At 44.4% G+C, this 61,992-nt stretch overlaps 5 protein-coding genes across 9 annotated transcripts in view; 3 read left to right on the top strand and 2 right to left on the bottom strand.

The window, feature by feature from the left end:
• Positions 1 to 4,499: 4,499 nt before the first annotated feature.
• On the top strand, positions 4,500 to 7,947 carry LOC115592696 (helicase POLQ-like). The gene is made up of 8 exons (XM_030435748.1): positions 4,500 to 4,632; positions 4,743 to 4,944; positions 5,019 to 5,176; positions 5,246 to 5,344; positions 6,451 to 6,624; positions 6,828 to 6,941; positions 7,537 to 7,671; positions 7,742 to 7,947. The coding sequence occupies exons 1-8, from the start codon at positions 4,552 to 4,554 to the stop codon at positions 7,844 to 7,846; spliced, it is 1,068 nt and encodes a 355-aa protein (XP_030291608.1). The 5' UTR covers positions 4,500 to 4,551; the 3' UTR covers positions 7,847 to 7,947.
• A 638-nt stretch (positions 7,948 to 8,585) lies between these two features.
• Positions 8,586 to 16,211, top strand: LOC115592676 (heparanase-like). 2 transcript variants are annotated; one of them, XM_030435715.1, is made up of 12 exons: positions 8,586 to 8,919; positions 9,700 to 9,812; positions 10,253 to 10,381; positions 11,363 to 11,536; positions 12,205 to 12,376; positions 13,132 to 13,179; positions 13,533 to 13,626; positions 13,709 to 13,815; positions 14,040 to 14,154; positions 14,790 to 14,914; positions 14,997 to 15,143; positions 15,949 to 16,211. In XM_030435715.1, the coding sequence occupies exons 1-12, from the start codon at positions 8,699 to 8,701 to the stop codon at positions 16,106 to 16,108; spliced, it is 1,605 nt and encodes a 534-aa protein (XP_030291575.1). In that variant the 5' UTR covers positions 8,586 to 8,698; the 3' UTR covers positions 16,109 to 16,211. The 2 variants fall into 2 exon arrangements, with proteins under 2 accessions (XP_030291575.1, XP_030291573.1); XM_030435713.1 differs by having other exon boundaries at positions 9,700 to 9,824.
• Positions 16,212 to 17,145: 934 nt separating this feature from the next.
• Positions 17,146 to 20,610, bottom strand: LOC115592714 (myosin light chain 5-like). Its single transcript, XM_030435769.1, has 7 exons — positions 20,220 to 20,610; positions 19,026 to 19,133; positions 18,881 to 18,956; positions 18,694 to 18,798; positions 18,155 to 18,233; positions 18,016 to 18,064; positions 17,146 to 17,275 (listed from the first exon to the last, which is right to left on the bottom strand). Exons 1-7 carry the CDS (start codon positions 20,220 to 20,222, stop codon positions 17,174 to 17,176), a joined length of 522 nt encoding a protein of 173 aa, XP_030291629.1. The 5' UTR covers positions 20,223 to 20,610; the 3' UTR covers positions 17,146 to 17,173.
• Positions 20,611 to 23,405: 2,795 nt separating this feature from the next.
• On the top strand, positions 23,406 to 54,519 carry LOC115592683 (serine/threonine-protein phosphatase 2B catalytic subunit gamma isoform-like). Of its 3 annotated transcripts, none has more exons than XM_030435729.1 (14): positions 23,406 to 24,006; positions 32,128 to 32,325; positions 33,568 to 33,692; positions 35,843 to 35,954; positions 36,860 to 37,005; positions 37,282 to 37,421; positions 39,616 to 39,693; positions 41,447 to 41,541; positions 41,663 to 41,788; positions 44,250 to 44,327; positions 48,276 to 48,360; positions 49,881 to 49,978; positions 50,975 to 51,001; positions 52,274 to 54,519. In XM_030435729.1, the coding sequence occupies exons 1-14, from the start codon at positions 23,955 to 23,957 to the stop codon at positions 52,447 to 52,449; spliced, it is 1,536 nt and encodes a 511-aa protein (XP_030291589.1). In that variant the 5' UTR covers positions 23,406 to 23,954; the 3' UTR covers positions 52,450 to 54,519. The 3 variants fall into 3 exon arrangements, with proteins under 3 accessions (XP_030291589.1, XP_030291588.1, XP_030291590.1); XM_030435728.1 differs by having other exon boundaries at positions 52,265 to 54,519; XM_030435730.1 differs by lacking the exon at positions 50,975 to 51,001 and having other exon boundaries at positions 52,265 to 54,519.
• A 1,908-nt stretch (positions 54,520 to 56,427) lies between these two features.
• dmtn (dematin actin binding protein) overlaps positions 56,428 to 61,992 on the bottom strand; it is a 19,428-nt gene continuing 13,863 nt past the window's right edge. For both annotated transcript variants that reach the window (XM_030435739.1, XM_030435740.1), the window contains exons 14-16: positions 61,757 to 61,822; positions 58,966 to 59,046; positions 56,428 to 57,712 (exon numbers count right to left, since the gene is read on the bottom strand). In XM_030435739.1, the coding sequence (XP_030291599.1) occupies positions 57,599 to 57,712; positions 58,966 to 59,046; positions 61,757 to 61,822 (261 nt within the window). In that variant the 3' untranslated portion in view covers positions 56,428 to 57,598. The remainder of the gene's footprint in view (positions 57,713 to 58,965; positions 59,047 to 61,756; positions 61,823 to 61,992) is intronic.

The following is a 61,992-nucleotide window of genomic DNA, read 5'->3' as shown; positions in this document are numbered from 1 at the left end:
CTTTACAAAATACTGTGTGATTATCACATAAGTACTCTTCATTGTGTGGTATGGCATGATGAGGCTTTGTGTAAAAATTGGTGCAAATCGGCCAATAGATGGTGCTCTGGTCGCAGTCTAATCAGTGTCAATGGGATCTTCAAGTCCTCTTCAAAACTCATTGACCTTCATCCTTTTCTTGTCCCTCATACTTTGAGCTGGCCACTCCATTCCAACTTTAAAAGAGTCAGAAGCCCTCAAACTATTGGGCATGTAATCAGTTTTTGAAAATCTTTTACGGTTTTCAAATCATCACAGTTTTAGTTTTAAGGATTTTTAGGCCGTCTTCGGATTTCATAATGGGTGTGTATTGGGTGAGCTAGAGTGCGTGACATCATAGCTACAGTGGAGAGCAGATGGAAGAACTGGAGAAAAAGTTCTCTTCAGCTTGATTTGGATCCCACGTCTTTTACTTCACATAGACAATATACAGGGAAATGTAGGAAATCTTGTTTGCTTTCAGCTGATGGTCTTATTTCAGATGTAGGACTTACACTTTTGGCTGTTTGTGGTTTGTGACACTGCTGCATGGAGACAAATTTAAACAGTACAAAAGTCAGTTCCACCATGGAGGCTTACCCACTGCTTAACAAGAACAAGCTGAAAACTGAACTGTCTCACATCTACAGCAATGATGAGTTAAAAACCGTAGTGGAGCTGTGGCTCTGTACCAGCTGGTCACAGAGTGCAATCATCAGGAAACCTTTTCAGAGACTGTGGCTCTGCTAAACATCGTCATCACAACTTCTATGACTACAGCTGAATCTGAGCGGTGCTTCTCAACACTGAAGAGAATCACGACCTTCCTCAGGAAGATAACATCTTCTTAATGCAGTTGCCATGCTCTGTATGGAGAAGAAACTTATCAAAGACATCCACAACTTAAACCACAAAGTCATTGACAGATTTGCATCTTTCAAGAAGAAAAGTGCTAAATGTATGTATAAAAAGTACAACTGAAAACACCTGAGCAGTTTCTTCACAGGTTTCATATGTTACTACTAATTGTCAACATTGTTCTGCTTAAAAGGCAGCGGAGCAAAACAACCCACCTTTTCTCCTGTAATTCTTTTCAGTTTCATGAAACCTTAAGAACCATTTAACATTGGAAGTTTAATGTGCAGTGCTGTTGTTTTCATCTGACCACTACATGTCAATACAATGTTTGTAACAGTATTCATTTTACTTGATCTGTAAGTGTTAAAAAGATAATATTACTAATGATAAATGTTTGGAGATTTGTTTTGACATTTTATGTGATATATAGATATAATCATAATACATATCTTTATAGTAATAATGGAGTTTGGGAGGCGTTTTCCCATTCATTCTTGTGTGGACATTTCCTACTTTGCCTCTGCTGCTGCTGCAGCATATGTGCAGCCACAGAAACTGTAAGAAAGCTCTACAGGTAAAGGTCCAACAGCGCCCTCTGCTGGTGCAAAGAGTCAGGACATGCTCAGTCAAAGAAACTGTAAGAAAGCTCTACAGGTAAAGGTCCAACAGCGCCCTCTGCTGGTGCAAAGAGACAGGACATGCTCCGTCACACTAAAATGCAGCAGACCAGTCAGTGAGCAGACCGTGTGGAGCTGCATGGACTTTCTGTGTGTTTCCCTAATGATGTGTGCATTCTTGAGGAAATGTACGTGGTTTCTGCTTGTAGTTATGGATAATTTGATCACTATTGCAGTTTACACATAGCCTGTGTCTCAGTAGTAGTTAGCTGCACTTTGCTTGCACTGCAGCTACATTTGGATTGTGAGGACTTAATGATGAATATTTCGTTTTTAATGCCGATTTTTCAACTCAGTCTGTTTCTTGGGATTGTGACCATGCTCGTTACAGTTTAAAGGTCGAAATATGTACTGTGGTTAACAGTCAGTATATAAAGCTATCATGCTGTTTAGCCGTCTATAGGGTCGAACACTGTACTCGTGAAACCCCCCCTTGAGCTGCAATTTCATCCCCTTCTTCAGATTTCATCATGCAGCAGGTGACATCTCACATCCCATCAGTTAATCAGTTCTTCTCTGACCTGGCATCGACTCAGTCTTTGTCCGGACAATCATGCAGTAGTTCACACAGTTTTTCTGACTTCAGCGTACATCATTTCAGACCGGCAATAGCAGTCCATCGAATTATGAAGCAACGACTTCCTCAGCGGAAGGTGTTGCTCGAGCATGCCCCGACGGCAGCAAGCCCCGACGGCAGCATGCATCGACGGCAGCAAGCCCCGACGGCAGCATGCATCGACGGCAGCACGCCCCGACGCGCGTGGACTGCGAGGGCCCGTTCAACGCTGCTTGCAGCTTTAATTATTATTATTATTATTTTTCTTCTCACAAAAGGATCACATTTTTCACTGCCTGAACATACCCCAAAACTCACCAAACTTGGAATATAAGTCACACCTGGCGAAAAATTTTATAATCTATTGTCGTCCTGAATTTCCACCACTAGGTGGCGCTGTTATTAAGGAAAGCGCGTTTTGGCTAATAACTCCCATATACTTTGTCGCACATTCAAAAACCTTACATCGACGCGTTCAGTGGATTGTGCTGAATCTCGTGGTATAGGCCACGCCCATTTCCGCCTACCGTTTTTTTTCGCTACATCGCAAAATGTCGAAAACCTACTTTTTCGAACTCCTCCCAGGCGATTTCACCGATTTGCACGAAACTTGGCACACAGCATCTCTGGACCCTCCTGACAAAAAGTTATTAAAGGAATTTTGATAGGCCACACAATACTCAAGTTATTAAATAACTACTTCCTGCAGATTTGGTTACAAACAGGAAGTGTTGCATATCTCCACATTGGTGTGGTCTAATGACATGAAACTCAGGATACTACTTCCCCATGAGCCCCTGAGGCCCTGTGCAAAATTTTAGGCGATGACCACAAGGTGGCGCTCTTTAAATTGATGTATTTTATATCTCCACAACGGTGCATCGGAATAAGACGAAACTTGGTACATTTGTTGTCAGTGCCCTCCTGAGGACATCTGACACAGGGTTTACCGACCCGCCACTAGGTGGCGCTCTGGCGTCACTTTAATTGTATAATTGGCCCTGTGCCCACACCATAACACTTATGGAAATGAAATTCATAGAGGTGCTATAGAATGGCCCCTGTGACTCACTCACCGAAAATGACCACCAGGTGGCGCTATTTTCAATGCAAAAGCGTTTTTGGCTCATAACTCCCACTTAATATGTTGCATATTATTAAACCTCATCCCTATGAGTTCCCTGCATTCAGCTGAATTGTTTGGTGTAGGCCACGCCCACTTTCGCGCTAACTTTCCATTTGCAAAATCGCGACAAATGAAAAACCTACTTTTTCGAACTCCTCATAGGTAATTTGAGTGATTTGCACCAAACTTTGCGTGAAGCATCTGTGGACCCTCCTGACAAAAAGTTATCAAAAGAATTTTGATAGGCCTTAAAATGCCTGAAATATAAAATGACAAATTCCTGCATATTGTGTTGAAAACAGTCAATCTTGCATATTTTTACAAAATACTATCAGATTATCACATAAATGTTCATAATTGTGTGGTATCGCCTATTGATGGTCTGTGTAAAATTTGGTGCAAATCGGCCCATAGATGGCGCTCTGGTCGCAGTCTAATCATTTTGAATGGAAAGTAAATGGGGAAATCTTCAAATTCTCTTCAAAACTCATCGACCTTCAACCTCTCCTTATCCCTCATACTTTGAGCTAGACACACCATTCTAACTTTTAAAGAGTCAGAAGACCTCAAACTATTGGGCATGTATTCAGTTTTTAAAGCACACGTTAGCCACACCTGGCCTGCTATCATCATCAACAGCGTCAGCAACAGAGTTTTGTCCAGTGTTAGTTTTGTAGAAGCGTGTGCCTTTTAGAGATGCTTCATTAGATCAGAGTTGCTTACAATGGACGTGGACAAATGAGATTAAAACAGTGTCTGTACTTCCACTTTGAAAACATCAACTTTCCCTCCGGACTTGCCATAGCCGCAGTTCCCCTCTGCTAGTTTGAGTGTGTGAGGTTGGTGTGTGTGTGTGTGGCTTGTTTGTACACCGAACATTGCCACTGATTGGCTTAACAACTCTCACTCAATGTTAGGGAGCCGATCATCATCACTTATGTGGTTGTCTCGCTCCTCCCTCCTCCCTCACCGGAGGAAAAAAAATTTCAGACCATCGACTCAGTCTTTCTCCGGGGAATTATGCAGCAGTTCACACAATTTTTCTGACTTCAGCGTACATTATTCACATCGACAATAGCAGGCCACCGAATTATAAAGCAACGACTTCGTCAGCGTAAGGTGTTGCTTGAGCAAGCCCCGACGGCAGCATGCATCGACGGCAGCAGGCCCCAACGCGCGTGGACTGCGAGGGCCCGTTCAACGCTGCTTGCAGCTTTAATTTATTATTATTATTATTATTATTATTATTTTACATCTTTCTGTTTGGACCTGATGTCTGTTTTGTATTTCAGGCTAAATCACTGGTGTGCGCTCCGATGGAAAACTGTTACAGCAACCTGATGCACGATGATGGAAAAGGCCTCCTGAGTCTCCTCCTGTCTCTCATCGGATTAAATGTAACTCCCACACATCGTCACATGTCGTCTCCAGGTGTTTCCAGCTGTGCAGACAGACATGAACCGTGTGTGTGTGTGTGTGTGTGTGTGTGTGTGTGTGTGTGCTGCAGATCACCACGTCTCTGGATCAGATCAGAGACTTCCTGTGTGGGACGCTGCTGTCCGTCCAGCAGGCGCAGCTGTGTGTGGAGCAGAGTCTGTGGGAGGTGGTGCAGCGCTGCGTCGGCCTGCTGCAGGACAAAGATCTCGTCACTGTGGCTGCAGACTGTCACACTCTGCAGGTCACCAAGCTGGGAAAAGCTACCTATAAAGGTAAATCACTGTCGTTGTCAGGGACGACCACATCTCTGTTGTATTGGGATTGATAATTGATGTTTGGTCCCCAGGCTCAGTGGATCTGACCTACAGTGACCTCCTCTACAGCGACCTGTCTAAAGGTCTGGACGGTCTGCTGCTCAACAGCTGCCTCCACCTGGTCTACCTGGTCACACCGTACGACATGATCTCACAGTGTAAACCTGACTGGATGCTGTTCTTCAGACAGGTACACACTCGCCGTGACACATCGTGAAGTTCTCTCTGCTCAGTTGTGACGTCTGTTGTCGTGTTACAGTTCACGCTGCTGTCGGCTGCAGAGCAGAAGATGTCAGCCGCCGTCGGAGTGCCCGAGAGTTTCGTCGCGAGAAAAGCTGCAGGACAGACGGTGAAAAAGGTACGAAACTGTCGGACGCGTTCATCAATCCCCCGCCATGTTGACCCTCGCTGTGTTGACCCTCGCTCTGTTGACCCTCGCTGTGTTGACCCTCGCTCTGTTGACCCTCGCTCTGTTGACCCTCGCTCTGTTGACCCTCGCTGTGTTGACCCTCGCTCTGTTGACCCTCGCTCTGTTGACCCTCGCTCTGTTGACCCTCGCTCTGTTGACCCTCGCCGTGTTGACCCTCGCTCTGTTGACCCTCGCTCTGTTGACCCTCGCCGTGTTGACCCTCGCTCTGTTGACCCTCGCCGTGTTGACCCTCGCCGTGTTGACCCTCGCTCTGTTGACCCTCGCTCTGTTGACCCTCGCTCTGTTGACCCTCGCTGTGTTGACCCTCGCTGTGTTGACCCTCGCTGTGTTGACCCTCGCTCTGTTGACCCTCGCGGTGTTGACCCTCGCTGTGTTGACCCTCGCTCTGTTGACCCTCGCCGTGTTGACCCTCGCTGTGTTGACCCTCGCTCTGTTGACCCTCGCCGTGTTGACCCTCGCCGTGTTGACCCTCGCTCTGTTGACCCTCGCCGTGTTGACCCTCGCCGTGTTGACCCTCGCCGTGTTGACCCTCGCCGTGTTGAGCCTCGCTCTGTTGACCCTCGCTGTGTTGACCCTCGCCGTGTTGACCCTCGCCGTGTTGACCCTCGCTGTGTTGACCCTCGCCGTGTTGACCCTCGCCGTGTTGACCCTCGCTGTGTTGACCCTCGCCGTGTTGACCCTCGCCGTGTTGATCCTCGCCGTGTTGACCCTCGCTCTGTTGACCCTCGCCGTGTTGACCCTCGCCGTGTTGACCCTCGCCGTGTTGATCCTCGCCGTGTTGACCCTCGCTCTGTTGACCCTCGCCGTGTTGACCCTCGCCGTGTTGACCCTCGCCGTGTTGACCCTCGCTCTGTTGACCCTCGCTGTGTTGACCCTCGCGGTGTTGACCCTCGCTGTGTTGACCCTCGCCGTGTTGACCCTCGCTGTGTTGACCCTCGCGGTGTTGACCCTCGCCGTGTTGACCCTCGCCGTGTTGACCCTCGCTGTGTTGACCCTCGCGGTGTTGACCCTCGCCGTGTCTGGTCTTGTTTCAGAGCGTGAACATGGAGGTGGTGAGGCGGATGTATTTGGCTCTGGTGCTGTTCACTCTGCTGAAGGAGACCAACTTGTGGATCGTGGCCGACAAGTTCCAGCTGAGCCGAGGCTTCATCCAGTCTCTGCTCAGCTCGTCCTCGGCCTTCTGCTCCTGCGTGCTGCACTTCACTGAGGTATCACCTGATGTCACCTGACGCCGCTGACGCTGCTCTCAGGTCTGCTGCAGTTGATCAATGATTGTTCCTGCTGTGTGTGTGTGTGTGTGTGCGTGTGTGTGTGTGTGTGTGTGTGTGTGTGTGTGTGTGTGTGTGTGTGTGCGTGTGTGTGTGCGTGTGTGTGTGCGTGTGTGTGTGTGTGTGTGTGTGTGTGTGATCAGGAGCTGGAGGAGTTCTGGCCCTTCAAAGCTCTGCTGACGGAGCTGACGCGGCGGCTGAGCTACTGTGTGAAGGCTGAACTCATCCCTCTGATGGAGGTGGCCGGAGTGATGGAGGTCAGTGGGGATCACGTGTGTCCGATCCAAACACATTTCATCAACCTAATCAATGAGTCTGTCAACAGAGAACCAATCACAGTGTTTTCATATTACTCAGCTGCTTGAAGCTCCTCGAAGCTGCTCACACGTGAAGGTTTTCTGCTTTTCTTGTTGTGTTTTTGTGTTGAGTTGGTGGAAGTCCTGCTAGAAAACACAGCATAGACCAGCACCAGAACCAGCACCAGAACCAGCACCAGAACACCACATATGCTGGTCTTGCTGGTGCCCCAGTGGGCTTCAGAACCGGTACACGGAACAACTTCCTCCGTCTTTAAATCCTCGATTCATGAGAGGAAAAACTTCACACATGGAAAGAAGAAACGTTGAAGCGGGAGATAAAGATGGACGAGGAGATGATGTCACATGAACAGAACCACAGAGTCTCAGTTTACAGGTTTAACTGACAGAACATAGAACACATGTAGAGTGTTTTGGATCCAGGAGACGACTGAGCGGGCCCGACCCACACCACCTCCTCTCAGCTGTGGTGACCTGGACAGAACTTCAGGATGTTTCCACAGTTTATAACATCCAGCTTGTTTTTGTCCTCCAGTCACGAGCGAAGCAGCTTTACAACGCCGGATACAAAACGCTGACTCACCTGGCCAACGCCGACCCTGCGGTTCTGTCCAAGACGATAGAGAACCTGTACAAGAAACAAGCGGATCAGATCGTGGCCTCTGCTAAGGTGAGTGTTGTTCACCTGTCGGCTGCACGTCAGCTACATCAGGATCTCTGACGAGTGTCTCGTGTTCCAGATGCTGCTGAATGAAAAAGCTGCAGCGCTGCAGGAGGAAGTGGACGACCTGCTGATGGTTCCGTTGGATCTGCCCGCTCCTTTAAAAACCCAACAACTCACCTGAGTTTATTTATTCCAGAGGAGTTTTATTCTCTGTGTAAACTTTGTGTTTTTTAATACTTCATTTGTTTGAATATTAAATCTGATTAAAATAATGAACAACAACGACTCGACTTGTATTTTTTATGAACCTCCGACTCACAGCTGGATTCTGGAGAACTGACCCGCCTCACTGATCTGCTCACCTGGACTCTGAACATCAGCGTGACATGAAGTTCACAGTTCAGATCAGCCGCTAACTGCACGTGGATCTGCTGTGAAGCTAACTGTGAAGCTAACGTTAGCGTGCTGATTTTTTAAAGTTTTGTTTCAAACATAAAATGTATTTATTTTTATTTATAAATGAAAGTAAATATATTTTATGTTTGATTTTCAACATTGAACTGTTTTTATATAACGCAGCTATTTTAATTGATAATGTGACATTTAATATCTTCTACTGATTAAATGAGACAAAACATTTGTAATATTTGTAAATAAAATAAATAAATGTAATAAATAAATCCTGTTGTTGTCCAGCAGCCTGCAGGTCACGTGACACGGGGACCTTTTTGTATTTTATTTAAATTTAAAATCTTTTTTATCTTCTTCTCCTTGAGAACACGTGATGTCAGATGTGACTGAAGGTGACTTTCACTTTTACTAAAGTCACAGTGATTACTGACAGTATGTTTACTCTGACTCTCCATCACCGTGTGACTCCCGGGCTCTCGGTCCCGGTGTGTTCCGGACGGTCCCGGTGTGTTCCGGACGGTCCCGGAGATGTTCCGGCTCCGGTGTGATCATGTGAAGCTGAGCAGGAGGAAGCGCTGCAGGAAGTGTGGCGCGTGTGTGTGAGTGAGTGTCGGCAGCAGACATGAAGTGTGTGTCGGTGTCGGTGTCGGTGCTGCTCTGGGTCCTCTGGTCTCAGACTCACGGGGTCCACATTAGGCTCCAGAACCAGAACTGTTCGGATGGAGTGGACGCGGCGGTGCTGGCGGACCTGTCCGCGGTGATCCACCGGGTGGACCGACGCTTCCTGTCCGTCACCATCGACGCCAGTCTGGCTTCAGAGGAGAAGTTCATGTACCTGCTGAGGTGAGTCCAGTCCGACACGAACCTTCCAGCGGAGCAGCTCAGTCTGTGGGACCCGCCGGTTCCGACTGTCGGAGTCCTGTCTCACACAGAGCTTCAGTCTGAACCCAGCAGCCGGTTCCGACTGTTCAGCAGCAGACAGACTCCAGGAAAAGTAACGACAAGTTGTTCAAACAACTTTGAAAGTCATCCGTACGAAAAGTACTCGAGTAAAAGTCTGAAAGTATCTGAGTATTAAAGTAACTGATACATTTACCTTTATGTGGCTCTGATGCAGCATGTAATCTGTAATCTGTAAAGTAACTAAAGTTATCAAATGAATGTAGTGGAGTAAAAAGTAGAAGAGTGGAAGTATAAAGAAGCAGAACATAGAAATACTGGAGTACTGAGACCCTCAGTGTTACTGGAGTAAATGTACTTAGTTACATTCCATCAGTACTCTGTTGTTGATTACTACATGTAACGTTTTGTTTACTTCACCAGAGCCTGTGATATCTGAGTGTTGCTATGACGACACAATTAAACATTTTTCACATATTTACATTTTAAATCCAACATGGCCGCCATGTGACGTGTTTGTGTTGTTGTTGTTGTTTTATGTTAAAATTGATAAAAAAAAATTGACTTTAAATGGACATCATGTTGTTTTTGCAGATCAGACTCACTGATCACAGTCCTGATGAAAGACTAATCAATGAACAGCTGAATTGATTCTATTGATAACTTGTTGGTTTCAGATCTGATCAGATAGGATCAATAAATCCCGCCTTCTGTCTCCTGCAGCTCTCCAAAGATCAGAACTCTGGCGGGAGCGCTGTCTCCGGCCTTTCTGAGGTTCGGGGGGACGAGACAGGACTTCATGGTGTTCGTCCCGCGGAGGCCTGGGCCCGGCTCAGGTGAGGCTGCAGGTAAACTCAGACGCTGCTCTGATGTCTTTGTGCTGGACGGGATTTCTTATAAACCTACTTCCTCCCTCGCAGACGTCACATCATCAGGAAGTGTTGACTAACCTTTAAACTTCCTCAGAAAAATACTGGAAGCAAGTACACAAACAACCAGACGATCGTTGTTTCATTTACAGAAACACAACTGCAGTTTACTGTTTGTTACAGTGAAACAGATGGAAATCAGTTATTTATTGTTTCAACATGAATGTAAACACTCCTGCTGCGGAAACATCAGACTGTTAAAGGAATCTGTCATTGTGAGAATATAAATTAAAGTAAATCAAACTCACTAAAGTTAGTTATAAAACTGTCTTTAAGAAGAAGTGAGCGACAGGTGAATGATTCCTGAAGAGAAATGTAGAATGAACCTGACTTCATGTTGCTGTCAGAACCGTCCTGTGCTGAACTGGACCTGCCCTCGTGGCTGGAGGAGAAGCTGAAGGCAGACTGGACTCAACAGAAGCTGATCCTGCTGAGAGAAGATCTGCAGAGGAAGTACAGACGAGTCAAGTTCACAGGTACCACTGACTTTCTCACCCGGGTCACAGAAAGAGCTCCAGTTTGGTGTCACACATTTGGATCAACACCGAACCAAAATGTTTTGTTTCCTTCCTTTAACTTCCTGCTGCCTTTGACAGCGTTGATCAGGTTCATGTTCAGAGATCTGTCCTGAGTGAGCTGATGTTTCTACTCAAAGACAGAAAGAAGTTCATGTAGAACATCTGCTGAATGAACAAGAAGGTCCAAATAATGCAGAATGAGTCAGAGACAGAGTTTCACAGAGTTTATAAAGTGTCTCCAACTCAACAACTCACTAAACTGACACATTTGTTAAGGGAGTCTGGGGACTTTCTCCACGGGGACAAAGAAGGAGCCTATATTGTTACTGTTTAGTGTCTTTGTAACATGTGACATGTTTAGATCAATAACATGTTTCTTCTTTCATAAATGGAGTGTAAATGGTGACATCAGTGTAAACAGTGTGTTCAAACAGCTGATCAATGTTGGCAGGTAAGACTTTAGCACTTTAGACACAGAAGCAGACAGGCTGGTACAGACATGCTGCCACAAACTGACACTTTTTACAAGGAGACAAACAACTTCAGCTGAAAGATTTAATGCTGAATTTACAACAAGGACACAATGAGTTACAATCTGTCACACACACAGTTTCATAATGTTTATAAAGTGTTGTGCTACTCAACAACTCCTTAAATTAGCTGATTTGTGAAGGGAGTCTGGTGATGTCGTGGTTGACAGCTGGTTTTACATTTAATGCTGAATTTACAAGAAGGAGACGATGATTCAGAGTCAGACGGGCTGCTGACGCCGGCAGCTTCAGAGAGATGTCAACACTTTTCTCTCTCCTGCGTATTGATTTTACAATTCCGGCCCAGAACAGTTGTGACGATGAGGTTCTCAGGTTCTGTCTGCTCGGTGTGAAGCCCGGTCTGATCTAAGTTCTGCTCGGTGTGCTGCCTGCTGTCCTCCTGTCACAGAGTCCACTGTGGACCTGCTGCACTCCTTCAGCAGCTGCTCGGGGATGGATCTGATCTTCGGGCTGAACGCTCTCCTCAGAACCGCCGACAACACCTGGAACAGCAGCAACGCCCGCTCGCTGCTGCAGTACTGCGAGTCCAAACAGTACCGGATGTCCTGGGAGCTCGGAAACGGTACACGACTTCTATCTGAACATTTGCATTTATATTCATATAAATCTAGAAAAAACAACACATATTTCCAAAGTGATGCTTCAGACACATCAGCTGAGCGGTTCTGCTGGCGAGGCTGAACAGGTTCTGTGATGAAGTGGAGCGTTAGTTTGGGACTATTTTCAGCAGCGGATGAATCCACGTTTGTTCCTGTATGATTGTGTGATTGTGTGATTGATCAGCAGACTTCTCTCAGAGGATCACTGAGACGTTTGAGCCGGCCGACACGACAGGAAAGTTATTTTCTATCCAACAGTGACTCGTTTCTGTTTGTTATCTGCACACTGATGTTAACAGCAGAGGAACAGTGTGTCTGTCTGAGTCGAGTCTGAACACGAAGAAGAATCTGACTTCACTCTAAATCCTCCGTGTGGTGTCATATTTTCTCCTCCTCGCTCATTATTGGAGGGAAGTTACAGTAATATTGAAACTCTGCGGTCTCTTTATCTGAGGTTTGAGTTTCACTTCCGTGTTTTTTGTGTGAGCTGCTCAGGAAGTTATCTCATGTTCTTAATCTGCCCTGAAGACGTTTGTTGGTGTTCTGATCCAGTGAGACAGGAAGTGAGATAAAGGGCTTTTGATTGGACGTCTGGGTCGAACTGAAGGTGATGTCGTGTGTTTGTTCTCAGAGCCGAACAGCTATGAGAAGAAGGCGGGGATTCGAGTGGATGGATATCAGCTCGGGCAGGATTTCACCCGCCTCAGAGAGATGATGTCAGAATCCAAACTGTACCGCGACGCCGGGCTGTTCGGGCCGGACGTGGGTCAGCCGCGAGACCACCGGGTCGACATCCTGGAGGGGTGAGAGACTCGCTGACAGAGATTCTGTAGTCTCATCAAATGTTTCCTCTGCTGGACATTCATCTAAGTTAGAAACATCTAGATTATTAAACTGTTCCATCATCAGTTCTTGAACAAATCAGAGCCTGAAAGAAAAGAGTTCTGGTGGCTGGTTCTGATTCTGAGAGAATGGATCTAAAAAACACACCAGCGTTATTCACAGTGATCCATTAAATGCAGAGAACTATAAGAGCTGATGCATATTTTACAGTTTAACATGAAACAGTACAGAACATCAGCTCAGCACTCAGCAGAGACTCTGGTTCTGGTTCTGGTTCTGGTTCTCTGTCTCCTCTCTGTAACGTTACGTTCATGCAGTAAATCTCGGGATCACTGCTGCAGAGAGAAATATCAGAGAAATAACATTTTTAGTACCAGAAGTTACAAAATCATCTCTGAGTTCTGCTCCCGTCATTAAACGGCTCCGGATCAGAACCTGATGAGACTCCAGGTGTTTATTCCTCCAGAACATCTGGATCTCCACACAAATCTCAGCTAACGTCTAACAGCAGAAATGATCCACTGAACACATTCACAGTCCAGCAGAACTTATTTCCTTCACCTCACACAGATCCGGTAGAATCAGTGTCGGACTTCAGACTCTCAGAGAGTCCAACATGTCCGACTGCTGCTGACGTACCGAGACAGATGAGTCCAGTTGGATTGTTCTGCTCGTGCAGCCCGTCACAGTGATTCTGTCCTCTGTGTCTCTGCAGGTTCTTGCAGACTGGATCCGGGGCGGTGGACGCCTGCACCTGGCACCAGTGAGTCCACCACTGTCAACACCTGCAGACTGACCCGGAGTCAGTGGGTCCAGTTCACATCAGTACAACAAGACTGAACCTTTCATTAACCTTTAATAACCTCAGAACCAACAAAGTGTCACAGCAGCACAAACACGTGAATACAAGAGAGAACATGGTGAACAACACGTGATCAGAACTATTGATCATGTTTCCAGGTGAAGATGGAAACCTTCAGATAAAGTGGGACGGTTCTGAATGTGTTTCTAAAGAACAGAACAGGAGCAGAACAGAAACTTCAGAGTATTTATTGATCAGCTGACAGGAAGTGTGATGATATTGATATGTTGCGTTCATGTTCTCTCGTCTGCTAGTTACTATGTGAACGGCAGAGACACGTCCCTGGAGGACTTTCTGGACCCGGAGGTTCTGGACACTCTGGCCTTAAAGACGGGTGAAGTTCTGGAGGTGAAGATGAGCTCTGCAGGTGAACAGGTGTGTGTGTGACTCGTCTGCATGTTAACCTGGATGTTTTTCTCTCCCGGGTCAGAAGGTGCAGCTGGCGTCTCCGGGGAAGCCGGTGTGGCTCGGAGAGACGAGCTCGGCGTACGGAGGCGGAGCGGTCGGACTGTCGGACACGTTCGTCGCAGGATTCATGTGAGTCTGAACACACAGAGAGACAAACAGAACCGGGTCACTGAGAGCCGGGTCACTAGATCACCTCTCAGGAGAACTGCATGCTGGGTTAATTGAGTTTACTGATTACCCAGCAGCCCCGGGCTCATGACCGACCTCACAGCCACAGTCAAGTATGCTTTTCAAAATAAAAGCCAAGTGTTCTGAACTGGTCTAACAGGCGTGTGGACGTGTGCTGTCTGCAGGTGGCTGGATAAACTGGGCCTGGCAGCCCGACTGGGCCTGGACGTGGTGATGAGGCAGGTGTTCATCGGTTCTGGCAGTTATCACCTGGTGGACGACAACCTGGATCCTCTTCCTGTGAGACTCACTTAATCATTTACAACTCTTCATGTTTTAATCGAGTGAGACGAGGAGACTTCATCCTGTGATGCCTTCAGGGTCATCGGTTTATTTTAGAGTTAGAAACTGTCAGTGAATGTACATTATCTTTATTCTTCTTTTCAGATGGAAATGTTGTTCATTCCATTCAACTTTATTAATCTGACAGTGTCAGTCACTAGTTAGTTTACAGATGAATGTTATAAAGTAAGATGTTTAAAAGAAGACGTGTTATTGATTCAACAGTCAGATTAGAAGTTCAGACTGAAGCTTCTCGTCGAGACGGAAATATAATGAAACATAACAAGTGAAACACTCTCAAATGAACCATCCTGCAGACTCAGTAGTTTTACTTTCTGGGCATCAGAACAAGCTGTCAGCACGTGTTATCAGCTTCATCAGGTTAGCTGGATAAAATGTTGGCAAGCAGCAGTTAGAGATCAGCTGGTGAGCGTTCAGCAGCTAACGAGGCAGATATTCTGTCAGGAGCTGCAGGAGACAAACGGCTCAGAGAAGAGAGAATGAATCATCAGGTGACATCAACACGCCTCAGATGAATGACTGAAACGGTGATTTAAAGTGTGATCTGATCATCTCCACCTCTCTTCTCTCAGGATTACTGGTTGTCTGTTCTCTATAAGCGGCTCGTGGGTCCAGAGGTTCTGAAGGTGGAAGCGTCTCCCAGCGTCGCTCGCAGTAAAAGAGTCCGGCTGTATCTGCACTGTGCCAACAGGAACAGGTTCTCCTGCTTTAACCTCACCTGTATTACTCTGTAACCCACAGCGTGCTCTGACTCGCCCTGTCGCTGTGTGTGTCTGTAGGTACGGGAGCGGCGCCGTCACGCTGATGGCGATGAACCTCAGTAAGAAACCAGCCAGGATCTCCATTCATGCCCTGGTCTCCTCCGGCACAGTGGAGGCTTTTGTTCTGGAGTCGGAGCAGCCGGGGGAGGACGGCCTCTACTCCAGGTGCTGCTCAATGTGCCCATTTATCAGAGAGTTAGCTGAACATCCTCCAGTCATGGGAAAGGTCACGTTCTGTCACACGCTCTTAATGTGAAAGGGTTGTCAAGGAAGCCAAAGAGCAAGAGAGGAGAACACGTGTCGTTTATATGTTACATGTGTTTAATCTCATCAGGTTCCTCGTGTTTCTGTCAGTCTGTGTTCGTTACAGCAGCTGCAACAGTTCATGTGTTCGCTGAGAAGAGAAACTTCATACAGTCAGAATATGATGAAGATCAGAGTGATGTCATCTGGGTCATCTCAGCTCGGGTGTGGAGACAAATGATGCATTATGGGAACTGTAGGACTAAAGTCAGAAATCTAAACCTCAAAGTGTCTCCTCCCAGAAACAAACTCACCTCAACCTGTGTGTCATACAGGAAAAACGAGTTTAAAGGAACAGTTCACCCAAATAAAGACTCGTTCATCTTCAGTCATCCTCTCCTCCACGACTGAACAGCTTCAAACTGTCCGTTTTATCTAACGAACAGTCTCAGACCAGAGAGATTCAAGTCAGTTCACAAAGAGATAACTGCAGACAGAACGTGTTTGGGCTCGTTGGGTTATGAAGCGTTCTGTTGTTTGTCTGTAAATTCAATCAGCAGCTGATTCAAAGACATAATGACAAACGTGTGAGCGGTCAGCTGACTGTCCTCGCTCTGAGTCTCCTTCTACTTCACTTCTCTCGTCTTAAAATCAGATCAGGTGAGAGAAGATCTGCCATCATGTGATCAGTAACACTGATGCTGACTGACTGTGTGTCCTGCTGCAGGTCGGTCCGGCTGAACGGAGTCGTGCTGAAGATGCTGGATGATAAAACTCTTCCTGACCTGAACGGCCTCCGCCTGCCTCCGTCTGAACACCTGCAGCTTCCTGCGTACTCGCTCGCCTTCTTCGTCCTCACAGACGCTCGAGCTGCAGGCTGCGAGTGACCACACACACACACACACACACACACACACATGCACACTCTCACACACACACAGACACACAGACTCTCACACACACACACACACACACACACACAGACACACACAAACACACGCACACACAGACTCTCACACGCACACGCACACGCACACACACACACACACACACACACACACACAGACTCTCACACACACACACACACACACACACACACACACACAGACTCACACACACACGCACACACACACACACACACACACACACACTCACATACACACACAGACTCTCACACACACACACACACACACACACACACACACACAGACACACACAAACACACGCACACACAGACTCTCACACGCACACGCACACGCACACACACACACACACACACACACACACACAGACTCTCACACACACACACACACACACACACACACACACAGACTCACACACACACACACACACACACACACAGACTCACACACACACACACACACACACACTCACATACACACGCACACACACACACTCTCACACACACACACAGACTCTCACACACACACACACACACACACACACACACACAGACTTGAACTGTAACACTGGTTTAGGGTTTTGATGCTGTTTGTTTTCTTACATACTTTATAAAGATGCTGGAGTTTCTTATTTATAGAAATGATGCTGTGAAAATAAATAAAGGTTTTTTTTATTTGACGACACAAACATGGTGAAACTTTGGACCGAACCTGACTGAGTCACCTAAAGTCCTACATGGACCGCTGGACTCAGATCAGTACGGAGGAGGATCAGATCTGATGTCATCAGGTCTGCAGATGTTAGCATGATGTTAGCATGATGTTAGCATGATGTTAGCATGTGGACCTGATGAGGATCAATAAAGTGATCACAGTTCATCTTGAGCGGAACACGAACATGACATATTTCAGTCTGGATCAGAGACGGGTTGAACTGATCAATCAATAAATTCCAACTCAGGTTTTTCTATGTATCTTTATTTGAAGCTGAGACAGTCGATGACACGTCTGATCAGACGTCTGTCGGGTTCACTCCTCTCGCTCCTCGCCGTGTGTGATGATGTAACACAGAGATTTGTAGTCCAGGTGTCCTGCTGCGTCGATGTTGGACGACTGGAACATCTGCTTCACCTGAAATCAGATCAATCATCATCAATACTGCTGATCAGCTGATGACAGGAGCTCTGAGTGCTGCAGAAACACTGAAGCCTGACAGCAGAATTCACTAAACACCGCTCTGATTGATGACTTACTGATCGATCAGGCGTTCATAAATGAAGAAGTAACTATTTAAAGTATTTTCTTTTTATGGAGCCTTTTTAAAAAGTATAAATAAAAGTTTTTAAAGGAATGAAGAGAGAAAACTGTTGTTGTCTAGAATAAAGAAGCAAATATATTTCATATGATGCTAAAACGTTAGCAGCTTTACTTATAACAGGACGGTGACATCATCAGAGTACTTCTACTTTTTACTCGAGTACTGCTGAGTTACTGTTAAACTGCTGAGTACTTTTCCACAAACAAGTGTCAGAAGTTGAAACAAGAACCAGCTGAAGGTTTCAGTCGACTCTACAGATAGAAATGATTTATTATCAGTAATTTACACTTTTAAGACTCAATAAACTCTGAGAGACAAAGTGAAGAAATAAATCAGCTCACAGAACAAAATGAATCTCTCCTCACCTGAACATTGTCTCCTGTGTTCAGTGTTTTTACATGTTAGACAAAAATTCAGCTCTGACATTTTGAGTTTCTGCACTGAAGTACTTCATCACTTTCACTTTTTCCTGACTTGATATCTTTACATTTACTCGAGTACTTTAAACAACTCAGATGGAATCAAAGTTAAATGAACCGGGTCGGTTCTGCACCTCCTCAGGTGAGAACTTGTCTGCTTGTGTCATCAGTAGTTTCTGTAATCTGCAAAACCAAAAGAAAAAACAGAACAAGGATTAATTTTCTCTGAGCAGCTAAAGTCTGTAAATCTGTGATGACACGCTGAGAACGTACTCGTCTTTGTGAACGAAGCCGTGTGCGTCAGGATCAAACATTTTGAAGGCGTTTAAGATGGTTTCCTCCGGGTCAGTACCTGCACACAGACAAACAGAACCAGGAAGAAATAAAACACTGTTTCCATCTCCTGCTCAGTGACTCTCAGTTTACTGGTCGGTTGGTTGGACAGCAGGTGGAGTCAGTCAAAGCTCAGAGGAGGGAAATCAGACATGTGAGGAAGGTCACCTCCTCTTCATCGCTCCACATGTCTGATGTTGTCACGTGATCATTAATGTAGCTCATGTAGAACTTCAGCTGAATGAACAAGAAGGTCCAAATAATGCAGAATGAGTCAGAGACAGAGTTTCACAGAGTTTATAAAGTGTCTCCAACTCAACAACTCACTAAACTGACACATTTGTTAAGGGAGTCTGGTGATAAAGACATTCTGTCCACAGTGGTCTGCAGCAGACGGATGTTGGTTCTGGTTCTGAACAGTTCAGTCTGTCTGTCTCTCTGCTGCTGTCGGGTTTCTACGCTGCTCCAGAACTTCTCACCGTGCAGCTTTCCTCCGAACAGGTTGAGGAACATGGTGAAGTTGATCGGGCCCGTGGCTTCTCTCAGCATGTCCTCCAGCTCTCTGTCCTTCACATCCAGTTTACCTGAGGAGACAGCACACCTGTCCACATCACGTCCAACAGAAACACCTGCTCACTGAGGTTACCTGTGATCACAGCTACAAACCCAGAGAGGCGTATGTGTCCTTGAGATCCTCTTTGTCGATGAAGCCGTCCCGGTTCTGGTCGATGAGCGTGAACGCCTGGATTAAAACGACAGACACGTGAGATAAAGACTTTTTAATGAAACGTGGTGTGAATAAAGACTTTACCTCTTTGAACTCTTGGATCTGAGTCTGTTCGAACATGGAGAACACGTTGGACGAGGCTCTCTGAGCTCGCTTGGCTCCTCCCTCCTTCTTCTTCGTCTTTCTGCTCGCCTGAAACAGCGATGGAAACATTTCATCATCGTTAACTCAAAGACAGACGAGTTATCACAGACGGTGTGGACTGAGTGTGACAGACTAGTTCTGTGTGGAATTAAAGGGTAAATCCACCATTTCTCCACAGTACAGTGTTGACAGGTCGTAATGAAACGTAAAGACACATGCTGTCCTGACGATGAGCTCGTTAATCAGACAGAATGGAAAGCAGCTCTCTCTCTCTTACAGTATTAATGAGGTGATAATAAAAACTTTCCTCATCAGTGAATCAACCAGCTGCTCAGAGGAACATCAGGTCCAGAACACTGTGTGGAGCTGGACCGGTGGCAGGGTCCGCCACATGTAAACACAGTGAAACTCCTTTAAGGTCGGTTTGTTAATTCAGTCCCAGTGAAGAGCGTTCAGTGATTTAACAGAAGTTTGAATGTTAAAGTGTTTTTATTTCATGTTTTCTGTCTCTGTGTGACGTCAGCTGATGTCTGCAGCTCGTAAACACTCGATCTGTTGTAACGAGATGATGTCATCGTGTTCTCTATTGTATTCTTATCGCTACATGATTTTAAAGGGTCCCATGAATTTACAATGCGTTTTTTTTAACGTAATTTCTTTTTTTTCAAGACAATCCATGAACTAAACCCGGGTAAAGTTCTGAATCCTGTCCGAGTCAGGCTGAAACGACCCGTTAACCTGCTGCTGTCGGTCCAACTCACACAGCTAACGGTCACTGACAGCTGAGGATAATTCAACGTCATACTAACATCGTTAAAGTCTCTGAAATCAGCAGCTGAAGACTAAATCTGTCACCTCCCGCAGATGTTAAAGGAGCAGTCTGTAGAAATGTTAACGAGCAGAGAAACAAACTGAATAATCAGAATCTCTTTGTTTTCATGTCTGAATAAATGTGGCGGACCCTGCCACCTCTCTAGCTTTCTAGATGTTCCACTGATGGCTGAAATATTGTAGTGATTAAAATAATTTGTTCTACAAAACTACAGAATGCCCCTTTAAGTTAATCGTCTAATTTAAAATACTGTTTGTAATCACAGATCTGATATAAAGTCTATGAGAGTGAAGAAGACGTACCATCGCCTGCTGCTCCTCTGTGATGCTGCTGCGCTGATCTGAGAGCAGCTGGTTTAAATACAGCAGCTGTCTGCGGGGCAGGAGGACGTGATGACAGTGTGAATGGACCCGGGTCTTCAGGGACGGGTCTGGACTGAAGCGGGACCCCCGGGGCCCAGCGGAGTTCCCCTTACATGGGCAGGATGTTGGTAAAAGTCGGGTTCTCCGGAGAGCCGACAACTGCTGCTGCTGATCAGAACCTTTTAAAGTGTTTCTATTTGCAGACGGAGGTCGGACGCTCCTCTGATTCACACTTTTATTCTTTTATAGAGCTCGGTTTTAAAATAGGACAGAGAAGAAGAGGCGAGTCATTTTGTTTCTTCCATGATAAGCAGTTGTAGACACAAACAGTCGATCACATGGAGAATCTGTCCTCGTGTTGTATGTCACACAGACTGAGACAAACCTGATGGCAGACCAACAACTGGATGTACAACATGACTTCCTGCTGACGGTTAACCCTGGAACATCTTGACACCTCAGCAGGTTAAAGGTGTGTGGACCTGTTGCTATGACAACAGTGACAACCAGCTCTGAAGACCCTGAAAACGTCAAATCATCAACATTATTATCATCATCCAGATGTTTCTGAATGTTCGTCAGCTGAAAGAAGCGCAGGTTTAAAACTCTGTACATACGTCTCATCAGGTGATGACATCATCAGTTGTGGGCGTGGCCAGAGGACACCACAGCGCCCCCTAACACCAGGTTATGTGACTACAAACCTTCTCTGATCTTCATGAAACACAGGACTCACAGGTCTCATCGATACAGCCAGAATTTGATTTTGCGGATTTTTTTGCCCAAGAAGGAAGTCGGCCATCTTCAGTTGTGTACGCCAGTTTTCTTTTTCTTTACCACATTTGGCACGTAGGTTCAAACTCATGAGTCCTTTAATTTGATACAAACGGCCCTCAGGTGTGACCCAGCAGCTCAGCAGCGCCCCCTGATGGCTTCTCACATTTTGTACGTACAGACAAACTCTGACACATGCCAAAGTTTGCAGATCCATCACGAGTCACGAACATCGATATCTGCGAGGCTCTGAGCCTCCTCAGTGACGTCATGGCTCCACAGCTTGAAGCCCCGCCCCCTACATGCACATACATGAACAACATTCGGTATGCATCGTCTCATGACCAGACGCACAACAAACCCTGCAGGACCGTCAGTCCAACAGGAAGTCGGCCATTTTGATTCACAGTTGAGATTTTGCCACCGATTGGCGCCGTTTCTCTCCTCGCACTTTAACGACCTCCTCCTACAGATTTAACAGCACAGACGTCACATTCGCTCAGTATCATCCTCCGTTACACCTGGTCGCCGTGGCAGTGCGGTCGATTCTGATGCTTCACCATAAAGCATCAAGTCCTTATAACTCCAACACACACTTTCCACTTCCACACCAAAGTGCTCTCACATGTGGAGGGATTCCATTAAAAAGAGGCTATTTAAATTATTGTCCATTCATATAAAATGATTAGATATTGGTCTCAAGAGAGAAACCTTTAATGACAAATACACTTTAATAAAACATATTATTCCTTTAATAATGTGAACGTGTCTGGATTGTTCTCCTTTAAAAATGTTGTGATGCAGTTTGGTTGAATGTCCACCGGGCGGCGCTGTGGTCCTGATTATAATTACATGTTAACGTTGTACATTATGTTCAAAGTTTAAACGAATCTATTTTATTTCTTACCTTTTAATTATATTGTTTACTTTTTACTATTGTTATCATTGTTTGTAATATTCTGTATTTTGGCTGCTGTGGCAAACAAATGTCCCCGTTTGTGGGACAATAAAGGAATTCTGATTCTGATTCTGGTTCTGTCCGGCCTCTTGTGTTGTGTTCATGTGAACTATTACATTTAATAAAGACTTATTCTATCTGTGGTAACCAGCAGCTCTAATTCATATCAGAATATTAGCAGCAGGGTTCATTCAGCTGTTAAATGTGTAAAAGTGACAAACCTGATACCAAACTCCATAGAAAAAACTAACAATTATGTATATCTTTGTAAACTGACAATAATATATAACTCCTTGATGACTCGTTGTGTTCTATAACATATCAACTGTGTTAACTCTTAAAATCGGCACAGATTAGACCTGAGCAGCTGAACTAATTATAACCAGAATTTAAACTTTTATAACAGAGACGCGCCCTCTCACTCCCTCCAGGTGAGCAGATTATATAAAGTGACAAGCTTTTCAAAATGTGGTTTCATTTTCTTTTTTAAGTTTGAGTTTAGCTATCATCTGAATAACCAGCACTACAAGCAGCAAAGCAACTTTAAATTGCTAAATTTGAGAATGGAGTTTGGTAGAAACAGAGAAACAAAAGTCAGGATATGTTTCATCACTCACACAAAACAAGTTTCAGAATATCTCAGCAGTGACTTAAAAGACCATTATTATTATCATAATGAAAAATATGATTAATATAAACCTATTATTATGATAATTGGGAGGGAATATTGTTCTACTTTACTCCACTGAGACATTATTACTCTGGTTACATGAAGATTAATATAAAACATGCTACAACATTATAACAGTAGGCAACTTCTTAAACGTTACTTAATGTAACATTTGAAGTATTTTCACTCTATTGCTAATTTTATGTCTCTTACTTAATCTACTTGTGTTTTACAGGATGTGAAAGAGCTCTGTACTCAAAACCACAGTGTCCTAATACTGAACTAGTTCAAGTCCTGCATGCAAATTTACTTGAGTAAAAGTACAAAAGTGTCAGCATCATTATATTTGTACTGCTGGTGAAGATGGAGCTGATTTAATTTACTTTTCATTCAGCTTGATGGATTTTGACCAATGAATCAATAAAAGTCTTTATCCATAACAGCCTAATAAATCATAAATTATATTTGTATTATTAATATAAAACTGCAAAGCCATAAAGTGATCCAGTGAAAGTAGTGCGGTATAAAGTGCGTTACTCTCTCTGTAGAAGTAACGTAGTGTAACTGTGCTGAGTAACACACATGTAATCAGTTACTTCTTTGTTAAACTGGAACACATGAACTTTTCAGATGATAATCTCCATGAAACATGAAGTCTGACTCTGATGTTCCAGCAGTGAACACGCGGCTCAGCGGACCGTGAACGCCTCGCGTTAATACTACACTACCCACAGCCCCCCGCGTTGAGCCGTGTTGTAGGAAATCCGCTTGCGGCGGATTATTGTAATCCGACAGAGGGTCTGGACGACACATCGGATCACGACAGAGCAGCAGAGCCCAGCGGCCTGTAACAGATGCAGCTCGTCCGAGAATAAAGGGATAAAGTTGAGATATGATCTGACGCACTGCTCGCTGCTCCTGAAGGCATCATCGGCGGCGGCCGGGCCGTTTCCTGGACCATCGATTCATCCGACACCCACTGACAGCGGCTCGGCATCACTGCAGCACAGCACGGCTCACAGGAGAAGCTTTAATTTGTTAGTTAAAGACATCTCCCCTTCTCCCTTCCCCCGCCAGGTTTAACTCAGCACGGCTCGGCTCGGCTCGGCTCGGTCGCACAGTCGCACAGTCTGCGGAGCGAAGCGCTGCTGCTGACACATAACTAGCTAGCGCGGCTAGCTCACCCCAGCTAGCTAGCTAGCTAGGAAGGAATTTATCAAGTTTAGTCAGGAATTTAGCGAATTCTCCGACCCGCAGCCCGCCCGGACGGAGGATGTCGGCCAAAGACCAAAACAAACTGTCCACCACGGAGCGACCCATCAAAGGTACGAGACATTTATCTGCTTCTGTTCTGTTGACGGGTCAGGAAGTTAACGGGGCTGCTGTCAGCTAGTCGGCTAAATGTGAGCAGGGCAGCTGAACGCGCCGCTGGATGTCAATCAGCCCGCTAACAGTTAATTTACTCGGGGCTTTTTCTCTCTCTCTCCGTGGTGGAGCCCGGTGGATCCCGGTGGATCCCGGTGCTGCCCGCCGCCTCTCCGCCTCTCCACCCCGGGGGGACGCGTCAGGCAGCCGGGCGATGCAAGTTAATCAATCCAGCGCCTGCTAATGAGTTAGCGGGTTAGCTTAGCTGTCCGGAGTGCCAGATGTCAGCTCTGCGTTTGACATTCAACCGTTAACGTGGTTCAGGTTCACCTGGACCCGGTCTGCAGCCAGACCGCGGCCCCTCATGGAGGACCTCTGTGCGGGCAGATTGACGTCGTGTGGTGCAACATTTAATGGTTGTGGACGTGAATGCAACGCTGCAGTGTTGTACTGAATGCAGGAGGTGTGTGTGTGTGTGTGTGTGTGTGTGTGTGTGTTGGCCTGATTAAACAACCCCTCCCTTTCCAACAGCTGTTTTTTTTTTTTTTTTAGAAAATGACTTTCTGAAGACAAGAAAGTCTTTATTAAAGCAGCTGCAGACAGTTTCCCTCCGGACACCATGAGTCCAGGTTCAACACAGACAGGCAGCTTATTAATCCATCGATTGATGACAGAAGACTGTTTTCATAATCAGTTAATCAACATTCTCTGACTCCAGAATCTGAACTGTGAGGGTTTTATTTGCTGGGGTGGAAGAAGACATCTCCTCAGACATGTTCTGATATTCTACACGATCATTTGATTAACTGAGGAAATCATCAGCAGATTTATGATAGTTATCAGTCTTAGTTGCAGCCCTGAATGCCACACTTCAGCTGGTTCAGGTGTGTTTGCAGATACACACACACACACACACACACACACACACACACACACACACACTCCTGTCGGTTGTTGGAAGGACGATTTATTCTGGCGGGAATCATTTCTGAGCTCCATATTGTGACACTGATGTTGCACCACATTCTGTGACCCAATTAGACTTTTCTACCATATTCCCGCTGCACAGTGTCCATCTTTATTCTCCTCAGTGATCAGACTCATGGAGAGACAGAAACCCGTCACTGTCTCATCTGAGCTGCAACGAGTAATTGTCAAATATTAACTGAATCGCTATTTTTAACTATTTTTTATAACTGATTAATCAGTGTGTGTTTTATCTCAGCTCGTTAAATGTGAACATTTCCTGGTTTCTTTCCTCCTGCGACAGTAAACTGAATATTTTTGTGTTGTTGGTAAAACACTGATCCACATGTTTCAGACAGCGCGGTTCTGTTAATCCTTCGGGTCAGCCGGTCCGAGCCTCCCTGGTGTGACTGTATCAGAACCTCTCGTCCTCCAATAACACGATAAGTAGTTGGAGTGGTTGATAACCTTCTCGTACAGGACGCAGTGATCCGGCTCGTCTGTCTGATCACTTTTGTTTTCTGTTGTCGCTGGAGCACACTGTGAGTCACTGAGGTTTTTAACCTTTTTGATGTCGTGACCAGCAAGTGGATCAACACCAGTACGGTCGACCACGAGGGCCGGCCCCTCTGAGGGGGAAGAGGAAGTGATGTCATAGCAAACCTGCACAGCAGCCACTCACGCTGAACTGTCTGATTTAAGAGTGAATCAATGATTCTGATCATTTCAAAGTCTGATGAGATAAAGAGATGATCAGCATCAGTGATTCTTCTGTCAGATGAATGTTGTGGAGAAGCAGCAGGAAACAGAAATACAGTTTACTCAAGAAGAATACTCGAGTAAACTGTAGTTTTATTCTTTTACTGTAAATTAATATCAGCTTTCTTTCTCCTTGATGTGTAATAATTGGTTCTGGTCGAGTTCTGCTGTGATGTTTGACCATCACAGTGAAATAAAGTGGGTTTGATTTGTTTGCAGTAAAACTAAGTTTGCAGTGGTGTCAGTGAGGACGCTGCAGGCCTGTCTGAGTTTACAGGTCCAGCAGACGCGTGTCAGTTCTGGGGAAAGATGTTTGAGTCGACTTCCTCTTCTGTCGCTCGCCAACACGTCGAGGTGTCGCGGAGGGTTTAATGACGATCCTGTCAGATCGACTTCAGGCTGAACGCTCTTCAACAGGATGTGTGATCGCGCTGGAGCTCTTTATTAAAAGCTGAAATAGATCCAGTAACCAGAGACTGCTCTTACATTCTGTCAGGTTATTGATTTGATCATTTATAAATGTTGGCCTGATCTGGAGAGAAAGAGAGAGAGAGAGAGAGAGAGAACGTGGACACAGAAACAGAAGCTAAACTGTGTTTATCAGTGAAGAGAATGAAGTTATCAAACTACAACAATTAGTAAGTTTTTAGTTTTTGCTTCTTTTCTTTGTTCCTCAGTGAAGACGACACTTTGTCTCTGTGATGAACATTTTTCACTTTCATTTGACGTTTCACAGATTCAACGATTAATACGTTAACTGTGAAAATCATCATCAGATTAATCAATAGTTGAATTGAATAGGTTTAACATTCCTTGTCTCCTGTATGAAACTGTTCTCAGGTCAGTTCTTCTTCACTGTGGAGCTTCTGTTGCTGCTCTGACAATCAGTCTGTTGTGTAGATTGAACTGAATTTCACTTGACGTCTCCTGTCCGGATGTGAACGTTATGAACATATTTCACATCCGACACCATCAGCTCGTCGCTGCAGTGTGATCACTTCACAGCTCCACTGTGTAAAGTGTTGTTAATCCTTCTTAGATTTAGTTAAACGTCACGCAGCCTCGCAGTGTGACGCTCGCCCCGAGTCCTCACTGTGTGTTAGCTTCAGTGAAGCAGCAGGTGTGTGTGTGTGTGTGTGTGTGTGTGTGTATGATGGGATCAGTGTGTTGGGAAGACTCAGGAGTGTAAAGCTTCAGGAGAGTGTTACTTCGTTAAATCTGCCCTCTTAAGCCTCCAGGTTCACTTCCTGGTTCACTTCCTGGTTCACTTCCTGGTTCACTTCCTGGTCGTACGACTGACTGAATATGTGCAGGTGAGCGTCTCTTGCTGGCTCCGCCCACAAGTTCCTGCTCTGCCGTATTCTTTACATTGTGATGATGTCACAGATGTGTAGCATGGCTGTCGTTGGCCTGAGGGAAGTTTGTACAGGTGAGGCTGACTTTGAGACGGTTAATGATTCAGAGAAGACAAACACTCGCGCTGCAGCTACTTGTTACTTTCATTATCAGATTATCTGCTCGTTAGCTCTCAGAAGCACTTTAACTGTTCATGGACTGTCAGAACATCTGTCGAGTCGACTCAGTTTGTAATGAATGAACCGTTCAGATGATCACAGAGGAGACGAGCGAGTGCTGTGGCCTGTTTTTAAATGACATATAAGAATTTGAGCTGAAACGATTGACTGCAGATGAGCTGGCGGCCATTTTAGTTATTGATTAATTGTTCCAACTGTTTTCTTGCCGGACAGAATGAGACGCCTGATGATGTCAGCAGCCAACATTGATGGTCTTTTACTACTTTCTGACATTTTATAGACCAAACGAGCTCGAAACTGATTCAAATTCTTATTTATTCACTTTCTGTCAATTTGTCTGATCAGTGGTTTGATTATCCTGATGTTCAGCTTCATCACTGCTGCCCTTTTCTCCCTGACACTGCAGCAACGCAGAGCATCCTGTTGAACCTGGTCAATGTGTGTGTGTCTGTCTCTGTGTGTGTCTCTGTGTGTGTGTGTGTGTGTGTGTGTGTGTGTGTGTGCACACCGATGGATCTGCTCTGGCCTTCTGGCTTAGTTACCGATGGTAATCGAATCAGTCCGGCTGGCATGTGTAATGATTCTGTCCTCATCCATGTTTGATGGAGCTGGACCTGACGACGCAGCACGTCCACTGGCCTGTCGTGGGCCCCAGTGTGGAGCTCCGTCCTGGGCCCTGTCCTGTGATGACACCGTGCTGCGAGCTGCTACTCGTCTGGATCAGTCATCGTATTATCCAGCAGTCACACTGCAGGAAGGTGAAGCGGAGCATTAAGTGTTGAACATGTCGCTGCAGCTGCTGCTGGTTGAAGTTTTCTCCCTTTTTCTGACTCACGGTACAAAAATCTCGACATCGCTGCTTTCAGCGGCTCTGCCCTTTCTGCTCAGCTACAGTCAGATTGGGATTATCACAGATATGAAGACACTCTTGTCTCGATCCAAACAGTGCTGTCAAAGAATCACCGCTAACAAAGTGGTTCCACAAACACGTCTCACTTTCTGTAACCTCTTCACATTAAAAGCTCCCCGTCAGTCGTTTGGAGATCAGCCGCGTCTCCACGTGATGTGTGAAGTGACGACACTTTGACTGTTTAACTGTTCGTACAGTCATAACTTGCTTAATATGATGTAGGAAACAAATATTGAATTTATAGTCAATAATCACAACTGAAATATGATTATTGGTCAGAATCAGATATTTTCCTCTGATTATTGATCTGCTTCGTATTCTTGTATCTGCCTGAAGTCATCATAGATCATGTGCTCTGCTTGAAGCTGGTTGTGAACTGAGTGTGTTTGCTGAAATACATTAAATAACTATATATTACTTCACTGTACGCTGACAGATGACGGTGTATTTAAGTAATAGCTGTGCAGCTGAAGTAGGATGATCTCATAAACCACACACTCCTCCACATTCAGAAAGTATTTCAGAAGACTCTTCGGCCCAGTGGTCTAGTTTAGTGTGTAACTCTGAAACCAAACCAGGTCGCACACATCCAGCCAATCACGTCGCTCCTCCTGAACTGGTTCATCGCCGGCAGCTCCGTTTGTTTGAAACCAGTCGGGCTCCACACAGCTGTGTGATCGGACAATGATTAGGAAGCCAGTGTCTAGTTTCTGACGAGAGGAAACAAAGAGCAGAGTTGTGAAACAAGGCGTCACAGGCGCTGTAGGAAGTGGTATTCAAATAATCAACGACAGACGCACTGGGACGGAGAGAAACTTTAATAATAACTGCAGCAACGCGCTCGATCACCAGCCGCCACTTTAATCAGCTTAAATAACCTCCGGCCTCAAACAGGGACGGAAACATTCACCTGCCAAGTTAAGGATTCATTTAGAGAAGAAAAGTTAGTTAAAGTCTCCCAGGAATCATTTTAATGCCGCTCTGAAGTTTGCTTGTTGTTGAACTTTGTCCCTGTTGGCCACCGTAGTCGTGTGGCCTGCAGCCAGTCAAATATAATCAAAACAGTGAGAGTTTCTATCAGACGGGCTGCTGCTGCGTTTCTCTTCCTCTCTGGATGGTTAACCAGCAAACACGAGCAGGATCAATATTAGAGCAGCTTCAGACAAACACAGTCGATCCATCAGAGGTGAAACAAACATCATCAGTGGCTCCGTGTGGCGTCGCGCTGAGGTTAAACGTGTGGCGCAAAGGGGAAATTAAAAAAACTCGTTAACTGCAGCTCGTCGTGTGACAGCTGCTCAGTGGGAGCTGCTGCTGAACCATCACTGATGTAATCATATATGATAATACAGAATCATCATACAAAACATTAAAGGACGGATCAGGATGAATCATCGGACATGAAGGCGATCAGCTGACTGACGTGTCAGATGTTGGTTTATTTTCTGTTTCAGAGATCCTTTATTGATAGTTTGTGAGGAGGTTTCACTCCACACAGACGAGCGAAACCAAATGTTTCATTCTTATAGACAGAATCACAAAGTTAGTTACCAGATCAGCTTCTCTGAATTGTGTTTTTTAATGATGCTGTTTCTGAGTGTTGTATAATGAATCTAAACAGCAGCAGGAGCTGACAGTCTGAGGCTCTGCTGTCGATAAATAAAACAGAACAGTGCATAAAATAAGCAGAGTGGAAACATCCCACTGTGTTCTACATGCATCTTTAAATGTTACAGTTGATAATTAAACAGTTTCGTCACACTGACTCGGTCCATTGTTGGATCACTGAGACTGATACTGAGTGACGCTGCTGTAAAATGTAAAAATACAAAATGTAAAAACTAAACGACAGTCATCAGGACATAATTCATATTAGATGAAAAGAGAATTAGAATGGTGTATTGCAGAATGGTGACGCCTCTTCATTTATATTATATTTCACCTGATTTGCATTCTGACCCAACTGAGAAATTTGTATGTGGTTTCTGCGTCGGTCTTAAAATAGGCCATTATTTGCACACTGTAGACAATGAAGAACTCTCTGCTGCTTATCTTAAAATAACCTGTTTTGAATGTCACTTCGCTGCAGCGTCCAGTCTCAGAGCTGTGACACCGGAGTACAAGTCTTATTTTACATTAACGTGTGGAGCCGTTCACACTGCGACGTCCTGGAAGCTTCATGACAGCAGCTCAGACGTTTGAAAAGAGAAGAGCGAATAGCTTCTCTGTGACTGAAGGTTTAATTGTTTAGTCTGTAAGTGTCCAAAGTGACGTCTTCACCTTTCTTTTTGGCCAAACAACCGACCAAAACACAAAGAAAACCACCAAACGTCTCATTTCAGAAGCTGGAACCAGACAACGTTAGACGACTGATTGTCTTTTGATCGATTTATCAGCTGCTCGTTGTAACTGAAACTCTCCATTCTGTCTCAGCTCTGATGTTCTCCAACATGCATGAAGCTAATAAAGCAGACATCAGCTGATATTATTAAAAACAATCAATCTCATTTTGAGTAAATTTAAGCTCCTACAGCTCGTTAAGATGCTGCTAATGATGTCGGTCACGAGTAAAACACTTCAGATTATTAAAAGAATTCAGCTGCAGCGCGACGTCTTCGTCCAGCTTCCTCTCTGGGAGAAGATGGTGTTTTCCAGGAATTCAGCTGTTTGGTATTTCCTCCAGGGGCTGGTTCGTGCTGCCAAACTGCTCTCCTTTGTCTTCAGGTCGAGCCTCAACATGTCGTCACGGTCTGTACGAGGAATTTCACTTACTGTGAGCTGATTCATGCAGAATGAAAACTGTGCAGCTCTGAGGTCTCACTGACTGCTGCTGACGGCTCAGTGTAGGTGGAGGTCTGCGTGAATGATTATTCTCAAATCAGCGTCGACGGTTTTCAGCTGTCCAACACTGATTACATCACAACTTACAGCAATCATAATGTTGTAAAGTCAGTGATCAGGTTGTGTAGAATAAAACCACCCGATGTGAAAGTGACTGTTGACAATGTGTACGAATTTTAGCTGACAGCATTTAAAAATGTAAAGAAATAAGACATTTGACATCATGACGTCTGTGAGTTGCGTTGCAGGAATATCTACTGACGTTAGCATGCTAACCTTTTAGCCGCGGCCTCTCCTGGTCCTCAGCTGCTGTGCTGGCGGTGTAAACACCAACACTACCACGGTACTCCAGGCTCCCAGTCTGGACCACTAGATGCACGGCTAACCAAGCTAGCTAGCTAACAGCAGCTGCTCTTACTCTGATGATATTCTGTCTCCTGTTTGTTGTGAGTGTTCATCCCACAGCTGGCCGTTGTGATGGTTAATGTGTGGTTTGAATAGAAACACAACAAGCAAACAAAAGATTGTTTTAATGGGAACACGTATTCAGTCTCATCTCTTTTACCAACACTTCCATGTTAAAATCAATAATTGTTGTGGTTGTTGTTGTTAGCATGGTTGCTAGCTGCCCACTGGTGATCGAATGCCTCAGGGCTCTAAACTCTGTTTGTTGAAAGTAGAGAGGTTCCAAGCTAACGTGTCCGTCATCAAGTGGAGGCTAGTAGTCTAAAAAGGTCATGCATAGTGAAATACAACTTGCTAATCAAAACTATTTATGAGTATCAACACAATGATTGTAATAAAGAAGCTGGCTGGAATCAAATGGCTACAGTGTTTCCCTCCAAAATGGAGTGAAGTGGAAGTATGACGTTGCAGAAAATGGAAAAACTCAAAGCACAGTCACGTCAGGATGGTGTTAAGATAAAGTGCTGGAGTTCATGTACTCAGTTACATTCTATCACTGGTTATTTGTGTTTATGACGCTGTGTGTTTGTTGCTGATTTATGAAAACGCTGTTCACAGACTGTAGAAACAAACCAACGTGTGTGCATCTGTCTGTCTGTCTGTAGCGGTGCCATATCCTCCCGGTACTCGCCTGTCAGTCAAAGACCTGTATGTGGACGGGCGGCCCAGCGTGGAGGTGCTGAAGGCCCATCTGGTGAAGGAGGGTCGGCTGGAGGAGGAGACGGCTCTACGGATCATCAACGAGGGAGCCGCCATCCTCCGCCAGGAGAAATGCATGCTGGAAGTGGAAGCTCCCATCACAGGTGAAGCCCCGACGCTTTTATCTTATCAGAGACGGATTTCCCCTCAGACGGAGAGTGCAGCGAGACAAAGACGTCTGTGTGGTCTGTGGAAACTGAGCCAGACTCACAGATCCACCCTGTCTCAGACGCAGCAGCTGCCCTCTCTGACATGTGGCTTAGCTTAGGTATCCAACCCTCCACCCTCTGCCCTCCGACTATTTATATCTGCGCTGCTCCGTCCTCTCTCACTTATTGTTTCCATAGTTTCGTCTGTTTTGTCTTCTTTCTCTGCCACTCGTACAAATATGGTCCAAATTTTAGTTTAAAACCTTCAAAAATGAGCAGAACATTATTATAAGTGTGAAGAGACAACAGTGTTGGTGTTCTGTTAAAGACGTCTGTGTACCGAAGTTAGCATGCTAACCAGCTAGCTAAATATTGTGACACCTATTTTCCTTAAAAACACAAAAATACGACCAAATTCCAGTTTCATTCCAACGTTCAAATAATTTCTCACATATTACTCTTCATTATGTGGATGATAATCTTCACTTCTGAACAATCATTTTGATCAGTTTTTATTTAATAAAAAACATTTGACATTTGAAGACGTCGCCTTTGACTCTGTATAATAATTTATCAATGATCAAAATAATTGATTGCTGCAGTTATTATTATTGTCCGTAAAGTAAATGATTGCAGCTTCTCAAATGTGAATATTTACTTGTTTCATTTGTTGTGACGTTGAAGTGATTATTATTATTTTGGTTGTCAACAAAATGACACATTTAAATGTGAACTTGAACTTCAGCAACCGTCCTGAGAAGTTTTCTCTACTTTATAGACATTAAGATAATATTTGAGTTTACACTCCAAACGCTAAATCAAGAAAAATTATTGGGCAGATTTATATGTAATAAAAAGAATCTGCATCAGATTGTACTCACTCACAGAAACCAGCAAGAGCGAATGTCAAAAATTCTCCGAAGAGCGTGAGAAGATATTGCTGATTGTCCTTTTATCTGATCTGGGTAAAAACAAAACCTCCTCAGTGGAGATAAGAAAGTTTTATACAATGTTTTCAGTCTCATGTAGATTCAGTACAGCACCATTACTGTCTGGATTACAGTTTGAGCAGTGAATATATCTCCTGACCAGCCTGATGGAGCTTCTTCATGACGTCCTGCTGCCACAAATCCTCACCACAGACCGAATGTGAGAAAATAAGCAGAATAACCCTGAATGTTGCGTTTGTGTGTCCAGTGTGTGGAGACGTCCACGGACAGTTCTTCGACCTGATGAAGCTGTTCGAGGTGGGCGGCTCCCCCAGCACCACCCGCTACCTGTTCCTGGGAGACTACGTGGACCGAGGTTACTTCAGCATCGAGGTAGGCGGCGGCCTCGTTTGTGTTTGTGACATTTTGTCTGACATTTGACATTCTGCCTGCTGCTCGGCCTCACGCCGCTCTGCACAGCTCTTTGAATAGTAGTAAGAAATGAAAGGCTCACTGTCTGCTGCCTCGGCCTGCTGACTGCCACACTGTGCACCCCACCCACCCACACACACACACACACACACACACACACACACACACACTGAGACACTGAGTGTACGTGCACACACACGCCTCGCATGTTGCCTCCAGCCTCAGACGGCGTCCCGCTCCCAGGGCGCTCTGAGGGCAGGACTGGGTGTGTTTTGTGGATGGCATGACATTTTTATTGGCTGCTGTCGTGCTTCCTTGTTGGGATTACTGGATATCCTGGAACACGATCTTCACAGCTCCGTCCGCGCCACACAGAGCTCCATTATCCAGCTTCAAACAGGGTCAAAGACGTTCTGGAGGAGCAGACGCTCCACTGAACCAGATTAATTTAGAAGTCATTTATCCTCAGACACGTTTTCCGACAGCCTCGGACCACCTGATGCGTGCAGGTCACAGCTCGCAATGTTGGTCGACATGTTCCAGTTCAGGATCCAACAGAGTCTGAATGAAGCTGTGAATCAGATCCCACAGTGATGCTCAGAGTTCATGCTCACTGTGACCAGCGACGGTCAGTGTGGTGATCAAAGCTGTATGCTGAAGCAACACGCCAGTCTGACCATGATCTTCTATTTAGACTTCCACAACGCTGTCATGAAATACAGAAAGTGTTGATTTGACAGATAGTTAATATACACCGCTGAGAGCAACATGAGTCAACAACATATTTAATGATGTTCCAGAAAATTACAAACTCCAAACTATCATTAAAGATATCTACAGAACGACTTCTTTACCCCGTCGGGCCTGATTCTGGAGACACAAAGCAGGATGTGTGATAAAAACACTTAAACAGAGATTTGGACTTTCAAGTGAAATACTGACAGACTGAAAACATGAAGTGAACCCAGATGAGTCACGTCGTCTTATTGATCAATGAGAAACAGTTGTACGGGTCACTTCCTGCATCATAGCGGCCGATGTGATGATACGGAGACATTTCTACACTGTTCATGTTCTTCTGGCTGCGCTGTGATCTGCTAATGAACAGCTGCTCGGATCAGATCGACTCCTCGTCGACGCCTTCGGAACAGAAAAACAACATTTAAATGAAACAGGTGGTTTGATGCAGCACAAATGATTGGCAGCTGAATGGACTGTTTGTTTGGAGGTGACGGATGGCGGCGTCGGTCTCGCTGTGCTTCAGTCGTGCAGGAGCTCCTTAATGATCACAGATACACATCCAGGAGTCGATTATCTCCTCAAACACGAATAAAGCAGAATGAAGCTTTTAGATTCATGAGGCGTTCATTGTTCTCCGCTCACCTGCAGCAGCTCGTGACCACAAACCAGATGCTTCGACATCAGGACTGCATGTGAAGCAGAGCAGAAGCTGATCAGCTGTCACAGAACATGTTGTCAGAACCATCCACACGGTTCTGATTGATGAGGACGACTGGTTACTCTGTTACTGTGACCAGTTTCTTCTGTTGAGTTGATTTAACCACTTTCATCCCTGTGATATCTTCTCCGAGTCGTTTCTGAGTCTCGGCGTCGCCTGTTCTTGTGTCCACTTCACTTCCTGTTGTAATGCAGAGAGGTCGTCACACTGATCAGATCCAGGCTGAGATTGATCGATATAAAGAAGCTTAGAATCACTCGTGCTGATCTGAGTAAAGTGTCGTTCAGGTCCGTTTTTTTAGTCCAAAGTGGCTTACAGTAATTCATTCACACACTGATGGTGAAGGACAGTTAGACGTGCAGACCAGGGGAATCGAACCAGCGACCTCCCAATAGCAAGACGCTGGCTCTACCTCTGAGCCACAGCTGATGTTCACAATAACATCCAAAAAAAGCTCTTTCAGAACAGACCAGCATCATAACTGTAATCAAACGAGTGTGTAATGTTGGGGAGTCCAGTTCAATAATCAGGATGAACAGGTCAAATCAAGTTTCATATCACGGACATTATTGATTTGTCAGCTCTATAATGAATTTGCAGTGATCAGATGAAGTGTTTCTGATTGATCCTCTCCCTCTCTGTGGTTCTGCAGTGTGTTCTGTACCTGTGGGCTCTGAAGATCAACCATCCCAACACCCTCTTCCTCCTCAGAGGCAACCACGAGTGCCGGCACCTCACAGAGTACTTCACCTTCAAACAGGAGTGTAAGAAGCCGTTACACAGTGTCGGTTCTGTTCAGACCCGGAGATAACGTCCGTCCTGAGTGACCACATGATAAACACAAACAGACTCCATGTTTCTGCACAAAGACAGAAAGAAGTTCATGTAGAACATTTGCTGAATGAACAAGAAGGTCCAAATAATGCAGAATGAGTCAGAGACAGAGTTTCACAGAGTTTATAAAGTGTCTCCAACTCAACAACTCACTAAACTGACACATTTGTTAAGGGAGTCTGGGGACTTTCTCCACGGGGACAAAGAAGTAGCCTATATTGTTACTGTTTAGTGTCTTTGTAACATGTGACATGTTTAGATCAATAACATGTTTCTTCTTTCATAAATGGAGTGTAAATGGTGACATCAGTGTAAACAGTGTGTTCAAACAGCTGATCAATGTTGGCAGGTAAGACTTTAGCACTTTAGACACAGAAGCAGACAGGCTGGTACAGACATGCTGCCACAAACTGACACTTTTTACAAGGAGACAAACAACTTCAGCTGAAAGATTTAATGCTGAATTTACAACAAGGACACAATGACTTACAATCTGTCACACACACAGTTTCACAGAGTTTGTTACGTTTCTCCTCATGAAACAACTCACCACATTTGTAAAGGGAGTCTGGTGATAAACCCATTATGTTTACAATCATCTGCAACAGGAAGGATGCTGGTACCGGGTCGGAACCGCTCCTGATGAGTCTCTGTAAAATGCTTCCTGGATCATTCACACCTGTGATCAGATCACTCAGGTGGATCATGACATCAGATCTGAACAGGAAGTAGTTCCTGCTGAGGTCAATGACACAAACACACCTGTCCTGGCCCTTTGGTTTGATACGTGTGTGTGTGTGTGTGTGTGTGTGTGTGTGTGTTTTGTGTCCTGCAGGTAAAATAAAGTACTCAGAGCGTGTATATGATGCCTGCATGGATGCGTTCGACTGCCTGCCTCTGGCTGCTCTCCTCAACCAGCAGTTCCTCTGTGTGCACGGAGGCCTGAGCCCCGAGGTCACCTGCCTGGACGACATACGGAAGGTAAATATTCACACTGAACAAGCTGACAGCAGAGATTAGGACTCAAACCAAGTTGCCTGCTAATCTATTAATTGTTGCAGCACTAAACTTCCCACTTAAATGGACTTTCATGAAGAGTGAAGAGACGGAGATCTTCTTTTTTCAAATACCAAACATGACGTATAGAGCAGCAATGTATAGATTACAGAATTGGACAACTTGCAGAATTAGCACGTGTATGTTCGTCTCATACTGTAAACTGTGTGTGTGTGTGTGTGTGTGTGTGTGTTCTTGCAGCTGGATCGGTTTAAAGAGCCTCCAGCGTTCGGGCCGATGTGTGACCTGCTGTGGTCGGACCCGGGAGAGGACTACGGCTCAGAAAAGACCCAGGAACACTTCTGCCACAACAGTGTGAGAGGCTGCTCGTATTTCTACAGGTACGACTGTCTCTCTCTGTCTGTCCCTCTCTCTCCCTCTCTCCATCTCTCTCTCCGTCTCTCTCTGTCTCTCTCTGTCTGTCCCTCTCTCTCCCTCTCTCCATCTCTCTCTCCGTCTCTCTCTGTCTCTCTCTGTCTGTCCCTCTCTCTCCCTCTCTCCATCTCTCTCTCCGTCTCTCTCTGTCTCTCTCTGTCTGTCCCTCTCTCTCCCTCTCTCCATCTCTCTCTTTGTCTCTCTCTCTCTCTCCCTCTCTCTCTCTCTCTCTCTCTCCGTCCATCTCTCTCTTTGTCTCTCTCTCTCTCTCTCTCTCTCTCTCTCTCTCTCTCTCCGTCTCTCTCCGTCTCTCTCTCTCCCTTCATCTCTCTGTCTCTCTCTCTCTCTCTCCGTCTCTCTCTCCGTCTCTCTCCGTCTCTCTCTCCGTCTCTCTCTCTCTCTCTCTCCATCTCTCTCTCCATCTCTCTCCATCTCTCTCCCGTCTCTCTCTCTCTCCTCTCTCTCTCCGTCTCTCTCTCTCTCTCTCTCTCTCTCTCCATCTCTCTCTCCATCTCTCTCTCTCTCCGTCTCTCTCTCTCTCTCTCCATCTCTCTCTCCATCTCTCTCTCCGTCTCTCTCTCTCTCTCTCTCTCTCCATCTCTCTCTCCATCTCTCTCTCTCTCCGTCTCTCTCTGTCTCTCTCTTTCTCTCTGTCTGCTGCTGGAAATGTTTCCACAGTTTTAAAAACAGACAAAAGCAGCTCGCTCTGTTAATCTGAGCTGATTAAAGCTTTTTACAAACAATGGCTTATCTCTGGATAAGTGACCGCCGGTTAAATCCGCTGTCACACACATACTGAAAATAAATATTAGCATTCTCAGCTCTGTCTTAATATTTGTACTGAATTTGCAGTGTTGACACCACATGGAGGTCAGCGTGAGGGGAGAGCAGCTGCTGCTGTAAAGCCTCTTTTATCCTGCGTTAGTTTGTTTTAGTCGCGCAGCGTTTAAATGATTCATCAGGAAATTACACTAAACGCTGTGTTCCTCTAACGCCTCTAATAGATCCGTCAGTGATTACTGTCTTCGCTGTATTTGGCTGGTCGTGCTCTGAGCGGCACTGAAGCCCGTCCAGGTCGCTGCTGGTTCCTTTAGGTTCATAAACGATGAGCTCCTGTCAGACCTGCAGCTGGTCTCACACGTCGGCTGATGTCTGAATAAAAGTTAAAGAAGTTTGTTGTGCTTCACGTGGAGTAGACATCCTGTCAGAGTTATCATAGAGGCTTTACAACTATGTGTCAGAGCTCACTGAGTACTAACTTCTTACTAACGTTTGAAGAGTTGTTGGATGTTAAACGTCCCAGAACAGACGGGACACTCAAACGCCTCGCTCCTTCTTCTGTGTCGTCTTCTTTTTATCTTCTTCTTCTTTTAGTCGTCATCATGCACTACTGTCTTCTTCTTTGTCTTGTCTTTGTTTTTAATGTCTTCTCTGTTGCCGTCTTATCATCTTTCTGTTCTTTGTCTTCATCTTCTCCGTCTCTTTCTTTCTTCATCTCCTTCTTTTTTCTTCTTTATCTTCATTGTCCTCTTTTTATGTCTTCTGTCTTTGTTGTCTTCTCATTCCTGATCTTTATCTTTTTTTCTGTTCTTTGTTGTCGTCTTCTAAACCTTCTTTGTCTTTGTTTCCTCTTCACTGTCACCTCTTGCGTCTTTTTCTTACTTCTTTGTTGTCTTATCGTCGTCTTCTTCTTCTCGTCTCTGCTGTTTTCTTCATCTTCGTCTGTTCTTTTTGTCTCTTCACTGCCGTTGTCTTCTAATCATCTTGGTCTACTGTACCACCCCGTCTCCTCCCTGACTGGACGGCAGGTGTGAACAGGTGCATGACCTTCATGTTCCTGAGTGAAGCGACGTGTGTGTGTGTGTGAGATGTTATCCCAGTAATGAACTGGAACCGCGTGTGAAGGATTCTGTGTAAACTCGCCTCTCCTGAGTGTGAACGCCTCGACCTTAATTGATCTTTAATTTTAGCACTTTAAAGCCGCTCTTGTTCTTCTGGAGCTCTTTCCTGTCACAGAAACCAGAACCAGCCGAGCTGTGGGAGGAACATTTGGATAAACATGGAACTGAACTGTCCGTCGGCCAAACTGGCATCTTCCTCTGTGACAGCACTCGTCTCCTGATGTTCGTGGTTTTAACTCTCAGCTCTGTGTTCTTTCAGTTACCCGGCTGTTTGTGACTTCCTGATGAACAATAACCTGTTGTCTGTAATACGAGCACATGAAGCCCAGGATGCAGGGTGAGTGATTCTCTTCACTGTGTTATAATACGCCGTGTATTCTTGCTCTAATGTCATTAAGATTCAAGGCAAACTCCCCTGAACACAGCGAGGGAACCAGCCGCTCACCAATTATAATATATATGAAATAAGTGTACAGCTTCAGGATCTGTGCTCTCTGACATCTGGATGTTCTTGTCTGAATACTTTTCATCCTTTTGTGAGTGGAGAGAAAATGATGAAGGCTGTTTGCTGAGCGGACGAGTCCTTTAAAACCTTAAAGCCCTTTTTTAGTAGTTTACACACCCAGCCGTCTCTCATCCTCCAGACATTATTGTGTTTTATATTATAATAATCTTTTGCTTTTCTTATTATCTTTGATGCGTCTGCGTCTTTTTTATCTCATAGTGAGCTTCTGAACACAAACAAAACGAGAAGAGCCGTCTGATCGTCTGTATTAGGCAGTAAAACATTCAGATATCGATGAATCACTCAGTTACACACACACACACACACACACACACACACACACACACACACACACACACACACACACACACACACACACACACACACACACACACGTTGGTAATCATCATTTAAATCACTTCACAAAGATATTTAACAGTTTAACCATAAACTGAAACAATAAACTTCACGGGGAATTTAAAGCGAAAGCATTTTTTTCAGAATTATAATCTTTAAAAAAAGAGTTTTGTTATAACTACTGTTACTGTTATATTTGTGCCAGTATCCAACCAACACATCAGTCGTGTTCTGATTTAGAAAGCTGATTGTCGGCACAGATATGTTGGTTCTGTGTGTGTCCACAGCCGCCATGATGGAAATACTGTCGAACTGTCCAAACGCTCATTTCATGGACAAAAACTATGATGAAAAATGTTCAGTGTCGGTGTGAAAAACAGACGTGTTGACAAATTGAATAAAGCTTTCTCAGAAAACCTGGATTTGAAATAAAGTGACTGGATGTTATGATGTGTTAAACGATGCACTATGTATTTTTTCTCCACGTTGTTTATTAGTTTTCACTTAATTCAAAGAATTATTGTTCAAAAATTGAGACAAAAAAACACTTCTTTAGTTGTTCAGTAGGTTGTCAGTTTGATTCTCGTCTTGAATTAATTAATTAATTAAATAAGAGTATTTTTGTACTGAAGCTGAAAACTGTCAGATATCTTCTTATTTAAACAGTTTGTGTCCTTGAGGTCTCACAGAAAATGATCCTGTCGTCTCTGAAGTGTTTGTTATTACGTGAAAATGAACATTTCTTGAGATCTCAAGAAAACAACTGAATTTTTTACTCGTTATCACCAGAAAACAGATGAAATCACACGTCTGACCTCTGTGTGTGACTGCTGTTGTGCCTGACAGACGAAACTAATGGATGAGCCAATTAGCTGACTAACAAATTGAGCAAAGTGCAGTGACGAGGTTGTTAAAGGGCCACATTGCTCACAGGATGTCAGTTGAAAAGGTCTGAAGTGAGGTTTTATTCATCAGTCTGCAGAAGCTGGAACACGTCTCTGTCTGTCTGTGTGTCTGTGTGTGTGTGTGTGTGTGTGTGTGTGTGTGTGTGTGTGTGTGTGTGTGTCTGTGTGTGTGTGTGTCTGTGTGTGTGTGTGTCTGTGTGTGTGTGTCTCTGTGTGTGTGTGCGTGTGCGTGTGTGTGTGTGTGTGTGTGTGTGTTGCTACGACGCATCAATAAAGTCTTAATCTTCATCTGTGAGTGTAAAACGTGTTTCTCTCTCCCTCAGGTACCGAATGTACAGGAAAAGTCAGACGACAGGTTTCCCTTCTTTAATCACAATCTTCTCTGCTCCCAACTACCTGGATGTGTACAACAACAAAGGTGAGACAAGTGAAGGAGGGAAACCATGGCAACAGCGCTGAAACCTTGAAGCCCTGGCAACAGGAGGCAGGAAGTGCATCATGAAGTAGAAAATGTTAATGTGTGTGTGTTTTGTTCTCAGCTGCGGTGCTGAAATATGAGAATAATGTGATGAACATCCGGCAGTTTAACTGCTCCCCTCACCCCTACTGGCTGCCCAACTTCATGGACGTGTTCACCTGGTCTCTGCCCTTCGTCGGAGAGAAAGGTGAGACTCCTGTCAGCCGGTCACGGTTTGAATCAGCGTGACAACATGCTGCTAATCAGAGTCATTATAGAGCAGGTGAGGTTATAAATGAGTCGAAGCTCTGACACGGATGTTAGCGATGGGAATCTGCACTCGCCTCACATTTTAATTTGATTACGATTCATCTTGATGCGTCTCATACACCTGTCACAGTGAAATTAGCTTGTATACACAGACGGGTGAACCTGCTCATGATCAGCAGTTAACTCTGTTCACACTGCAAGCAGACGAAGTTGGAAAAACAGAAAGATCCAAAACATCCAGGAAACACTAAACCTGTTTTAAAGAGTCTTAATAACGTTCACTCTCAGCTCAGACCACACAGAAGCTACAAAAACATATTATTCACTCTATTATTATTTGTAAAGCTGCATTTTTGCGTGATAAAGTCTAAAGAACAAAGAGATGATGCTCGACAGTTACGGGCGACGTAGAGGCCTGAATCATTGGTGTCTGTGTATCAAAAGTTAATTCACACCTTCCAGCCAATCAGAAGAGAGTATTCACCAAGACCATGTTGTAAATGAAGCTTTTATTATTTAAAGATTCAACATTGTACACACTGTCGGTGTCTGACTTGCCTCAGGACACAACAGCAGTTCATCACACGTTGTTCTGTTACAGATGTTTTATTTTCACGCAGCAGCTCAACTTCCTGAAAGTGTCAAACATCCAAACACTCGAACAGTTGGACAGTAAAGTCGACAGCACATCCTCAACTCACCACCGAGCCACTGAGCTCATTTAGTCTTCATGGCTGCAGACGTTAGCTTCAGCTGAAACACGCAGTGCTAACAGAGTACAGAAGTGTTACGGATAAATATCAACACCTGTGGATGTTGTAGCTGGGTGGATATTAAAGTCAATATCAAATCAATCCCTGATCTAAGGCAGGAGTCCGGATCACAGCTCCAGTTTTCATGCTGAAAAACAACAGCTGGCTCTTTCTGTCTGATGCTCGGCTCTGAATGAAACCTAATTATACAACACAATTATACAAAGAACTCTTAATGATGTTCCTCGTCTGATACTGAAGCTCTGTCACAAGATGCACAACTCCATCCGCGTCACGAGATGCATTCAGACTCTCTGTGGAGCTGCTCGGCTGTCCGTCCCCAAACATGTGATGTCTTAAATCGTAATCAGAAGAAATGCATCATTGTGCATCAAATGTGAAACACATGATGCAATAAATGGAAACGTCCAGTCAGACTAACGAGAGATACGTGTCAGAACATCTGTATCGTTTGAGGCTCGCCGCTCACAATGACAAACATGAGGGTTTAATAATAAAGAATATTTGGGAGAATTAAACAGATTTCATGGAGCAGACGACACGATTTAAATGTGTTTGATGAAGCTTTTTGACAGAATCTCTAACGAGATACGCGGGGAGTTAGCCACTTAGCATCCACACCATGATCAGTTGTATTTCTGTGTAATGAGAGCAGCAGGAAATTATTTTAATTGGCACTAATTTTACACTGGCGCTTCAACAATTAGGTGATTAATTAGTAGATTGGCAGAAAATTTAAAATGTATAAATAGTTTCTGTCATTTTCTGGTTCAAGCTGCTAAAATATGTCACTTTTCTGTTTTTTTTTTTCCCCACACAAACTCACCTCAACCATCACACACACCTCATGTCATCAACTATCACATCAACGAGGCTTTCACAGTCCTACAGCCGTCCTGCAAATACTTGAAGTCATGATTTTTAAGTTTGGTCCTCTAATCTTTTGATTTTTCACTGGATGACTGGACGAGTTGAAATGTGTCCTGAACATCGAAAAGAAACTACGGCAACTTGTTTTTTATTTAGTTTTTTGCTGAAGGATTACAGTAAAATCAAAATGAATCAAATTAATAACAGGAAGTAATTTTTTTATCTGTGCCACAGATTTTATTAGCTTCGGACCTGAAGAGCAAACATTTTGAATTATTTTGACTTTAGATTTTCCCAAAACGGATTCTTTAAATTTCCTTCTGAGAGTGTTAATATTTATTGTATGTGTATTAAAAACTCAAAGATGTTTCGATATTACTCCTCCGTCGTTTATGATCTTTTAAAATTAGTACTTAATCTCACATTCAGAGTTTGATGTCAGGGGAAGATATTTGTGTTGTGTTGACTTCAAGGTTCCATCAGTTCTATAGAGGTTTAATAAAAACTTTTTCTAGAAAATCCATGAAATGATCTGAGAAAAGTTCTGTTTTGGTTGAGTCGGCCCTGAATGACTCTCATGACAGTGAACTGAATCTCTTTTGGCTTTTGGACCGATGAAAAACATTATGAAGAAAATGTTCATATCAATGAGTACTGAAGATGAGGTGCAGCTCTGTGGATGTTTTGGTGTGTTTGTGTCTCTCTCATGTAGTTGTAACGGGTCAAACCGACACATGTTGTTGTGTTCTCACACAGTGACGGAGATGCTGGTGAACGTGTTGAACATCTGCTCCGACGACGAGCTGATGTCAGAAGGAGACGACACGTGTGAGGGTAAGAGGATGTGACACCTTCTTCATCAGCGTGTTGCTAACAGGCTCAAATAAATTCAAAAGCTTGCGGATGTTTCAACCTTCTCAGCTACAAACTGTTTATCAGAGCTGGTGGTTTCAGCTGCTTGAAGAACAGCCTGCAGACACGTAAAGATCAGAATCGGAACAGTTTATCACCTTCATGTATCTCGTGTTAGGTGACAAACTGTCAGTCCGTCGCTGACTTCCTGTCTGTGGCTCATTGGTTTGTCTTTAAAAACACTCGGTGCAAATATGAAGTTTCATGTTGTAAAAGGTTCAGCTCTCTGCTCACTGTACTCCATCTGTTGGGGACTATTTCCAGCAGCGGATGAATCCACATTTGGTTGGTTTAAGATGGAAAACTGTCGGTGTAAAAACGGTCCTGTTTCTTTATCGCTGAATATAATTACCACAGTTCAGTTTGAGAAGGGAATGAAACCCTGAAGGAAGCTGAAGTTCTGCTGGCAGCTGAACCGCCGATAACACGCCGACCAGACTGTGTTTGTCCACAGAGAGCGGCCGCGAACACAGCTGACACCCTGCGGTCTGCTGCTGACCGCAGAGCCCACAGTGGACTCAGGTTCTGTCACTGCTGACCACAGAGCCCACAGTGGACTCAGGTTCTGTCACTGCTGACCACAGAGCCCACAGTGGACTCGTGTTCTGTCACTGCTGACCACAGAGCCCACAGTGGACTCGTGTTCTGTCACTGCTGACCACAGAGCCCACAGTGGACTCAGGTTCTGTCACTGCTGACCACAGAGCCCACAGTGGACTCAGGTTCTGTCACTGACCACAGAGCCCACAGTGGACTCAGGTTCTGTCACTGCTGACCACAGAGCCCACAGTGGACTCGTGTTCTGTCACTGCTGACCACAGAGCCCACAGTGGACTCGTGTTCTGTCACTGCTGACCACAGAGCCCACAGTGGACTCAGGTTCTGTCACTGCTGACCACAGAGCCCACAGTGGACTCGTGTTCTGTCACTGCTGACCACAGAGCCCACAGTGGACTCGTGTTCTGTCACTGACCACAGAGCCCACAGTGGACTCGTGTTCTGTCACTGCTGACCACAGAGCCCACAGTGGACTCGTGTTCTGTCACTGCTGACCACAGAGCCCACAGTGGACTCAGGTTCTGTCACTGCTGACCACAGAGCCCACAGTGGACTCAGGTTCTGTCACTGCTGACCACAGAGCCCACAGTGGACTCGTGTTCTGTCACTGCTGACCACAGAGCCCACAGTGGACTCAGGTTCTGTCACTGACCACAGAGCCCACAGTGGACTCGTGTTCTGTCACTGACCACAGAGCCCACAGTGGACTCAGGTTCTGTCACTGCTGACCACAGAGCCCACAGTGGACTCGTGTTCTGTCACTGCTGACCACAGAGCCCACAGTGGACTCAGGTTCTGTCACTGCTGACCACAGAGCCCACAGTGGACTCAGGTTCTGTCACTGCTGACCACAGAGCCCACAGTGGACTCAGGTTCTGTCACTGCTGACCACAGAGCCCACAGTGGACTCGTGTTCTGTCACTGCTGACCACAGAGCCCACAGTGGACTCAGGTTCTGTCACTGCTGACCACAGAGCCCACAGTGGACTCAGGTTCTGTCACTGCTGACCACAGAGCCCACAGTGGACTCGTGTTCTGTCACTGCTGACCACAGAGCCCACAGTGGACTCGTGTTCTGTCACTGACCACAGAGCCCACAGTGGACTCGTGTTCTGTCACTGCTGACCACAGAGCCCACAGTGGACTCGTGTTCTGTCACTGACCACAGAGCCCACAGTGGACTCGTGTTCTGTCACTGCTGACCACAGAGCCCACCGTGGACTCGTGTTCTGTCACTGCTGACCACAGAGCCCACAGTGGACTCAGGTTCTGTCACTGACCACAGAGCCCACAGTGGACTCGTGTTCTGTCACTGACCACAGAGCCCACAGTGGACTCGTGTTCTGTCACTGCTGACCACAGAGCCCACAGTGGACTCAGGTTCTGTCACTGACCACAGAGCCCACAGTGGACTCAGGTTCTGTCACTGCTGACCACAGAGCCCACAGTGGACTCAGGTTCTGTCACTGCTGACCACAGAGCCCACAGTGGACTCGTGTTCTGTCACTGCTGACCACAGAGCCCACAGTGGACTCGTGTTCTGTCACTGACCACAGAGCCCACAGTGGACTCGTGTTCTGTCACTGCTGACCGCAGAGCCCACAGTGGACTCGTGTTCTGTCACTGCTGACCGCAGAGCCCACAGTGGACTCGTGTTCTGTCACTGCTGACCGCAGAGCCCACAGTGGACTCGTGTTCTGTCACTGACCACAGAGCCCACAGTGGACTCGTGTTCTGTCACTGACCACAGAGCCCACAGTGGACTCGTGTTCTGTCACTGACCACAGAGCCCACAGTGGACTCGTGTTCTGTCACTGACCACAGAGCCCACAGTGGACTCGTGTTCTGTCACTGCTGACCACAGAGCCCACCGTGGACTCGTGTTCTGTCACTGCTGACCACAGAGCCCACAGTGGACTCAGGTTCTGTCACTGACCACAGAGCCCACAGTGGACTCGTGTTCTGTCACTGACCACAGAGCCCACAGTGGACTCGTGTTCTGTCACTGACCACAGCGCCCACAGTGGACTCGTGTTCTGTCACTGCTGACCACAGAGCCCACCGTGGACTCGTGTTCTGTCACTGCTGACCACAGAGCCCACAGTGGACTCAGGTTCTGTCACTGACCACAGAGCCCACAGTGGACTCGTGTTCTGTCACTGACCACAGAGCCCACAGTGGACTCGTGTTCTGTCACTGCTGACCACAGAGCCCACAGTGGACTCAGGTTCTGTCACTGACCACAGAGCCCACAGTGGACTCGTGTTCTGTCACTGACCACAGAGCCCACAGTGGACTCGTGTTCTGTCACTGCTGACCACAGAGCCCACAGTGGACTCAGGTTCTGTCACTGACCACAGAGCCCACAGTGGACTCAGGTTCTGTCACTGCTGACCACAGAGCCCACAGTGGACTCAGGTTCTGTCACTGCTGACCACAGAGCCCACAGTGGACTCGTGTTCTGTCACTGCTGACCACAGAGCCCACAGTGGACTCGTGTTCTGTCACTGACCACAGAGCCCACAGTGGACTCGTGTTCTGTCACTGCTGACCGCAGAGCCCACAGTGGACTCGTGTTCTGTCACTGCTGACCGCAGAGCCCACAGTGGACTCGTGTTCTGTCACTGCTGACCGCAGAGCCCACAGTGGACTCGTGTTCTGTCACTGACCACAGAGCCCACAGTGGACTCGTGTTCTGTCACTGACCACAGAGCCCACAGTGGACTCGTGTTCTGTCACTGACCACAGAGCCCACAGTGGACTCGTGTTCTGTCACTGACCACAGAGCCCACAGTGGACTCGTGTTCTGTCACTGCTGACCACAGAGCCCACAGTGGACTCGTGTTCTGTCACTGCTGACCACAGAGCCCACAGTGGACTCGTGTTCTGTCACTGCTGACCACAGAGCCCACAGTGGACTCAGGTTCTGTCACTGCTGACCACAGAGCCCACAGTGGACTCAGGTTCTGTCACTGACCACAGAACCCACAGTGGACTCGTGTGTTTGTGTCTCTAACTCAACAGAATTTAAACTTGGTTGTGATTGGCGGGCTGATGACAGATTGCATTGATAGTTTGAGTTATTTTAATGATTTTATTAATTTATTTGCGCACTTCAGCAATTTATAAACTCAAATTACACATTTTTATCAACAGTTACTGACTTGTAACAAAGGTTATTAATTTGTAAAGATAAGTTACCAAAGCAAGAGCCTGAAAAGAACAACAGGACAGATGTTCAGACGCTCTCTTTGTGATGATCGTGTGTTTTTCTCATCGTTTTCTGTTTCTGTCTTTGTTGGTGGCGTTCAGGTGGAACTCCAGCTGTCAGAAAGGAGGTGATCAGAAATAAGATCCGGGCGATTGGAAAGATGGCCCGTGTCTTCTCTGTGCTCAGGTGGGTGTTACTTCTGATTGTTGGGTTGAATTTCACATGAATATGAGTGTTGTTAAAGATGGCGGTCGGTTTTACTCGAGGAGCAAAGAGGTTTAAATCCTCCTGTCACACTGCTGATGGTTATTCTGACGTCTTTGAGCACTTTGTCTGATTTCATTCACATGAAAACTTCCATCCTGGCTGTAAAAGAAGGATTTGTTTCTTACTTAATGTTAAAACTTTACTGTAACGTGTTGGACAGGAAATGCTGTGTTCGAGGCGGCAGGCTGCTGAAGAGTCGCTCCTCAGCTTTGTATTATCTCTGCGTCGCTCCACTTCAGTTTAAGGCTAATGACTTTCTCCTCCTGTAACACGCGTCCTCTTTTAATCTGGTGGAAGTGTGTCACAATGATTTGTCCTTTAACGACGAACGATCTCGTTCAGACAATGTCTCCCAGTTACTTTAAGACCCAGAAAAGCAACACTCTGAAGTTCTGCGCATCGTGTTCGTTGCATTGTTATATTTTAGTGAAGTGATAAACGACGGTGTGGTCGTGCAGCAGAGTGTCGATCAGTCCTGCTTTGTTTTCACTGATTGGTTTTACATCAGTTACCTTCTGCACTCTGTGTCTAATTAAAAGTTAATTGGTCTTAAAGGAACAGTTCGCCTAAACATTTTAATCCCGTCATCCTCTGCTCCTCCTGATGAAGTCCACAAAACATTTCTGGAGCTTCACAGTGAAACAGTTGATTTAAAACAAAGTTCTGCAGTAACATGCACCTGATGAAATACGCGGTTCACGAGATTAAAAGCGTTCTGACGCAACGTGAAATCATTTTGAGACTAAATAAACATACTTATAAAACGTACAAAAACACATTCTCATACTGTTTTACTTTGTTTATATGTGGCGGACCCTGCCACCTGCTGAGGTCGAATCTCTTCTCTGAATCTGCACACTGCCCCTTTAAAAGTGTTGATTAAAATATCAGCTGTGCAGGAGTTTCATTACATCACTGTATTATATCGATTCACTACACAGTGCTGGGTGTTCTGTTATCATAATTAACAACAAGAGCTAGTATATCTTTATAAGTATATAATAATATATAATTCAGCTCAATATGAACAGTCGAGGAGACGCTGATGTTGCCGTGACAACAATGTAGCAGACGTTTTCTCTGAAATCCAAAATATTTCCTGATTTATTCAGAAGAACAGAGTAAATATCCAAATCGTGTTCGTCTTGGTTGCCGTAGCGACGAGTAATGTTCATGAAGGGGGTGTCATGGGAACGTGGGAATTTCAAAATAAAGGCGCTTCTTAAAGATGATGATGATGATGATGATATAGATCGTCTCTGCTTTGATGATCGTTAATGTTGTAACTGTCAGAAGCTAAAACACAGGCTGTATTTAAATCAATGTCAATAGTCAGGTTATTGATCAGGCTAACAAGGTGTGTGTGTGTGTGTGTGTGTGTGTGTGCGTGTGTGCGTGTGTGCGTGTGTGTGTGTGTGTGTGTGTGTGTGTGTGGTCAGAGAGGAGAATGAGAGTGTGTTGCAGCTGAAGGGTCTGACCCCGACAGGAACGCTGCCTCTGGGAGTTTTGTCCGGAGGTCGGCCATCTCTGGAAAGCGGTGAGTGTGAACGCAGCCGAGCATCGCACAACAAAAGGACACACTAACACAGAGTCGAGCTAACACTAACTCCCTGCGCCTGCACTCACAACAAGAGACTAACACTCAAACACACACACACACACACAGAAACATGGAAATGTCAAGAGGGTTTGCTCTCCTGGAGGACCGGCCTGTTCAAACATCTGCACCATGCTGCCCTTTACAGAGTGGAGCTGCTTCACAGGATCATATCTCTGTCTTTCAACTGAAAACAAACTCATTATTTAAGTTTATCGTGATGTAAATGTTACGATTTATAGCAATATGAAGTAATAATCTACAATTTAAAGCATTTAAATATATTTAAAGACAGTTTAGTGACACTAAAACACGTCTGACACAAGTTCAGCTTCTTCAGTTTGAAACACTTTCTGCAGTTTTAAAGGTTCCCTGTGGAGTTTTTGACTTCTAGTAGCTCCGCCCCCTTCCTGTTCCCCCCATGTGACCTTATTGATCAAACCTGTGTCTGGTAGTGAATGAAGAGAGACAGATTAAGTATTGATCCTGTTTGAACTGTGTCATTAATCACACACATGACGTTTGACATCAAACTAATGAAACATCAGACTGTGAAAACGTGTCATTATAGGCAGGCTAGCAGTTAGCTAGGCTAGCAGTTAGCTAGGCTAGCTAACCGAGGCTAACGCCGGGCAGCATGGTGTAAACATGTCCCCACATTTGATCCGTTTAACAAACCCTGATCAATATTCTTATTATTCTTATTATTCTTGTTATTGTTGTTATTATGGGATGATGTAGTTCTCCTCACACGTGGTCACTTCCTGGTTGTTTGGCGGGCGGGGGGGGGCGGGGGGGGGATGTTTGATGGTTGACGACATGTTAACAGACTGACTGATTGATGAATAACGTGACTGACTGAATGCATTGATATATAACGTTCCCACTCTCTCTCCATTGGTTTTCGGCATGGCACTTCTACTCACGCTTACACAGCCACCGTAGAGGCAGAAGAGGCACGAGGTATGCATTCGTTCATCTCTACCATCTCCAATTATCTCGTTGTATCTCTGTCTGTGTCATTATGTTACCGTGTGATGCTTCTCTGGAGTCCGAGGCGTCACTGTTGTGTGTGTGTGTGTATGTGTGTGTGTGCTCAGAGGTTATTCCATCTGGTTCTGGAGGAAGAACCCAACAGAGAAAGTGTTTTTAGACTTTAGTGATGAATCTGAAGTATCTCAGTGTTCAGTTTATTAGGAACAGTTGGTTTAATCTATAAAGAGTCTGATAAATAATGAATCCTCCGTCATGAGAGATGTGTGGTCACTTTGTTCTTACTGACAGATGTTTCTATTATTGTGTCCACTCTGTTTCCATCAATGAAGGCAAAACGTTTAGAAACTCTAAGACTGTATTTTATGATTTATGAGACTCATCATAGAAAACAATTAAGAGCCTAAATGAACTTCAATCACATTAATAATGAAAGTGTGTTTCTTTGTCTCCATGCTGTCCTCGTCCTCCTCTGAAGTAAGTTCTAACTCTCTCCTCCCAGTAATCTGATTACTTCCTGTACCAGTAATAACACCAGTTCATGACTCTGTTCAGGAAATAGGATGAAGGAGTCGTGAACTCTTCAGTCACGTGACCGACGTGAACACTGAAATGTTTAAATTGATCTCAGAGTTTTAATACAAACGATAAAACAAAAGAAAAACAAGCCGGCTGTCAGTAAATCAGAATCAGGAGAGTGTTTACTGGATCTCAAACGTTCCACCTTCTGATTCTGAGTGTTCAGTTTCTGTAAGTTATTGATCTCGTCCTGCTTTGTTGTATCAACTTCATCAGCTGGAATCTCATTATCAGATAATAACGATGACCTGATGCAGACTGACGACAGCGTTCAGCTTCAGTCAGACTGATGTGATAAAAACACACACATCGATATTTATTGACCTGAACATATTTCATCCAGACTCGTTAAAGACTCAACAGAACCCACCAGTTCTGTTTCATTCACACATTTTAAGCAGGCGACAGCAGGCGCTGAGTTCAAAGCAGCGTTCACACTAAACGATGGTTAAAACTGATCTGGAGTTACGTTCAAACTCACCTAAAGATTCCTGCAACAACAACACGCCGTGTTCACGTCCTGAGTCCAGAACAGCTGAAGTCACCACAGTTATTATGTTCATGTGGTGGAGTGGAAGTCGAGTATTTGAGTAAATGTACTCAGTTACATTCCGTCAGTCGGCCGTCTCTCATACGTTCTGTGTTTCCTCGCAGCGATTCAAGGCTTCAACCCTCAGCACAAGATCCAGAGCTTCGAGGAGGCCCGAGGTCTGGACCGCATCAACGAGAGGATGCCGCCGCGCCGCGACAGCAAGCAGCAGGAGGCCGTCCCCTCCCCCAACAACCTGCCCGCCAGCACCGGGCCGCCGGACAAGAACGGAACCAACGCACAGGCCTGAATCCTCCCCCGCTGCCCCCCTATCTCCCCTGCTTCTTCCTCTCCTTCCTTCCTTCCTTCCTTCCTTCCTTCCCTCCTTCCTCCTTCCCTTGCCCTCTTCTCTCCTTTCAGAGCAGGAGAAGAGGCGGTTCAGTCGGAGCGACTCTCACCACGCTTAATTTATTTTATCATCGATTAAATATCATAGTTTAAGACTGAACAGGATGGAATCATTTTCTAACCGGGAGGACGACACCTTTCTGTCAGCGGGAGGAAGTGACGCTCATTACGACGCCGTGTTCGTGCCCACACACACACACACACACACACACACACACACACACACACACACACACACACACACTGCATAAATCCATCCTTTCTTATGCCAATGATAGTGTGACTGAGCTCTGAGGAGCGAGTATTGACATTTATATGATATAATTATGTATATTTTAATTGTTCCCTCTTTTCAATGTGATGTTTTTTTTTTGTTTTTGTTTGTTTTTTTACAACACATAGATTTAGAGCGGGGGGTGCAGAGAGAGAGAGGGAGGGAGAATTAAAGGGTTATTCCGCTCTATTATAACAGTCGGTCGTTATTATTGACGGACAAAATCTTGACTCGCGGCGTCGAAGCTCCGCTCGCCGACCGCGAGTCAACGTTTTCATGTCGAGCAGCTCGGCTCCTGTTTTTGTGGCTTCAGACGTCGTTTCTGTCTCTTTTGATAACAAACAGCCGACACGGCGTTAAAATTAAATCTGATGCGACCCTCACTAACGAAGTGAGGACGAGCATCACGACTTTGACTCTAAACCCAGTGAGCTTTCAGATTTAGTGATGGAATGAAAAGCAGGATCGATGATTCTGAGCGAGTTCAGCGGGAGAAAACTAAACTGTGAGGAGAAGTTACTGTCGCTGAACGCTCGCAGCTTGTTGAACTCGTCAAACTCTGACCTGAAAAAAGACACCAGGCTGATTTTGTCAGTTGTCTGTTGATCTTTATGAATCCAGATGTGATCGTCTGACAGTCGCTGAGCCGTCGGTGCTGAAAAAAGAATCTAATTTCTCTCAGAGTCGAGCACGTTGTCGTCTTGATATTTAGACCGAAGCAGCTTCGTCTCGAGCTGCAGGATGAAACGATCCGGTCGAGCCGGTTCTGACCCGTCAGACTTCTGTAGTGACGTCACGTGTTCCCAAATATCAACTCAGCCAGTCTGAAGTTTGTGTCGCTGACAGAAACAGAAACGATGGAGAAGCTACAAAAATAATAAACCACGACTGAAACTGACAAAGTACAAAAGAAACAGAAAAAAAGGTTCAATAAATAAGTAAATAAGTTGTTTAATGCACCAAAAATACACTTAAAATAATTTAGTTTATTTGAAACGCAAATGTACATTTAAAAACCAAACAGGTGCTTCAAGAACATACAAACAGAATGACACAGTGCAAATACAGAATTAATCATTATTATTACAAATAAACAGATCAATGTATTTATTTGCTTTTGTATTGATTCAGTCATCTTAATAAACGCATGTTTTTATTCATGTGTTGTTTTGCAAAATGAATAAAGAAATAAATACATAAAAAAAAGAAAATTACATTTTAAAATGAATAAAAAGAATTGCTACAGAAGTTAAAACAGAAATATTAACTTAAGTCACATTTTAAGTTAATAAACGTCTGGCTTTGCTTTTGGTGCATTAATGTTACTTATTGATCCTTCTGTTGAGTTTCTGCCGTCAGCTTCAGTCTGAACCTCCTGACAGCAGCGGGAGGAGACTGAGGTGTGTTGGGTGTGGGCGCCGGCGCGTCTCACCCGGGTGGGTTTGATTTGACTGTTTTGTTGTTTATTTCTCGGGAGGTGGGCGGGTGAAGTACGAGGCCTCATTCTGACTTCTGTTCGGCTCTCAGAACATATCTCACAGAATGTACAGAAACGGTTTAAAGATAAAATCAAGACTTTTTTCTTTTACAGCTAAATTTGAAAAAAAAAAAAGAGAGAACTTTTTGTCAGTACATGTATTGCGAGGCCTCTCATTTATGTAGATGTTTCACTCCATTCAAATAAAAAAGAGAAAAGTATGGCTGCCTGTGTGTCTGTTGAATGCTGCTCAAGGCCGCCGGCTGCCAGTCACGGGCAGCGTGGGAGGTGTTGCTTTGTGCGGCTCCATCCAGCGAGGAGACGAGTGGCATTGAAACATCTCCAGCTCGCCGCTCTCGTGTGTAGGCCCAGATGTTCCTTAGCAACACAAACCCTCCACATTATTACCTGCAGAGACAGAAAAGGTTGATGAGGATGAAAAGGAAGCCGTGGGCCCGAACACAATCACAGCGCTACACACTCGGTCACGACGAGGTGTGAAGGAACCGGCGCAGCACGGAGGTGTGAAGCTGTAGTAACAAACACAAAGAGGAGGAAACATCACAATCTCATTTACACAATCTCACTTACACAGCCCGGATTAAAGGAGGTCGTTCTTCATCTTTAGGATCTTTCTGATTGAGAAACAAGAACTCCAGCACAGGGTTTGTAAAAAAAGGTTAATTTTATATAAATATCTTTAATATAATCCTTAAAAAAATGCTTCATTTTCAAAATAATCTGTTTTTTCATCGGCACATTCTCTCATGTAAAGTAAAAATATATTTAATATCTGAAATGAGACGTTCACATCGTCGTCGTTTGTCTCCTGGAGTCAACAGAACTCATCAGAACTCGGACCGTTCTGATGAAGCTGCTGAACTTGATGTTTCACTGCTGCATCAACAGAAACGACTCAGTGTGTTAAAATAAAACTAACAGGAGGAAACATTAAAATCTCGTCTTCACATCTGCAGATTTAAAGGAGGCGTTTATCATTATGTTGGTACGGAAGCCCTGAGGGATCAAACCTGAGCAGAATTAAGTTCCTTAATTTATTTTTCCCTCTGTGAATATTTATAGGTGGAAACTTTGGGGGAAAAAAAGTGATCACATTTTTTCTGTTGAGAAAAAACAAACATATTTCTGTTGATTTTTTTTTTTCCATCATTTAAAAAGTTCACATTTATAACCATTTTCCCTCAAATCATTTTTTTTTCAGGGCTTCCGTATGTTTGATGGAAATAAGCACTAAAAAACAAATTATTTCTCTTGTTTTGATTTTTGACTGATTTTAATTTGAGTGATGAGAAATATCAGCAGGACTTCAATTTGGCTGAAATTAAAACTGGAAAGTTTTGGAGATTTTTAACTGAAATTTTTTAAAAATTTTTAACTGAAATCTTTTAGGAATTTTTAACTGAAATTTTTTAAACATTTTTTAACTGAAATCTTTTAGAAATTTTTAACTGAAATTTTTCAGAAATTTTTAACTGAAATCTTTTAGAAATTTTTAACATTTTGTCGTCAACTTTGTCTCCTGGAGGTTAAATGAACAGAATTAATCAGAACCTGCGGTCGGTGTTGTTCTGGACAGCTGGTAAACTTTATGTTTCATAGAAACAATTTGAAGATAAATCTGGAAACGTTTTGCTTTTGGTCCTTTGAAAGTGTTCAAAGAGTGTAAAAAAATAACGTGATGAAACATTTAAATGTCGCCTATTTGTTCTAATGGAGAGAAAAACTGGACTTTTGGGTTTTGTTTAATCTGAGCCACATGAAGAACATGATTCATTCAGCGACTTTACAGTTTACAGGGAAAAATCTTCATTTAACTGTTTTTAAAGTCAGAAACCTGCTAGAATTTAAAAAATAATCAAATAAAAAAACAAACAAACCTGAAACAGAAACTCTTCCTCTGTTTTATGACTGTTTAATTTGAGAAACAAGAGGTTTGTTACAGTCTTTAAACTGGTTAATGCTTCATTTTAACAGAAACAACAGATTAGATGTAATCCTTTAAAATGTCCGTTGACACACTCAGTCGTAAAATAAAAATATTTTAAAATCATTGAGTTGAGTTGAAGGACGCTGTCCCCGCGAAGAGAATCACAAAGACCTTCATCAAATAACTTAGAACTGAGTTTATTATATATTTCTGAAATGAGAAATGTAAATATTATATTGTGAGTGGATGAAGTGAGATCATACAGAATAACACAGTCACAGAAGACGAGATCGACTTTCTTACTGCTGAACAATAAAAATAAATCCAGTAGATGTCAGAGTGAAGCGAGACGATGAAGGAAGACGAGAACAAACAGAATCAGATTCTCTTCAGTTTATTTGACTCCTTCACATCCTACAACAGAAACTATGAGGACTGGAACCAGAACGAAGCGTGAAGACGACGTTAAGACACGATCCGATATAGACGACGGTGATTAGTACGAACTGCTCCTTTAAAATGTCAGCTTGAGCTGTGTGGACGATGTTAGTGACGATTAAAATCTTCGTTTAAAAAACAAAACAAACTGTACAGCAGAAACAATGTTCTCAAAATCAGAGATCACAGAAACAAACGTGTGGCCGTAAAAATTACAATCGTCAAATAAATAAAAACATCACAGAATAATAAATACAATCAGTTTAATACGAGACAGAAGCTCCAAACATCGATCAGCTGTCAGAAACACGTCAGAGGGCGGAACCATTAAAGGAGCAGTTCACACAAACAGTGAAGGTCCACAGAACAGTTCTGGACTGTTTGAGTGAACTGCTCCTTTAATCTGTCATATTCACTTCACTGTAACTGCAGGACTTTTGTCCCTGTGGGGATCCTGTAGGAGTGGTGACTCATATTTCACAAAGTGATCTGATTGGTCAGTGACAGGTTACCATGGTGATGCGTCACAGTTAAAGGTGAAGCAGCTTCATGACACCGGAGGAGTTCGATAGCCGCTAACATGCTAACGTGACGTCAGTGGAGCTAAACTCAGTGATGAAGATGAAGATGATGAAGATGAGTGGACACGTAATGATTTGCAAGCAGTGGTGATTATAAGTGCAGCACAGGTAACATGTCTGAGTGTCAGTGCATCAGTTATGGTTAGTCAGAGTAAAGGGTTAATCAGGGCCAGCCTTCACTACACTCTGATCCACATCCAGGGACCTGATTGGTTAGTTAGATGGCGGCCATGTTGGCGTGGACTGTCGTGATGAGTATGGCCTGTCTGTGTCCTCCTCTTCCTCTCACAGCAGCTGCTTCAGGTGTTCTGAGGGGGATGAGGTCACTTCCTGTTAGAAAAGCGAGACTTTCTTCTTCAGTTCGTTTCGTTTCCACAAAGAGAGGCGGTCGAACTCTGCGATCGGCATCCCGAACAGCTGCTCGAACTGCTCCGGGGCCAGATGCCTCTGAGAGGAGGAGGAGGAGGAGGAAGAGCACGAGTCAGGAATCATCTCATCCATCACCTGAACACCTGAACACAGCATCACCTGACCACAGCATCACCTGAACACCTGAACACAGCATCACCTGAACACAGCATCACCTGAACACCTGACCACAGCATCACCTGAACACAGCATCACCTGACCACAGCATCACCTGACCACAGCATCACCTGAACACCTGACCACAGCATCACCTGAACACAGCATCACCTGACCACAGCATCACCTGAACACCTGACCACAGCATCACCTGACCACAGCATCACCTGACGCCACTAACAAATCCTGTGATTCCAAGTGGTCAGCTGTAGAAATACTCATAAAATTTGGCTTCAAACTAAGTATTAATTTGACAAGAGTTCAGTAACAACTCAAGACTTAATTTCAAAAACAGGTGAATTTTTTCTCACCTGAGGAGAAAGTCACCAGACTCCCTTTAAAAAATGCTGAATTCAGTGAGTTGTTGAGTGAAGAGAGACTTTATAATGTCAGCAACATCATTTATTAAACTATTCTGAATCATTGTCTCCTTCTTGTAAATTCAGCATAAAGTTTAATACATGAAGGCGACTATTAACCACAACATCACCAGACTCCATTTACAAATCAGCTAATTTTAGGAGTAGTTGTGTTGCGTAAAGCTTTACAAACATTATGAAACTGTGTGTGTGACAGATTGTAAGTCATTGTGTCCTTGTTGTAAATTCAGCATTAAATCTTTCAGCTGAAGTTGTTTGTCTCCTTGTAAAAAGTGTCAGTTTGTGGCAGCATGTCTGTACCAGCCTGTCTGCTTCTGTGTCTAAAGTGCTAAAGTCTTACCTGCCAACATTGATCAGCTGTTTGAACACACTGTTTACACTGATTTCACCATTTACACTCCATTTATGAAAGAAGAAACATGTTATTGATCTAAACCTGTCACATGTTACAAAGACACTAAACAGTAACAATATAGGCTACTTCTTTGTCCCCGTGGAGAAAGTCCCCAGACTCCCTTAACAAATGTGTCAGTTTAGTGAGTTGTTGAGTTGGAGACACTTTATAAACTCTGTGAAACTCTGTCTCTGACTCATTCTGCATTATTTGGACCTTCTTGTTCATTCTGCAAATGTTTCTTTCTTTCTGTCCTTTTTTCTGATGTGTGTGTTTGACTTTTGTGAAAGGTTTAGTTGATCTGTTAAATACAGCTGTAGTTTCAGTCTGGTCATACAAACCTCCAGTCGAGTGCGGTCGACTCCCGGCGGCAGCTTGCAGCGCCCCCTGTGGGTCACAACCAGCGCTTCATATGGATAGATCTGAAGGAAACAGAATGAAACGTCACACGTCACCTTTTAAACTCGATTATAATGAACTCAGCTGAATATAAATATGATTTTGTGAATGGTTCAAACACTACGGAAGCCCTGAAGGACAAATGATGACGTGTGTTTGATCGTCGTCTGATCTAAAATGTTTTCTCTCCTGTTTGTGATTTCAGAGATGAGGGAGAAAAGTTTTAAAGGATGATTTTTATTGATCATCAGTAAATCTGACCTGATAAACTGATCGGGTCAAACTGAAGTGATTCATTTGTTTGTCATGGAAGCCTATGAGAACAATAAAATACCACATCATTCAAATGTTGGCTCCTTTTTCTTTCTCCAGTTTTCACAGATGAAGGTAAAATACATTTTCAGAGGAGAATTTTCTCGTCTTTCAAAATAAATTGTCTCATGATTCTGAAGATATCATCCCGAAATTTGTTTTAGTCCTTATTTTTTTTGTGTGTGTGAAACAGTGGTGGGAAAGTTGCACCAGGATAATCTCTCGAGGTTCCTACATTTCTTTTTTTTTCATTTTCATGTCTGAAACTTGAAAGTGAAATTGAAGAGTTTTCTTCGCCCAAACTATATTTTTTCACCCAGTTTCATGCATGAAAAACAAACTTTGTTTAGATTCTTTTTGAAGAAAAAAATATTCTGAAAAACACATTTCAGGAGAAAGTTGAGTGGAAAAAAGTTTGCAGGTAAAGATCATCCTGAAAAAAAAGATTATTATTATTTGTTAGAAACAATTCTATGAGAAAAAAAATCAGAAAATAATGATCTTATTTGTTTTTTATTTATCTATTTATTTTTTAAGTATTTTGGGGCCTTATATGGCTTTATTGATAGGTTAGCTGAAGAGTTGACAGGAAACAGGGAGAGAGACACGCAGCAAAGGGACCCGGGCCGGGAGTTGAACCCGGGTCCGCTGCAGCGAGGACGCAGCCTCTGTAAGTGGGACGCTGCTCTACCAGCTGAGCTGAGCGGCGCCTGATTTGTTTTTTATCTTAATATGTGGTTCTTTTTGTGTGAGCAGCTCACAGCTGTTTGGGTCTGATGTATGTATGTAGACAATTTTTTGAAAATAAATAAATAAATTCTCCTGAAATGTTTTCATATTTTTTGACAGATGAAAAAAATGTAGGAAACCTACAAAGATTAAAAACTGTTTACATTTATTCTTTCATTTTCTTTCAAATCCACAAAAATATTTTAAAAAATTTTAAAATATTTTTTTTCTTTTTTCTTCTGTCACTAAAAAAACGAAAAAAAAAAAAACAACATTTCAGATGGAAAAAAGTCTTGCTGCACCTTTTAAGTCGGAGAAACGAGAATTTTGGGGGGTGAGAATATTTTTCTTTCCCCCTCAAAAAAATTGTCTCATGAATCTCGGAACAAATTTCAGGAGTGATTTTATTTTTTCCAAAACAATTTAGAAAAAATATTTATTATTAATGCTGCACCAACCAACTTTTTTCCCGCTCAGTATCTCGTGGAATAAAAGAATAAAAAATCAGGGGGAGAATCTATTTTCTTTTTATAAATCTAGAAAAATCTAGAATTGTTTTTTTTTGTGTGTTTTGCTGCACTGACCAACTTTTACTCCCATTGAGTGTTTTCGCAGAAAAAAAAAAATCAGGAGGAAAAATAATTTTGAAGCAAGAATTTTTACTAAATCCTAAATGAGTCAACCCGCCGCTTCACCTGACGGTTTTAAGAAGAAGCAGGTGAAGTGGAAGAATCCTGCAGGACCACAAGGTTCAACAAGTCTCTTGTTCCTACAGCAGTTAGACTGTACAACATTAGACTTCAACATTTCTAAGTATTTTTAAACTATTTCAAATGAACACTCAACTATTTTATTTCTCACACATGCTTGTCACGTTTTCCTTGATGTTTTTACTGTTTCGTCTGTCCTGTTGTTCTGTTTCTTTTTTCTCTTTAATGTTTTGTTGTGTTCTTCCTTGATGCTGTGCAGTATAGAGCAGTGTAACGTGCAGTGGTGACCACATGTATTTCCCACCTGTGGGATAATAAAGTTTACCTTAACCTTTTTCTTTTAAAAGTAAAAATGTTATTATCAATTTTCTCATAAGTCTAAAAAGAACTGAAGAACTTATAAAGATCATCCTGCAGAACTTGTTTCCATCAGCTGTGAAAACCATTTTAGATCAGACTGTTGCCGTGTCACTCACTGCTCCCGATATAGTAACTACACCATTTTGTAGTGCTGTATGTGTCTAGTGGGGAATATTAAACCCTATATAGTGACTCAAAGTATCCCACAATGCATCGCAAAAAGGAGTGTACAACCGATGGTCACTAACCAAGCAATATTTACCATCATGCATTGCGCTACGGATGAACACACGGAGGTTTCAATTCACGTTTCAACTGCGCGACGGTAGTGACGTCATTAACGGCGCCGGAGTGTCCGACAGAGTGTTTTTATTTCTGCTGACGAGCTCCTGTATAGTGTGCTGGCAGCAGAATGAGTGGCTGGTTTCAGACACAGCTTAGAGTGGATCCATAGAGAGAGACAGGATCAGTGTGATGTTAGTTTAGGATTGACTGAATTAAAAGTGACTGTTGCCCTTTGCGGAGGTATACGCTCTACTCAGAGTCACGCTGAGTGTTTCCTTAAGTTTAAACCTCGTGTAAACGTTAACTGAGCTGATGATGCAGGTGGAGCAGCTCTCACCTTCTGCTCCAGGATACTCGGCAGTGAGTTTCCTCGGTCCATCCTCTCCCTGCGAGCCTCTCCGTTCTACACACACACACACACACACACACACACACACACACACACACACACACACACACACACACACACACACACACACACACACACACTATGAAAGACACTCCTGCACAATCTGGTGAACATAGAATCCATCACAGTGAAGCGACGACAGCAGACAGCAGACAGCAGTGTGT

This window comes from Sparus aurata, chromosome 12 (genome assembly GCF_900880675.1).
Source record: "Sparus aurata chromosome 12, fSpaAur1.1, whole genome shotgun sequence".
Taxonomy (NCBI): Eukaryota; Metazoa; Chordata; class Actinopteri; order Spariformes; family Sparidae; genus Sparus; species Sparus aurata.
This window is presented reverse-complemented; position numbering and strand designations above follow the sequence as displayed.

What these genes read in the sequence shown, in the direction of transcription:
- LOC115592676 (XM_030435713.1), top strand. Translation starts at nt 8,699, where the DNA reads ATGAAGTGTGTGTCGGTGTCGGTGTCGGTGCTGCTCTGGGTCCTCTGG. An exon ending in AAGTTCATGTACCTGCTGAG is followed by an intron (nt 8,920 to 9,699) that starts GTGAGTCCAGTC and finishes TGTCTCCTGCAG; the next exon opens with CTCTCCAAAGATCAGAACTC. An exon ending in CACTGTGCCAACAGGAACAG is followed by an intron (nt 14,915 to 14,996) that starts GTTCTCCTGCTT and finishes GTGTGTCTGTAG; the next exon opens with GTACGGGAGCGGCGCCGTCA.
- LOC115592696 (XM_030435748.1), top strand. Translation starts at nt 4,552, where the DNA reads ATGGAAAACTGTTACAGCAACCTGATGCACGATGATGGAAAAGGCCTC. An exon ending in GGATGCTGTTCTTCAGACAG is followed by an intron (nt 5,177 to 5,245) that starts GTACACACTCGC and finishes GTCGTGTTACAG; the next exon opens with TTCACGCTGCTGTCGGCTGC. An exon ending in CAGGACAGACGGTGAAAAAG is followed by an intron (nt 5,345 to 6,450) that starts GTACGAAACTGT and finishes GTCTTGTTTCAG; the next exon opens with AGCGTGAACATGGAGGTGGT.
- LOC115592714 (XM_030435769.1), bottom strand. An exon ending in GGCTTCGTTCACAAAGACGA is followed by an intron (nt 18,065 to 18,154) that starts GTACGTTCTCAG and finishes TTGGTTTTGCAG; the next exon opens with ATTACAGAAACTACTGATGA. An exon ending in ACAAGTTCTCACCTGAGGAG is followed by an intron (nt 17,276 to 18,015) that starts GTGCAGAACCGA and finishes ATCTGATTTCAG; the next exon opens with GTGAAGCAGATGTTCCAGTC.
- LOC115592683 (XM_030435728.1), top strand. Translation starts at nt 23,955, where the DNA reads ATGTCGGCCAAAGACCAAAACAAACTGTCCACCACGGAGCGACCCATC. An exon ending in CTTCACCTTCAAACAGGAGT is followed by an intron (nt 35,955 to 36,859) that starts GTAAGAAGCCGT and finishes TGTGTCCTGCAG; the next exon opens with GTAAAATAAAGTACTCAGAG. An exon ending in TCGGCCATCTCTGGAAAGCG is followed by an intron (nt 49,979 to 50,974) that starts GTGAGTGTGAAC and finishes ACGCTTACACAG; the next exon opens with CCACCGTAGAGGCAGAAGAG.